This window comes from Nicotiana tomentosiformis, chromosome 1, assembly GCF_000390325.3.
Source record: "Nicotiana tomentosiformis chromosome 1, ASM39032v3, whole genome shotgun sequence".
Taxonomy (NCBI): Eukaryota; Viridiplantae; Streptophyta; class Magnoliopsida; order Solanales; family Solanaceae; genus Nicotiana; species Nicotiana tomentosiformis.
In genome coordinates, this window is record NC_090812.1 from 153618014 (window position 1) to 153673907 (window position 55894).

General features: G+C 38.3%; 2 protein-coding genes across 3 annotated transcripts; one reads left to right on the forward strand and one right to left on the reverse strand.

Moving 5' to 3' along the window:
• The first annotated feature begins 12230 nt into the window (after positions 1-12230).
• On the forward strand, positions 12231-19580 carry LOC104089226 (CBL-interacting serine/threonine-protein kinase 3-like). Of its 2 annotated transcripts, none has more exons than XM_070192566.1 (15): positions 12231-12249; positions 13789-13980; positions 14471-14533; positions 14825-14896; positions 15083-15190; positions 15454-15534; positions 16391-16444; positions 16890-17015; positions 17099-17188; positions 17480-17602; positions 17718-17825; positions 17943-18056; positions 18180-18236; positions 18321-18395; positions 19209-19580. In XM_070192566.1, the coding sequence occupies exons 2-15, from the start codon at positions 13810-13812 to the stop codon at positions 19281-19283; spliced, it is 1317 nt and encodes a 438-aa protein (XP_070048667.1). In that variant the 5' UTR covers positions 12231-12249; positions 13789-13809; the 3' UTR covers positions 19284-19580. The 2 variants fall into 2 exon arrangements, with proteins under 2 accessions (XP_070048667.1, XP_009592366.1); XM_009594071.4 differs by lacking the exon at positions 12231-12249 and adding an exon at positions 12250-12473.
• A 427-nt stretch (positions 19581-20007) lies between these two features.
• LOC104089227 (probable serine/threonine-protein kinase PBL3) lies at positions 20008-22719 on the reverse strand. The gene is made up of 5 exons (XM_009594073.4): positions 22189-22719; positions 21544-21679; positions 21163-21299; positions 20962-21085; positions 20008-20492 (listed from the first exon to the last, which is right to left on the reverse strand). The coding sequence occupies exons 1-5, from the start codon at positions 22591-22593 to the stop codon at positions 20137-20139; spliced, it is 1158 nt and encodes a 385-aa protein (XP_009592368.2). The 5' UTR covers positions 22594-22719; the 3' UTR covers positions 20008-20136.
• Between the last annotated feature and the right edge of the window lie 33175 nt (positions 22720-55894).

Below are 55894 nucleotides of genomic sequence, written 5' to 3' on the forward strand. Positions count from 1 at the left end.
CTTTTCCTTTTTCCTTTATTTTTTTACATAGGAAGATCATGATTGGAACTTCATATTTATCTTTTTAGTAAATTATTAAATCCATTTCTAAATTGACCAAAAACTTAAATGAAAGAGTTTTTTACTGTCCTTTTTGGCAATTTAACCATTTATAACTTCGAATGACTTCTAGGGTAATTTTTTTCTTTTGAATTTTGGTTACTTATAGAATTCTTCGAGGAAAAAAAAGAGTTCACCTCAATATTATATTTGTTTACGAATAATTAAACCCTCAGTTTTCTCAGCATGTAAACTTCTACATTATAATATTAATATACATTTTGTTATAAATATATTTTATTATGGATGTCCATTTAGTCTTCCCTGGTAAATAAGCTTCTTGAAGACGCTTATCCATATGGGACTTTGCCGTAAATATATTTATCTATTTAGTACTCTATTGGAAATAAGCCTCCTGAAGAAGCTTATCCTTTCGGTACTCCGTTATGGATAAATATTACCCCCGGTAGAAGATTATCCATATCTGGTACAATAGCAGCTTACACAGCAACTTGCAATAGCAACTTACAAGCAGCTTACACAGCAGATTGCAGTAGCAGCTTATACATCAGCTTCCTTTCTTCTATAAATAGAGGAGATTTTAGTTCATTATGTACATGAATTTGAAGTTGAATAATATATCAATCTCTTTCTATACTTGTCTTCGATTTATTTACTTTACACTTTTTATTTTATAACACGTTATCAGCACGAGACTCTGCTATTTTGAGCACTTACTTCGAATTTAATTTCTATTTCAGTGTTCATCTCCGATGTAAGGCGACACTCTTATGTCCGTGGTTAGATCTTGTTCATTCCGAGCATCATAAGGTAGATTATATCCTTGAGTGTTCATCTCCAATGTAAGGTGACACTCTTATGTCCGTGGTTAGATCTTGTTCATTCCGAGCATCATAAGGCAGATTATATCCTTGAGATGACGAGTTTTTCTTCTTGGCAGTAGTGATGTAGATATCATTTACATCTGGAGTGGCCAAATTTGCGTAAATTAATTTGAGCCGTTTGCTTATATTTTATATCTTTATCATCGATTGCTTCGTTATATGTTACGTATACAGTACCTATTTTGGTATTTATTTTCATCCTAATGATCTTAATAAAGGATTATAAAGTGGATAACATTGTTAGATCCACTTAAACTCCGGCAGAGTTTGCAAGAAATATACAACCACCAGAAGTGGTTATATTTTGTATATCTCATTGTAACTAAATTTTGTTAAGCACCAGAAGTGGTATATGCCTATGACCACCAGAAATGATAATTAAGGCTTTCTATGGTTACAATTAAAGATAAGCTAGAGAAATATTCTTTATATTAAATGCACACTCAATTTTCTCCTGAAGTAGTAAATATTTTAAAAGAGGTTGAAGCATTACAATTTAATGTGATTAATGCGCGTTCAGATAATTATGTTCGATTTCCTGAAAGATGAGAATTTTTGATAAATATTAATCCATTCCCTGAAGTGAATGTGATAATATTAATAAAACTGTAAATATGAACGTGCTCTTGATGTAAATATATTATAATTCACCTCCAGAAGAGTTAATATGATTGAGAGAATATATACTCAATATTTCGTATTTTAAATTTGCTGCTCAAGAAGTAACACAATTGAAATTTCCTCCTGAAGTAGGAAAATATTATGAAGAGGTGTTTTCTTATACTTAAACAATTGTTTTATATTGTTTATTTGATTATAATTTTCTCTCATGATACCAGAAGTGTCTGAGCAATATTTGATAGTACAAAATATATCAACAACTCCTGAAGAGCTAGCTGTTTGTCTAGAAGACACATGACACCAGTAGTATCCGATAAATATTAGATTGTGGATAATAAACGAAGGCTCTCGAAGAGCTTATATACAAATATGTCATTCATATTATATGATTATGGAGAAAACATGTGTTGTAGTAAACATGAAGTTTACTAATACAAATGGCTATCATATTGAGACTACAAATAATTGGAAGATTGAAAATCTTCATGTTCCCACAATCATAGGGGTAAAATAATATGTATATGAGAATTAACCCACCTTATTATTCAATTTCTACTACATCATGTATCACAGTAAACCAGAAGTTTACTAATGCAAAAGCAGTCACAGAAAATCAGAAGTTTTACTGAGGCAAAAGTAGCTACAGTAAATCAGAAATTCGCTGATACAAAAGTAGCCACAGTAAATCAGAAGTTTACTAATACAAAAGTTTATGCCATAGTAAACCAGAAGCTTACTAAGAGATAGCACATGCCATGATAAACTTGAAGTTTTCATTTTCCATTTTTCAATGAGCTATTTGAGAATTCAGATAAGCATATACTGAAGAACTAGAAGATTCTTCATGAATTCTCTTGTGTTGCTTGTTCTCATAATAAATTGATTATACCAGCTAAAGTTGGGACTAAGACCCTTGAATTCTGGAATATATAAAAGGTTAATATGGGCCCATTCACCTATCATGTGAACCACTTATATATGCATATATGAGATGGTTACATGTGTGTTTATTGTCAACCTGTAGTTTGACATTTGTAATTGCTTTTCTCAGTTAAGAGCATAACTTTCAGATTATGAAATCAAGATAGTTCATCTTGATAATGCTAGTTTATATCCAAGCTAGTTTAGCACTGAATACCTCTTATTAATGGCTAAACTATTGCTTATGAGAACAAAGCCTCATGTGTTGGTCTAAGATTTTCTAAATTGCATACAACAACACTTGTATGCATCAGACCAACAAAATATGTTAAGTCCTCCCCTCACAATTAATTTAGGATCAGAAACCAAATAATTTTACTATCTAATAACTTTTGATGTGTAGTATATGATTAATATATCTACCACAATACACAAAGATTGGTTTCCTAAAGAAGATTGGGGATATGTGTTAGTTTTTCTAACATTTGCGGGATGGAATAAACAGTTGAAAAATATGTTATATGAATCGAATTATCATTAATATGATCCTCACGTAGAAGATAATTCAAGTTAAATACCAGAAGCATTTGCTGATCCAAAATTAAATATCATATTTCAGCTGCAAATGCTCCTATTAAAATTAAAGTTCCTGAAGGATAAAGTTTACTGCACGCATGAAGCGTAGTAAACCGATCGATTCCAAAGGTAATAATCCTTGAAAAATTATAGGAGCAAATGATAAAAATGATCATAATGAGGAGGAAATGAGCTCTATAAGAGTCCACGACATAACATTTCATGAAACTCCAGAAGACGTTCAGGTACCTGAAAATAAAGAAAGTGATGAAATCTCAACAAGTTATGTCGCTTAGGAACCGATACAAAATGATCATCGATGATATATTTGATACAATATAGTTCACAATATTGTAAAAGGTTGTAAGGATCAAACCTGTAGTCCAAACACCTGAAGATGTCATGCCATCTAAATGCAAGTCATAACCTATATGACTCATTTGATTAAGTCTATATGAATATCTCTGAAAGATTTAAAATGCCTGAATCATATAGTTCAAAGTATCGTGAAATGTACTCAATCAGATTACAAATAATCTTTGTACGGTTTAAAGCAATCTGGGCGCATGTGATATAATCGCCTCAGTGCATATTTGCTGAAAGAAGGTTACATAAATGATGTTATTTGTCTATGTATTTTTATAAAGAAAATGACATCAGAATTTGCTATACTTGGTATTTATGTTGATGACATAAATCTTGTTGGAACTCCAAAGAGCTACAAAAGGCAACTTAATATCTTAAGAAAGAATTTGAGATGAAAGATCTTAGAAAAATAAAATTTTGCCTTGGTTTGCAAATTGAATATTTAGCAGACGAGATCTTTATCCATCAATTTACCTATGTAGAAAGGGTCTTTAAATGCTTTTACATGGACAAAGCGCACCCATTAAGTACACCAATGGGTCGATCACTTGAAGTGAATAAGGATCTGTTCCAACCTCCAGAAGAGGATGAAGAACTCCTTGGTTCTGAAATATTCCATCTCAGTGCAATTGGTACACTTATGTATCTTGCTAATGCTAACAAAGGTGGTGCAGATCGTATTGGTTATGCAGATGCATGTTATTTATCCGATCCCCATAAAGCTCGGTCTCAAATCGGGTATGTGTTTATTTGTGGAGGCACTGTCATATCATGGCGCTTCACAAAGCAATCTATTGCTTCTACTTCTTCAAATCATGCTGAGATAATAGCTATTCATGAAGCAAGTAGGGAATGCGTATGGTTGAGATCAGTGATTCATTTTATTCGAGTGTGGGTTGGAATGTGATAAAAAAAATCCACAATATAATACGAAAATAATACTGCATGCATAGCCCAATTAAAGGGAGGATTCATAAAAAGGAGATCGAACGAAATACATTTTACCAAAGTTATGCTTCACACATGATCTCAAGAAGAATGGTAATATCGTTGTATAGCAAATCCGTTCAAGTGATAATCCTGTAGTTTATTTACTAAATCTTTACCAACTTCAACTTTTGAGAAGATAGTATATAATATTGGAATGGGGAGACTCAAAATTTAAAATAAAGTTTTTATCAGGGGGAGTAAAATATGCGTTGTACTCTTTTTCTCTTACTAAGATTTTTCCCACAGGGTTTTCCTTATTAGGTTTTTAATGAGACAGCTAACAATGCGTATTACTAGATATGTGTACTCTTTTTCCTTCACTAGAATTTTTTTTCATAGGGTTTTTCCTAGTAAGGTTTTAAATGGGGCACATTATCTTTTAATGAACATCCAAAGAGGAGTGTTATAAATATATTTTATTATGAATGTCCATTTAGTACTCCCTTATAAATAAGCTTATCCATATGAGACTTCGCCATAAATATGTTTATCTATTTAGTACTCTATTAGAAATAAGCCTCATGAAGAAGCTTATCATTTTGGTACTCCATTATGAATAAATATTACCCCCGGTAGAAGATTATCTATATCTGGTACAATAGCAGCTTACAAGCAGCTTACACAGTAGCTTGCAGTAGTAGCTTACACAGCAGATTGAAGTAGCAGCTTACACAGCAGCTTCCTTTCTTCTATAAATAGAGGAGATTTCAGTTCATTATGTACATGAGTTTGAAATTGAATAATATATCAATCTCTCTCTATATTTGTCTTCGATTTATTTACTTTATAGTTTTTATTTTATAACACATTTCTATTTGTCACAAAACTTCCCAGAAAATTTCTCTAAAAACCTTTTATCTTGAAACGAGAAAACAAGGATCATTAAAGATGAATATCAGTTTGCAAATAAAATCAAAACTGGGGCTGAAATGCAAGATATTGGAAATAACAGGAAAATAGGAGAAAATTCTCTATCAAAGAAAAATAAAATTATAAGGTTTTCAAGAATGTGGTAGCTCAAATCTTGATAAAATGACAAAACTGTGAATGAATGCGTTAAGCAAAAAGGTGGGCAAAGATCACTTCTAACAAGCTTATGCTTTCGAGTTTAGATTTTCTATTTCGGACTTTCACCATGTTAGGAAAAAATTGTGGTTCGATTCCATTCCATACAGTGCTTCCATACAGTGCTTTTTCTATCAATCAATCAACGCCTCAGATTTATTGTATTAGGTATGAGTTCAGATGAATTCAATCATTTTTTTTCAAATTTTATATTTATACTAAGAAGTTCCCTAAATGTATATATAAGATAAGTATTTCGGATCTATTATCCAAGATAACATGGAGATTGACGAAGATGTTGCACATCGCATCAGAGCGGAATGGATGAAATGGATGCTCGTTTATGATATTTTATGTGATAAGAATATGCCGCCAAGATTTAAGGGTAAGTTTTATAGAATAGTGGTTCGACCGACTATGTTGTATGGGGCTAAGTGTTACAACCCGCATTTTGGGGTTGTAATTTCGGCCAAAAACTGGTGAGAAAAGAGCCTTCTGATAGTCTGACGTAGAGCAGTCTACTCGGGCAACTTGGGCTTTTTAATTTTAAGCATATATAAGGGGGGTATAGGTGATGAAAGCTCCGACCTGCCTCCCCCATACGCGCTGCCACTGACCCGTATAGAACGAGCTGCCTTGGGGGTGAACCCCAAGGGCCTGCCTAGATGACTCAAGGGAGTGTCAAAGGTATCCATACGAGTTTGGGAACTGCCTTAGGGCCTGCGTTGGGCATCAAAAGGGCAGTGGAGGCTGCTATTGTGGAACGGCCAGCCCCGCGGGCTGTCGAGTATTGGAAAGAGACCTCCACGTCGATTGGATACTTGACACACCTATCATAGGGGCATCATGTGTCGACATGTGAGCATGGCTTTGGTTCGGCCATGCAAGCAAGGGTCCGTTGGCCTAAAGGTACAGGTGTGGGCGACACTGCACTACTTCGGAATGGAAGCATGCTGCAAGAGGGCTATGTATGGGCATGGCACGAAAGAGGTGCATGACAATGGCCAAGGGCTAAAGGTTGCCTTATCGGGCGAGGCACGAGCTAGTCGCGGATGCACTAGGCGAGTGTCAAGCTTGAGGATTGGGCTGTGCACGCGGGAGCGATGCTTAGTCTTGGGCTAAGGACAAGGCATGTCCGAAGCCAAGTCCCCAGGGCGCGCATGGATTGTGATCCTAAGATGGAGCGCCACGACATGTCTAGGGCCAAGGTCCTAGACATCTTACGGGCGGCACAAGTTGGGGCGAGCCTAAGGGCGAGTCTCTCCGACAGGCACAGGATCGTGCTTGGGAAATCCTGGGACAGGAAGAAGGCTGGCCTGCAGCGAGGGGAACTGCAGGCGCCGCACGGGCGAGCAGGTGCCGCTACCCAATATGAGGATTTGGGCCCGTGACACTTGGTATCAGAGCTGATTTAGGCCATACTATGCCATAGCACAACATCAAGGCAAAGGGTGGATATGGCGAGTGCATTTTGGATGTCAGTGCCGAGATCACGTCAAAGCAGAGATTGATGTTCATATGCCACCAAAGATTGAGAACCCGATACTAATAGTCGACAAAGGAAATGGGTGATTCCATTGTCTTTCGAAGTCTAAGGTGCTACTGAATGAGGTGATATGCCGATGAGTTAGATGGCCAAGAGAATGCCATGTTTGCCAGGTCGTGCAACCATATTGTGAAAGAGTGGGAGCCATGGACTATAAACTTGGGCATGATCATAGCGGAGATCTTGCCAAGGATGCGTGCAACGCATCATGTTGAGTGTCTTTCCTTCGGGAAAAGACTTTGGGTTACCTGAGGGCATTGCCAACGTGAGGAGACAGATTCGAGGGTATAGCGAAGCTTCGAAATGGGGCGAGTTTCCAAGTTAGAAGGTGTCATCATTCTGGAAAGGGGTATGTCGAATGATCGGGGACCGAGAGTGTCCAAGTGCGAGAGACACCGAACCGGGAAGCCGTGCTAGCAGGACCAAGAGAGTACCTGTCTATAGGGCGAGTATTGAAGTACTACCGGGAGCATTGGCTACTTGATAAGGAAGTGACAACTGAAAAACAAAGAGCTTTGTTCGGAAAGGCGGCGATGCTATGACTTTGGGAAAGTAGTACTCACCAAAGGTCGTCCTAAGTGCTGGCCGAATGCCAAGTGGGACGACAGTGCTAAGATGTATCCTCCACATTGAGTGTGGGAGGATCCCGCCTATGCAAGAGGCATATGGGTGAAGTCGTGCATCTAGAAGCGAACACATCTTCAAGGTAGTGGGCAAAGAGAGCTACGGGAGCAGAAAACTACGTGAGCTATGCCAGAGGCGTTTGAAGGCCATGTGAGCGAGTGAGCTACTAGAGCCACGCCAAAGAGGGCGTCTTAATGCTACGAGAGCGAAAGGCTACGGGAGCCATGCCAAGGGCATCTTAGGGCTACGTGAGCGAAAGGCTACGAGAGCGACGTCAAAAGAGCACATGATGTGCTAACCTGTGAAGGAAAGCTTCAGACGGACATGAAGGCCATGAGGGTCATGGTGTGATTTGACTAGTGTGGGTCAATCACAAAGTTAGACACCAGAGGGTGCAAGTGCGGAGGCACTTTCCAAGTGAACACCGAATGGAGGTGAAGTGCAGAGGCACGCTTGGAAGATACTTGGAGGAGAAGTGCATGGGGCACGACTCCTTTTGAGAAAGGACTTCGAGGAAGTCCAACCCACAGGACAAAGGAAGCTTGAATGGGCATACCTGAGGGGGCAGACTCCGGGATGTCTTAAGCCATGATGTGTCATCGGGGACGATGACATTATGAGTGTGGGAGGATGTTACAACCCGCATTTTGGGGTTATAATTTCGGCCAAGAACTGGTGAGAAAAGAGCCTTCTGATGGTCTGACGTAGAGCAGTCTACTCGGGCAACTTGGGCTTTTTAATTTTAAGCATATATAAGGGGGGTATAGGTGATGAAAGCTCCGACCTGCCTCTCCCATACGCGCTGCCACCGACCCGTATAGAACGAGCTGCCTTAGGGGCGAACCCCAAGGGCCTGCTTAGATGACTCAAGGGAGTGTCAAAGGTATCCATACGAGTTTGGGAACTCGTATGGGCTGCGCAACGCCTTAGGGCCTGCGTTGGGCATCAAAAGGGCAGTGGAGGCTGCTATTGTGGAACGGCCAGCCCCGCGGGCTGCCGAGTGTTGGAAAGAGACCTCCACGCCGATTGGATACTTGACGCACCTGTCATAGGGGCATCATGTGTCGACTTGTGAGCATGGCTTTGGTTCGGCCATGCAAGCAAGGGTCCGTTGGCCTAAAGGTGCAGGTGTGGGCGACACTGCACTACTTCGGAATGAAAGCATGCTGCAAGAGGGCTATGTATGGGCATGGCACGAAAGAGGCGCATGACAATGGCCAAGGGTTAAAGGTTGCCTTACTCGGGCGAGGCACGAGCTAGTCGCGGATGCACTAGGCGAGTGTCAAGCTTGGGGATTGGGCTGTGCACGCGGGAGCGATGCTCAGTCTTGGGCTAAGGACAAGGCATGTCCGAAGCCAAGTCCCCAGGGCACGCATGGATTGTGATCGTAAGATGGAGCGCCACGACATGTCTAGGGCCAAGGGCCTAGACATCTTACGGGCGGCACAAGTTGGGGCGAGCCTAAGGGCGAGTCCCTCCGACAGGCACAGGATCATGCTTGGGAAATCCTGGGACAGGAAGAAGGCTGGCCTGCAGCGAGGGAAACTGCAGACGCCGTACGGGCGAGCAGGTGCCGCTATCCAATATAAGGATTTGTGCCTGTGACATAAGTGTTGGCTAGTCAAGAACTCCCATGTGCAGAATATGCAAGTAACAGAAACGAGTATATTGATATGGATGTATGGGTGTGCCACGAGAGATAAGATTAGGAATGAAGCACAGCTAACCAGGACAAAGTGGGAGTAGCCTCCGTGGAGGACAAGACGCACAAGTAGAGGCTGAGATGGTTCAGACATATTAAGAGGAGAAGCATTAAAGCCCCCATTAGGAGGTGTGAGAGGTTGGCCATGGCGAGTTTGAGAAGAGGTCGAGATAGCCCTAAGAAGTATTGGGGAGAGGTGATTAGGCAGAACATGGCGCTGCTTCAGCTCACTGAGGACATGACCCTTGATAGGAGGGGTGGAGGTCGAGAATTATGGTAGTAGGTTAGTAGGTAGTTGGGAGTTTCTTAGTTGCTCACCGATAGTCTTAGTAACACGCATGCCCTTTCATATTCTCAGATCTTTATTGCGTTATGTGGTTTTGTTTGCCTCAGTCCTCAGGTATTGTATCCTCTGTTGTTATTATTTGGTACTGCTTATCCTGTATCTCCCTCTTTTTCTTCTCTCCTCCTTTCTTGCTTATCTCCTCCTCCTCCTTCTTCTCATCATTTTCGAGCTGCGTGTATATTGGAAGCTGTCTCTGTACCTTTGTTAGGTAAGGGTAAAGCTTGTGTACAGACTACCCTCCCCAAACCTACTTGTTAGAAATATACTGAATATGTTGTTGTTGTTATTGTTGTACTCAGTTCATCTGTCCGATTAATGTTTTATATTAATTGAAATCTTTGTAAGAATCCATAAATTTTAAATCTAAAATTCGCCTTTGAAAAGATATATTAGATACTTTTACCAAACAGTTGACAATGATTAGGCAATAAAAGTCATTTAAAAATATACTACAATATTTATTGATTTTATTAAATAAATCAAATACTATCCGAAATACGTTTACGTTGGGGATGGGAGGAAATTTCCGCCGCAAGTACACAAACACGGTACGCACATAATAAGGACAGAGGAGGATAAGAGCAGTTGTTGTCACACCACATTCATTGGATTTTTTTGTATATTTAAAAACGTGTTGTGGTTCTACCACAAATCAATTATTTGAATATTAGACTGTATTGACATGAATATAATTTTTTCACCTTTAACCAACTCTAAATTTGAAAAAAAAATCAGATTGAAAGCTTTTCCTTTTTGATGGATCGTTTTTATCGGTGACAAAATTAGAAAATTCAATAAACGTATTTAAATTTTGAATATCCTTTGCGAGTGAGCATAACAAATAATATTTTATTATATATATAATATAACTTTTCGGTAAAGGATGTTCAGTTGATTACCATTGGCCATATATAGCTTCGCCCCTAGTTTTTACATGTATAAATCTAAATTAATCTAATTACTTCCAAACATATCCTTTTCTTTTTCTTGGAGGTCTACAATCATTTTGTGACATAAAAGTTATATTCCAAAAGTTAATATCCCGTTCCACAATAAGTAAACCAATTTGTCTTGGGCATACCCATTAATGAAATACAAAATTTTAGACAAAAATAGTTAATGTGACTAAACTATCCTTAATTAAATATTGCAGCATAATTAATGTGAGAAGTAAACGACTTTTTATGGATACGTACATAAGAGTAATTTTTGGAAAAATAAATTAAATTTTTTCTTGATTATATAAATGAATATTTATTTTGGACCAAAATAAAAAAATAAATTTGTCACTTATTATGGATCGAATGGAGTAAGTAGTATACCACTTTGACGAATAGCTCTTAATGCTGTATTTCTTCTAATTTTAATACAAATATAGAACATAAGATGGAAACAAAAAATAATCAATGCCTCACCTTCTAAATTACCTCAGAATGACACAATCCACATGCATGCACCGCCTAATTCCTTTCATCCCGAGACCATTTGGTCCCACCATCCAATAATAGCACGTGGACTAGATTCTCCTATTTTATTTATTTACTTATTTTAGATAATTTATCCGAACACTATATGAGTAATTCTCTGAAATTAAAGTTTAGCTAGATGAGAAGAAATTATATAAGCAATACTTTTATCGATTAAAATTTGAACATTAATTTTAGAAGGATGTAGAGTACAATTATTGGATTAATTGAACACAATATTTTTAACACTACAAAAATTTATTTATTTTTAAACTCATAATTTAAATATATAATATGTTTAATGGTGTGAACATTAAAATTGAATTCATCAAATTTAAATTTTGTATATAGTAATAATTGTTAGAATAGATAAAGGCACTACTTTTTCTTCTACAATCTAATCACTTACAATATATTTAGAGGCAAATCTCTGTAATAACAATTACTTTATTGGTAACATAGTAAAAATATTACTGTTATTACATGTTAAAATTTACTAATAGTAAAAAATATTTACAGTATTCGTGTATATAACTTTAATTATAATTAACAAATTGATAGGTGAATTATTTCATTGTTCGTTTATACGAATACATTAATTTTTATAAATTTCATTGAATGTTTTACGTTTTATCTTTGTTTCAACTCACATAGCGGGTACCGCATACTAAGTGGAAAATAAAATAACAAAACTTACGTAGCATATAACTAGAGTTCTCGGGTTCGAGCATTGGGTATGGAAAAAATCTTGTTAAGATGCGCTTTCTCCTTAAATGAGCTTTACGCGGCGCGAATCCGGATATACTAGACATGATATGGGAAACCAAAAAAACCTTACATAGCACATAAAAGTTTTTTTTTAAAAAAAACTATGTGCCTTTGCTAATATTTGAGTTTAGAAACGTATTAAAATATCAATACACTAATAGTAATTAAATTTAGCACTTTATTTACTTGCCTAAAAAACACTAGAAATCTGGAATTGGAATGTAATGACATCATGTTAATGGAGTGTCCACACATTCATATCTGGTAAAATAATAATTGAGTCTTTTCTTATCGTGTATGCACAACCATACAACGTAAGCATTAATTTGTTTACTATAAAATAATGATAATATTCTTTTTTTTTTCAAAAGAAACATTTATATACTTGTGGTTGTGGTACAAAATTCTACTCTTTTGAAGTTTCTTGAAAACAGTTTGGTTTATTTAGTGGAGGGAGAAGAAACCATTTAACAAAGCTGAATTTCAAGATTTGATTGCTCTGTTTTTATACAGTGAAATTTGCTCTGTTCAGCTCAAAGTACATGTTTTTCTTTTCTTTTCTACTTACTCTTTTTGCCTTATGAATTTTGTTGGATTGCTAAAATTATGTGTTTATTACTCATATTAATGAAGTAGCCATGTGGGAATTTGCTAATTTTGCTATTAGAATGTTCTATTGAATAGTGATTGGAGATTTTCAGTTAAGTTAGTTTGAGATCTTTTTTCTGCTTTTTTGAAGTTTTCAAGAAAGTTTCTCTTTATCTGCATTTCATGTACTCAACTTCTGAATTTTTTTTTTTTTGGTGGGGTTTTGCTATTAGTTTTAATCTTGTGTTGCTTTTGAGTGCAAATTCTGAAATTGGGTAACTTGAATTTTGTTCATTGAATTTGAAGTTTGTTTTCTTGAATTCTCTTCTATTGTTGAAGGGGATTAAGAAAGTTCTTTTCTTTATGCATCAGAATTTAAGGGAATCAGTTCTTGAAGTTATAGGATTTTGCTTGTTTAATCAACTGTTTAGTGAAAAGCTGTGTTTTATCTTTTTGATTTTTGGATGAAGATTCTCTAAAAAGTTGAGGTTATTCTGTTGTGAATTTAGCTTCAGTTCTAGCTAGATTATACTATGATCTGTTGCTGATTATAAGTAATTAAAAAAAATTTAGAGGTGGTTGGATCTCTCTCTCTCTCTCTCTCACACACACACACACACACATGTTTTTTGATCATTGATTGCCCCAATAATTCTTTGTTATTTTATTCAGTCTGACTGGTTTTTTTAAAACAATTTCCAATAAATGTATTTTATATATGACTTAGTTTAATTAACTGGTGTTGTCATCTTGATTCTCATATTTACTCCTCTAACAAATTAAGGAAATAAGTAAATAAATAAATACTAAAAGAGTTGGATATGATGAATTCTTGATTGTCATTAACTGCTTTATTCTCCCCCTCTTTTATTTTCTTGGGATGAATATTTTGGGATCAAAATTGTTCGCAAATCACATTAGTCCTCAACTTGCAAATATGGGATTTCTTTTTATGTGGAATTAACTAAGTATATATTGGAAGGATCTTTATTTCACTTTGTAAGTTCGTGTGACAACTCTGTGAATGAATATATGTAGTAGTGTCATTTGTGTATATAATAGCATTGTAACTGCACTATAATAAAGTGTTATACCTCTTTTAGTATACTTCTCTTTGTAGTCTGATTTATCGTCGTCAAGGTTTACTTTGTTAGCTTTCACATGATGCCTTGTTATTTCGATCTCAACAACTTGTGTATATAATAGCATTCTATTAGCGTTGTGTATGAATTTAATTGTAACTGCAACTTTCTACCTTTTTACAGAATCGTGTTGGTGTGTTGATAATGAATCGGGCAAAAATCAAGCGTAGAGTTGGTAAATATGAAGTAGGAAGGACAATTGGTGAGGGAACGTTCGCTAAAGTCAAGTTTGCAAGGAATTCAGAGACAGGTGAAAATGTGGCAATCAAGATTCTTGATAAAGATAAGGTCCTTAAGCACAAAATGGCTGAACAGGTAAACTTTTTCAAGTTCTCCTTTCATTTTGCACTCTTGAACTACTGTCTTTTCCGTTGTCTTTCGTTTATGATCGATATAAGTCAATCTAACTTGGATTGCAGAAATCTATTTGAATAATGTCTATTCATTATGTTTTATGGTTTTTGACCCGTTGTGTATCTACTCTTGTACTCTCTCCGCTCCGGTTTATCTGAACCTTTTCGATTTTCGAGATTCAAACTACGTAAACATTGACCAACATTTTGAAATGCAGTTTTCATCATATTGATAGGAGAACAATTGCAACTTATAGTACTATTCCGTATAAATTTTCTAACTTTAAAATATTGAGTTAAATCTTATCCAATTTAGCTTCAAATATTAGTCAAACTGACTCTCGAAAAACGAAAAGTTTCACATAAACTGGAGCAGAGGGAGTATGGTTTATTTTGTTTCTTGTGTGAGTTTCTGATAAGATATTGTCAATGTCTTATGTATAATTTGACAGATAAAGCGGGAAATTGCTATAACGAAGTTAATCAGACATCCCCATGTTGTACAGTTATATGAGGTTGGTCCTATCTCTACGTCCGTATGTGTTGTTTGGGTGAATGTGCTTAGTTTATACTTCTTTATGAAGGCAATGTACACATCTGAATCGTGTATATCTGTCGTGCTGGTTCTGCTGAATTAAGAACCAAGCCATTTCTCTGAACTTGATTGTGCATAATTTGTGTCAAGTTGATATCTTTTTCTATCTCAAACGCCGTAATCTAAGGCCCGAGCACTCTTTGAAAGAAAAAAACGTAACTTCACAAAATGTAAGATGTGCGCATAACTTCCCTATTTCATTTGCTCGCAGGTGATGGGAAGCAAGACAAAGATATTCATTGTTTTGGAGTTTGTTACAGGTGGAGAGTTATTTGACAAAATTGTAAGGCCGATTCTTCCTTTTCATGTCACTCAAAAAAAAGTATCGATCTTTTTCTTGCTGATTCCAGATTTGGTTTTTATCTGCTTTTGAGCAGCTATTCAAACCTATTTTGGTGCTTACAGTCTTTTGATACTTTTGACTTTGATTGATCATTTAAAGTTTATCTCCTGATTTATTGGTGTAAAGGTAAATCACGGACGGATGCGCGAGGAAGAGGCAAGGAAGTATTTTCAGCAGCTTATTAATGCTGTTGATTATTGCCATAGTAGGGGAGTCTATCACAGAGATTTAAAGGTCCGTATTGTTTCCGTTAAAGCACTTAAGAAGTTATTTTCTAGTCTTTTTGCTCCAGAGCTACTGTCTTTGTTTCCCTTCTGTCGGTCCTACCTTTTCTTGTGGATTTAACTTATATACGCTGACAGTGTAAATGATCTTTCTAGGTTATCAATTTAAGGTTATTATAGATAGTTATCTCATATATGTTGTCGTAGGTCACTTTAACCTGAAGTTTTGCACTGTCAGTAAACGGGAATTAAAACTTTTTTTCCACTGTGCAGCCTGAGAATTTACTAATGGATTCTTCTGGTAATCTCAAGGTTTCTGATTTTGGATTGAGTGCTCTATCCCAGCAAGTCAGGGTAACTATTTTCTCTACTTCCCATAACTCTTCAACTTATGAAATGAAGTATTTAACTCCTCTACTTTGTGGTTATCATTTTGTAATGGAGTGAAAACACAGTTACTTGAGCCCTTACTGAATTTGTTTAGGGAACCCATAAATCCTTACAGTCCTCATTGATCTTGAAATTTATCATGGTGTCAGATAGGAAAATACTTACCCGCCCCTGGTATTTAAAGTAATGCAATAAACACATTACATGCATCTTTCATATGTACCTTTATCACTAACCATGGTTAATTAATATGTAATCACCGGGTGCTGATAAGATTTTTTGTTTTCAGACCCGCAAGCCATGCTTTGCAAGGTAAGGGTAAGGTTGCGTACATACTACCCTCCCCAGACCCCACTTGTGGGACTACACTGGGTTGTCATTCGGGAACATGTTGCGCATTCTAAGTTTGTACTTATGAACTCTGCACCTTAGTACCTATTGTTGTTTGGGGTGTTATATATGTCAGCCTTTAGGACCAATTACTTAATCATTTGGATCAGTTTGTGTTCCAGTATAAACATAAGATTACAATTACTTTCTTGTATCTACAACTCCGAGGCCTATGATTTTGGTGATATCTGGTTTGTAGTTGAGGGAAGATATCACTATATGAAATTTCCTTGTCATTGTTAATGGAAGAAGTCTTGAGCTGTTGTAGTCATTTCTTCTCTTCATTTCAAGTCTGCTGATCATTTTAGCTTTTAAATTAAGCTTCAAGTTGCAGTTCTTATGGAATAAATTTAATCTGTCACATTTTTACGAGAGTCACGAGACACATATTCAGTCAGATATTGTTCTTATTTTTAGTTGTAATTTCCAGGATGATGGCTTACTGCACACCACCTGTGGCACTCCCAACTATGTTGCTCCTGAGGTATAATAAATTGGTTTGAGTAACTTTCTGTTTGTGTTCATGTATAGTTATAGACCTATTTAATTTTGCTGGAACAGAACTAGCAACAGATAAAGTGTTCAGTTAGCTTGAAAACGGACTTGTAATTAGAAATCAAATGCTTCATCTCTCTTCAAAACTTTTAAAACAAGCAACAAGGCTTCTGTTAAAATAGGAGTTATAGTACTTCTAGCTATTCGATTCAATCGAGTGACCTCACTTCCTTTGCTTACTTTGATATGGCCAAAAAAGAAAAAGAATTCACATTTTCAGTGGCGTCTACATAACATATGTGAACCTTACATGGTCAATTTGGTAGTCTTTTCAAAAGAAATAACCAACCACATCGAAAATTTACGTGAGATCTTCAAAAGATTAAGAAAATATCAATTGAAACTTAGCCTGAAAAATTGGACTCCCTTATTAGGTACTCAATGACCGAGGATATGATGGGGCAATGGCAGACCTCTGGTCGTGCGGAGTCATACTCTTTGTACTGCTTGCGGGTTACTTGCCTTTTGACGACTCCAATCTCATGAACCTGTATAACAAAGTGAGCATTTTTCTTAACCATTTCATACCATTCAATCATTCTGTGTTTTGCTAGTTTCACTATATCTATCTTGGTCTACACAGATATCTGCTGCTGAATTTACTTGCCCACCTTGGATTTCTTTTAGCGCCATGAAGTTAATTACTCGCATCTTGGATCCAAATCCTACGACGGTATGCATACTGGACATTTCAACTGAACCTTCTTGGTTTATAGCTTGTGATTACATTGGGTTTTTTTCACTCTTGGCCCGTCGGCCGAAATAACTACGGGTGCTAACGAAAATATACAAAACATATACACTACTTATGTATATTTTTGTATACAGTATGTATATCATATGTATTTTTATGCTTAATATACAAAACATATACACTTGCTAGCTATTATTTTGGAGGGTGGCCCAATAATGTACTTATTTTCCCCTTTTTTCCTCTTATTCATGAGATATATATTCTATGCAGCGTATTACCACCCCTGAAATTTTGGAGGATGAGTGGTTTAAGAAAGATTATAGACCACCTGTTTTCGATGAGATAGAAGATGCAAATTTGGATGATGTCGAAGCTGTCTTCAAAGACTCTGAAGTAAGCATACCGAACATATGGAATGCAATAAATTTTGTATCGAATTTAGAGGAAAAGAAGTGGCTGTAGTATGAAATTTATCTCACATGTTACTCATTCCTTGGCGTTACAACAGGAATATCATGTAACAGAGAAAAAAGAAGAGAAGCCAACTTCCATGAATGCATTCGAGTTAATTTCTATGTCACAGGGACTTAACCTTGGCAATCTCTTCGACGAACAGGTCACAAACGTTATTTTGTTTTAAATGCTTTTCTACTTTGTAGGAAACATCATCGATGATGTTTGTACTGTTCCATTCTTCCTATATTGACAAATGCGTTGATACCGTTGCTCTCAGGGATTCAAGCGAGAAACAAGGTTCACATCTAAATGCCCGGCCAACGAGATAATCAGTAAGATCGAAGAAGCTGCTAAACCTCTCGGCTTTGATGTTAGCAAAAAGAACTACAAGGTGGCGATGAAATTTAGTGATTCATTCAATTCACATGTAGATTGCTCTAATATGTTTAATGATCTGTATGCAAAAGTGATTATAATGGAAAATGAAGCACTAAACTGTTCTTATGTTTCTCAGATGAGGCTTCAAAATCTGAAAGCCGGACGAAAAGGGAACCTTAATGTTTCCACTGAGGTATTTAAATGTGCTTCCTAGTTGACCTTTTTTTAAGGTGGATATTTCTTATTTATTCTGAACATTGTTTGATCTTCAAATTAGGTATTTCAAGTTGCTCCGTCTCTTCATATGGTTGAGGTGCGCAAAGCAAAAGGCGACACTTTGGAATTCCACAAGGTACAATATTCAGCTAAACTGCAATATATTATTAAAATGATAATGCTGAACTCAGAAAGAAGTGCGGACAATTAGTAGGTATTCGTAGTGTTTGACTCGTAAAATGACAAACTAATTGCTCCAGAAGGAACACAAACTTGAGGTTTAAACTGGTAAAAATAACATTCAATTTAAAGACTAAGAGTTGTATGCATGTTGAAAGATTAGAGGAAAGAATCCGCTCCTTCGAAATGATTGAGACATGGTTATTCTTTTTTTAAAAAGCAATTGCATATTGGCCTTTGTGAGTTCAGAAAGTGTAGCCGACTAGCCGGTCCAAACCGGATAAAGGAGGAGAACTGTGGTAGGTTGACGGTCAACATAAAAATTGTTTAAAGATGAATCCTATGGATCTGAATTGAGGGGAATAGATACAGGATATTTGTAAAAAAGTGCAGCCCGGTGCATAAAGCATCCCGCACTCACGCAGGGTCCGCAAAAGGGCCGCACCCCAAGGGGTGTGATGTAGGCAGTCTACCCTGATGCAATCATCAATGGCTGATTCCACGGCTAGAACCAGTGACCTATAGGTCACACCGAGACAACTTTTGCCGATGCTTCAAGGCTCCCTTTCATACAGGGTATTTGTATAGCGACAAATTTAAGATTAAGGTGTAGTTTTGATTGGTCTATTATTTAGTTTCTACATATCCTCCTCTTGTCTTCTTAAACATTTTTCGCTAGTGATCAGTCCACTGCTATTACTACTGTCATAAGATAGGTTTATTTCTTCATTTGTTTAACCAATTTCTTGTCCATCTTTTCTTTATGCAGTTCTACAAGAATCTTTCAACCTCCTTAGATGAAGTTGTATGGAAAACTGAAGAGAACATGGAAAAGAAAAAGTGAAGAGCAATAGAATTTACATTTTTTTAAAATCTCTGTTGCTACCAATTGTAAGAACTGTTGTGGTTCTTTCTTTCTTTACTATTGTTTTTCCTTCCTTTGTTTTTCTTTTGAGGCCATCTTTTCTGGGACTTTGTTCTCTTATAAGAGAATTACCATAGAAGGATTTCTCAAATTGTTTCATTAGTTGTAGGTGTTAGACAGACATCAGAGTTTGCTCCTATTAAGGTGAAGTTTGTATAATCTGTATCACTTTTGACAAATGTGATTGCAATTGTATACAGTATATTGGATTCTTTAGATTTTTGTTTCTCTTTAAAAATCTTTATTTCATTTCTATTCGACCTAGAAACAATTCGTCCCAATCCTGTGCCAGCCAAAACATATAGGGCAGCTCGATGCACTTAGCTCTTGGTATGCATGGGATCCGAGAAGGGCTCTGTTAGGTCTATTGTACGTAGTTTTACCTTGCATTTTATGTTAGAGCCTGATAATAAACAAAAAAAAAGATAAGGATAAAAATATGTATAGTAAATCTTTTATTCTGAGGACAAGATGGTTAGTTTCTAAAGAGAAACTAGTAAACAAGGTAGCACTTTTTTTCCTTTTTTCTCATTTTCTGAACAGATTAGGTTTATAATTATTCTCAATGGTCTCATCTTTTCTTCTGTTGTTTCTATTTGGAAAGTAACTTCCATTCAATATATTTTTGGTTATTATTTTTAAGGCAGCTATCCTGAATAAAAATCCTTTATATGTATATATTAGTCATCCATGCACCCCTGTAAATGACTATTCACATGATGGACATTTCTCCTGCTACTGATAACTATGAGAATAGGGTGAACTTATCTTGTCATCTGCATTGTCTAATCTGTTCTGAACTCTTATTAGTGACATTTTTTGGTGCTTGCACAAGCTCTAGTGTTGCTAGAACTTCATTCATGGTTGGCCTAAGTTTCGGATCGACGTCGAGGCACCTCAGAGCAAGGGCAGCTGCAGTTTGGGCACCTTTCTTTGAGTACTGTCCTCCTAATCTTGTGTCCATAATTCTCAGTACTCTTCTGTTATCACTTAGGAATGGTGTTGCCCATTCCACCAATGTTTCATCAACCCCTCCTGCATTTTCATCACCCGTTGCTCGTTTCCCGGAGAGCAACTCTAATAGAACAACCCCAAAACTGTATACATCATTCTTTGGTGTCAAGTGACCTGTTTGGAATAAGTTGAGTTGGAAATATTAGTGAAAAGTCTGCAAAATATCAAATACTTTAAGCTCTATGCACTGACGATGTACGCGATTAGATCATTGATATGGTAAATACTACTAAATTTTATGGTAAGTATTACTGGTAAAAGATGATAGCTAACCTGCAATCACATGTAAATCTATACTGGTCATGTAAAAATCTTTATACTATCTGTGCATGTAACATGAATCCAATATAAAAAAAAGAAAAACGAAAAGAAAGTTGCCACACTTTTCTATACGCCGACAGTGTAAACGAATTTTACGCTATCAAGTCACCTAAAAATAACTACAGGTTACATGAAAAATAATGTGGACAACCTTCTACAACAGGTTAAGTTAAGGAAAAAGAATAAATAAATGACTCAATTTGGATTATCAGAATTACAAGATAACTATTGAAAAACATAAGTTGAGCTTAATGAAAGAAACCTGATGCAACATATTCTGGTGCAGCATAGCCCATAGTACCTATAACTCTGGTTGAGACATGAGTTCTGTCTCCACTAGGACCATCTCTTGCCAGTCCAAAATCTGAAAGCTTGGCATTGAAATCCTGCACAAGTTCAATCTATAAGATTTGGAGAAACAGCTTTCTAGTGCTAATCATTGTTTCAGATTTGGAGAGTTTACTGAATCTAGTAGTATGTTTGAAGCCTTGAGATCGCGGTAAATAACATTTGCTTCAAGACCGTGTAAGAAGGACAAGCCTCGCGCAACGTCTACAGCGATACACATTCGTGTAGCCCAAGGTATAAGCTGAACTCCCTCTGCATAAAGACTTTTAGTATTCAGGGTGCCAAGTGCTTTAAATTAACCATTTTCAAGGTATATACATATACATATACAAGATTTCTGCTGAAGCTTACGAGGTCCGGTGACCCTCACTATAACACATAGGTCCGCCTCTGCTTCTATCGATTACTAAGCATACAAAAATGAAGGTCCATGTGAAATGATAGGAAATATGGAGAAATATTTTCTGGAAACAATTCTGTGAAGAGATTGACTCACTTTTAAATAAATGATTTTCCAAACTTCCTTTTGTCATGACCTCATAAACAAGAATCATGTTATCAAACTCTGAGCAATATCCAATTAACCTCACTAGATTTTCATGGTGAAGCTGTCCTAAGTAGTTAACCTCTGCCTGCAGGTAAGATATGTGGAAAACAAAGTTAAATCACAAAAGGCATGTGCTACAAAAGATTTTATAGAAAAATTCTCGTAATGGCTCAGGCCTGACTGTCAAGGTATTGTCCACTGTGGCCAAACCTTCGGGACCTCACAATTTTGTTCACTTAGCTTTAACGCATAAGGCGCCTGGAGCCCTGGACTAATGAACTCGCCTTATCTTGGCAAACCTCAGAGAGGACGCTGGGTTCCTAAGTGGTGAGTGTAACTGTCCACAGACCGCTGGCGGTTGACTTTGAAAGGAGGTTTGTTGTGAAGCTTGCCTTAGACAAATCCCATATCGAAATAGGAGGAAAACTTTAGGGGCCATATAAGGCGGGCTCAGGAATTCAACTATCGAAACGCATTTAGGGGTTAATGCCCACATGAACAAAATCATGAGGCTCCAAAGTTTGGGTCAAAGCGGGCAATACCTTGGCAGTTGGACCTGAGCCGTTCTAATTCTGTAGTTTCTTGATGACATACAAGCCATTCTCTGTGCCCTTGGAAACTTTCAGGCTTAAGTTTCTTGACAGCTACCACCATTCCACTTCCTGGCTTACAGGGAGCAAACGTATTCTCATCGATCCATCCTTTGAAGACGTATCCGAAACCTCCCTCGCCAAGAAGACTATCAGCTCGGAAGTTCCTAGTGGCATTCTTGAGGTCATTGAAGGTAAAAGACTTGAGGTTGCTGTGAACACATGAATTACTTTTGCTAGAATTGTCACAGAATGCCTGTTTATGAGAATGGACAGGTTCCATTTTCTTATTGCCAGGGCCAGTTTTAGGATCTGAAAATAAGTATTGCAAAGATGTAATCAGCTTGGAAATAGAATTTGACATATAGAATAAGGGGAGCCTCGGCGTAACTGGTAAAGTTGCTGCCATGTGAGAAGGAGGTCACGGGTTCGAGCTGTGGAAATAGCCTCTTCCAGAAATGCAGGGTAAGGTTCCATACGATAGACCCTTGTGGCTTGGCCCTTCCCCGGACCCCGAGCATATCGGGAGCTTGGTATACCAGGCTGCTCATTAGAATTGAACAACTATATTGCATTCAACAGAAGGAAGAAATGAGCCATGACAATAACATACATGCTTTAATCATATTATGAACCTTATACATGATTATGTTTTTATTTACTACAACACAATCATATTTTAATCGGCTATATGAATCCTCAGTGGTCATGTTACTCCATTTAAGCTCGTCTCGGTTCATATAAATAAAAAGAAAAATAGTTTCTCCAGCACTATAATTTTTTACATTTTCTAGTGGCATATAAATCTTTGATAAGAGTAAAACTCGTAGCAAACAATGTGTTTCTATTCGCCAGATCAAAGTGGTAGTTTTAAGAAGCTTTTCAACACTTCAGATTTATTTTTAGTTAACCTGAAATTTCATAAATAAATAGAGAAGAAAAAAAAGGATGTTTAAGAAATCACAATGCAGTTCAAATTCTTTATAAATTTTATTCAAAAAGAGCGCAGAGATAAATTGGAAGAAGATAGAGGATTCTACCAAAGAACTGGCTTGAAGAAGCATGAGCAAGCTTTGCAGATTTACAAAATAAAATCCCCATTTAATAAAGAGAAGTCACTTTTTACTTGTCCCTATATCTTCCCATTGAAAAAGTGGAAAAAAAAGAACCAAGAAATTTGTAGAGTAAGGTGTAATTTGTAAACTTGGAATAATAGTAGTTGAAATCATTAGTTTTCTTTTTTATAGAGCTGATAGTCCCTAGTAGTGTAGTATTTAGATATGGCATAAAGAGTTTTGATTCTCAGCTGCCAGAATATTGTTGAGATGTTCAAAACATTATTTAAAGTTGACTTTGAACATCTTTAAGTTTGACTAGACATTTTAAGGTGGCTTTTATTTTTTTTTATTTTTTTGGGGTATAGTCATTTGTTATCCAGAATTCGTTGATCCGACTAATCCACATTCGCATTGTGTGGACGTCATTAAAAAAATAAATATTCCATGTCAGAGATTTCTTCATTCTCAAAACTCAAATCTGAAATCTCTGATTAAGAATGAAGGCAAACTCGTCCAACACATTGCAACACCAACCGACACATCAACCAACCACTGCAAGGCTCCATAGCCAATCACTCCCAATAACTCTATTGCAAGCCACCATGCACCGTACAACCATCACTATAGAACCACCAATTCCAGTCACCTCTACCAACCATCAACTACAATTAGGGGTGGCAAAATAATTAAAAAAAAACAGTTAACCACTCATATTATCCATTAAAAAATAGGTTGGATAATGAACCTTTTAAAATTGGGTCAAATATGGATAAGAACCATATTATCCATTTAGAAAATGGATAACCAACGAGTAACCAATGGATAACTACTGAGTTTAACTTTTACATTTGTAAAGCCTTAAATTGGGGGTTCCTCAAGTTTGGGAAACTAAAAATTCTCCCAAAAGTGTTCATATTCAAGAAGTCATGGATAATATGATTACCCATATTATCCGTCGGTTAACCCGTTTTTTTATCCGTATTAATTATGGGTCGGGTCGGATAATTTACCCATTTTTTAATTACCCATTTTTTACCCGAATCATATCCAACCCGACCCGCACGTTTGCCACTCCGAACTACAATCATCACTAGCCACCACCTCACAACCGTCATAGGCGACGTCCACCACTACAATGCTACCGCCACTAGCTTTTAGAGCATGCTTCAGCAAACAAATAATTTTTATGGTACCGTATATATTTTGAAATTTTCTCTATATTTTTACATAATACTTAATTATTATCGTATGTTTAAATTATTATTTATAAATTTTAAATAAAGATAAATTATACATATTTAAATGTTGAGAAGATAAAGAGTCTTATTTATTTACGTTGGATGTGCAAATAAAGTTTCATATTGGTAGCTAAAAAGATTGAAAGACTATACATAAGGTTGTGAGATCTCTTAATGATAAAGGCTTTTAGGGGGAAACCGTACGTACTTGGTCCAAAATGAACAGCATCACACCATGTTAAGAGCATTTTTATGCAGATTGAAGTCAACAACCGATATTAGAGTTTAGGTTCTGCAGGACGAGTATGACGATGACAAAGTGATGGCGTGTGGTTCAGTTACTTCCCCTTACGAGTTTAGATGCACACATAAGCATGAAGAAGCTAGTTACAAGTTCTGATTGTCATAAATATTCTGACGATATGGGTGACACATAATGAATCCGAAAATTGACCCGTGAATCGTGATAATGGGCCACGTAAAACTTACTTCAAAGGATTGATCCGGAGATCGTAGTGATTAGCAATGTCGAACTTAGTTCAAAGGGAGATTGTTGGGCGTGCGAACAAAGTCTCACACTAGTAGTTAAAAAGATCGACTATATATAAGGTGTGAGACCTCTTAATGGTGTGAAACCTTTTGGAAAAAAATTATATGAACTTCGCCCAAACAAAAAATATTACACTATACTAAGAGTATCTTTGAATTGGTTGAACCCAATAACAACTAATATGATGGCAGAGCGAGGGTATAGAGCTTAGAGACACACATAGACAAGAAGAATCTAGTTGCGGCTTTGGTTTCCATAAATACTCTAATGATGTTTGAATCTTGAAAATTGACCAGTTGATCATGGTAATGGGCACATGAAACTTAGTTTGAGCTGAAGATAGTTGGTGTGCAAATAAAGTCTCATATCCGAAGAAAAAAAGATTAGGATGTTACATATAAGGTGTAGAGATACTCTTAATAGTTGAGGACTTTTGAGAAGAATCTTGCGGGCTTGGATTAACGCAGATAATATCATACTTCGTGAAACGTATCTATAGGCTAGTTGAACCCAACAATTTAGCATTCGGTTTTTAGGGATAATATCTTAATATTCTAGTGTGTATTCATATTTAACATCTTAATCTTAATAAAATTCGACAAAAATATTTACTTTGTCATGCTTATCGAAGTTATTTAAAAAAAATATTTTTCATGAGAAAGTCAACTTTTGATGATTGTTATCAAGAAGAGAAAATTTTCTCATTTATAGAGGAAAGATTATTTTCCTTAAAACATATCTTAGCTTACGAGGTTGTGTTAACGCGGGGTTAGAGGTTGGGAGACAAATCCTGGGGTCTAAAGGTTTCAAGTTGAACAGGACCAAAACAGAATACTTGAAGTGCAAGTTCAGTGATGTGGTTCATGAAGCGGATGCGAACGTGAAACTTGATACACAAGTCACCAAGAGAGGAAATATCAAGTACCTTGGGTCAGTAATCCAAGAAAATGGAGAGATTGACAAGGATGTCACACATCATACTAGAGCGCGATGGATGAACACTAGTAGAAATCCGGTAAAAACCGACCAAAAATACCGACCAACGTTAGTCGGTAATGGCCAAAAACTGACCAAAACGCGACCATTTACGCGTGGACGGTATTTTTGTGGTCGGAAAGAAATATCGACCAAAGTTGGTCGGAAATTACCGACCAACTTTGGTCGGTCAATTAAATTCAAAAAAAATATATTGTAAAAAAAACCGACCAAAGTTGGTTGGTTTTTTCCGACCAAAGTTGGTCGGTATTTTAATTATGTAATAAAAAAATTCACCATCTAGGAATTGAACCGGGGTCTGTATTGTGGCAGGATACTATTCTACCACTAGACCATTGGTACATTTTGTTTTAAGATTGTCTTTTATTTGATTTATACTCTTTAATTGTATTTTCGCACGAAAATAACCGACCAAAGTTGGTCGGTTTTATTAAAAAGTAAAATTACCGACCAAAGTTGGTCGGTTTTTTTAAATGACCCGCCGAATTAACCGACCAATTTTGGTCATTTTTTTAATATTAATTTTTATTTATTTTAATTGAAAAACCGACCAAAGTTGGTCGGTTTCTTGAAACATAAATTTTGCGGGACTCAAAAATAGTTTCCCGCATTTTTGCGCCAAAGAAAACCGACCAAAGTTGGTCGGTTTCGTTAAAAAAAAAATTAAAAAAAAAATATTTTGAAAAACCGACCAACTTTGGTCGGTTTTTTGGTCGGTTTTTTGACCGACCAAAGTTGGTCGGTCGACCTTGGTCGATTTTTGCCGAATTTTTAGTAGTGGAAATAGAGTCTCGCACCATGAATTCTGTGTAATAAGAACGTGCCACAAAAACTTAAAGGTAAGTTTTATAGAACGGTAGTTAGACCGATTATGTTATATGGGACAAAGTGTTGGTCAGTTAAGAATCTCCATGTCCAGAAGATGAAGGCGACATAAATAAGGATATTGAGATGGATGTACAAGCATACCAAGATAGATAAGATTATGAATGAAGATATTCCGGATAAGGTGGGCGTGGCTCCCGTAGAGGACAAGATGCGAGAACCGATGCTTAGATAGTTCAAGCATGTGAAGAGGAGAGACACTAATGCCCCAATAAGGAGATGTGAGAGGTTGGCATTGGTGGGTCTGAGGAGAGTTAGAGGTAGGCCAAAGATATTCGGGAGAGGTGATTAGGCAGGACTTGACGTTGCTTCATCTTATTGAGGACATGATCCTTGATAGGAGAGTGTAAAGGTCGAGAATTAGGGTATAAGGTTAGTGGATAATCGTGTGTTTTTCTTGTCCATACTAGTAGTATTAGTGTTAGTTGTACTTTCTTATTTTTAGATTTATATTACTACCTGCGGTTTCTTTCGTTTCAGTTTTCTTGTTATCTTGCGGACATTACTGTCTGTTGCTACTGCTTCTTTCTTTTCAACTTTCCTTGAGCCGAGAGTCTATCGAAAACATCATCTCTACCTTCTTACAATAAAAATAAGGTCTGCGTACACACTACCCTTCTCTGACCCCACTTGTTGGATTATACTGAATTTATTATTGTTGTATATCTTAGCTTTTAATTTCATTACTCCAACTAACATTTAGATATATTATCACTTTTTAATACTCAAAATAAAAAAAGATAAAAATGAAAATATTTGTTCAAAAACTGTTCTTTTATGAAAATCCATCATATCGAATGCATTTGTATTTTTCCATTTTTTTTGTTGGAATATATCGTATTCTAGAGTTAAAAGTCTAAATCTAACAAGGTCGCATATGTAACACTACCACGTTCCTATTTATCTCAAGTCTTCTTTTGTGTGCGTTATTTGTGATGGGGTATCACGATTTCATTAAACAAAACAAGTCAAATTAAGAGTAGAATTATTGTACAGTAAATTAGAGGAAAAAACAAACAATAAATTGGAGTCTTAATAAAAATAAGAAATGCCGTTGCTAGTTGCCTTAATAGTAGACAACAGATATGAGTTTGGATGGGCTTAAAAGCTTGTCAAACCAGCTTTTAAGCAATTTTTAATTTGTGAAAATGTTTGGCAACAAAAAAATGGGCTTAAAAAAAGTTAAAATTTGCTTTAAAAAAATCAAAACCAATAAGTTGGAAAATGGCTTAAAAGTTATATTGCTTTGATCAAGAATATTACATTCTTATCCCTTATAATTTTTTTTAATTCTGAAATTGCCCCTAAGTAAAAACCCTACAACATACTATCTTTTTTTCCCCTCCATTCTCCAATATTTGTCAATTTTTTGAAGTTCTTAACGTGAAGCAAACAATAGTTTTTTAAATAATGTTTGATACATTCCAATATTTTGTAAATATTGTTCTTTTGGCTTCTTTTTTTGGTTCCATAACATTTAATTTTTTTGGTCGTTGAATCCTTCCTTTTTTTTAATTGGTGTAACTATATTCTAAAATCAAATCATTCAATGAATTTACGTGTTATCTCTGAATTTGAAGTTATGAACGGAAAATATAATATTATAGTCATCATCTTCTTTATAATGTTAACAACTTTAAGGATATTTCAGTCATTTTAACAAGAAAAAGTGCTTACCAGCATTTATTTACCAAACGCTTCATCAGCTTGTTTTCAGTTTCAGTACTTTTATCCAAACACATAACTGCTTATTTATAAAATAAGTTCCAGCATTTATAAAGTGCTTTTAAGCACTTAACTGAAAAGCCACCTTTTTAAGCCAATCCAACGGGCCCTAATTAAGAACTCATCTTATTCTTGGTAGGCGCCAAAAATAATATATTTTTGACTAAAAATAGAAATCTTTTGACTTATTTGATTACAAAATATGTATAAAAAAATAGAATTTTGTTATATTAGTCATGTGCAATCTACTTCCCACTTTAGACTACTCTAGAAGCTTTTATTTCCTATTTTTATAAAATATTAATATAATAGTTCAAAATATCTTTCATGATTTGAAAATATGAGATTTGTTTAGTGTTACATTGCATCCCCTCAGGAACTAACTTCTTTCAATTGGTGTATTACATTTTTAAGTTGTATACACTCGTAATATAAAGAATGAATTTTTATATTAACAGTGTAATTTCCTATTAAATTTTTCAACGTATTAGAAATGACTTGGATATGCCTTCCATCCACCTATTGGATCACTATTGTCCTTAACTTTATTTTTAAGCTTAATATTTTGCATGAAATTCTTGATTTTGTTTATTGCTTTTATAGTGGAAGATGATCTTGAGCTTTATCCACCATGCGCAATGTATAAAAGTTATATATACACTATTATATGTATATACATTGCATGTTGTATAATAATATGCTTATAAAAATGTTTATATATTGTTATACACTGTATAACAATTATATATACACTATTATACAGTTTATAAAATTATATATACAATGTATCCTGTGTTTTTAGTGTATCTCTAATGTATCATTAGTGTATATCGAGCATGTTTGTATATCCAAAGTGTATATACTGTTTTACGATGTATAAAAAGTGTATATATTGTTCTACGATATATAAAAAATGGATATACACATTATAATGTGTATACTGCATGTATAATGTATACATCATCATCTTCTTCTTCTTCTTCTTCTTCTTCTGTCATGAATATTTTTGCGTATGCAATATCATGCTTGTTTTTAAATTAGATCAATGAAAATTTCAGGCTCTTCGTAAAAGATAAAAAAAGGATTATAATTTGTCGTGTAATAAGAAGGAGCTTGGTGGTTGCGAAGAAGATGGTTAGGTGATGAATTTTTGGGACTGAAAAGGTGAGTTTCAACGGGAGATTTCACTAGGTTTAAAGGAATGTTAGACGATTGTCAGTGGTTGGGCTAGTGGCTATTGTAATTTGCATTGAGGAGTCGCAACTTCTCACTAGATTTCAGTTGTTAGCCGTTATAATTAATTTTGGGCTATGAGTTGTATGTTTTATTTTGTGGTTACCGATTGTTAATAGCTTCATCGGGTAGTTAAATGTGATTTTTGCCCAAAATTTAAATCCTTTCGTTACACTTCAATTTCAAACTAATTAACTAGGCTCAATATTCAACTCTATTTTGCCCTGTTTGTTACTGTCTTTTTTAGCTTATCGAAAATCTTTAGGGACCCAATATGTGATATCCATCCCTTCTTTTTTATTGGTTATGATAAAATTTTCATAATACAAAAAAAGTTGCCTATAAAATGATAGCAACGTTTATTGCTTTATTTGAATTTCGTGAAATACTCCATTCTATCGATCCTTCGTTACAAAACAAAAAAGTAGGCAAACAAAAATGGTTGCAATTTTCTTTTTATGTGCCAATTTACTCTAAAGGGGATTAACTTTTGTTAGGCTAAAAATCCGTATTTTTGCATGTAATTTTCCTTGCATTACACCTCAATCTTGTTAACTTTGGTGTAAATATTTATGACTCGAGCTTAATAATGGTATTTATATGTGTAGGAGTCAATTTGAAGTGATTTGGCAAGCTTGCATGCAAAGTGAAGTAAAAACGGAAGAATTTGGAGGGAGTATGAGTTTGGTGCCCAGGTTGGTGCCAGGCACTAGCCAAAACGCCAAAGGCAGAATAGCACAGAAGTGGAAATATTTCGGTGTCCTGGTTGGCGCCAGGCGCCAAGCGAGACGGGTAAGGGCGGATTTCATCCTAATTCGTCTAGGACTTGGTAGTTTCGACCCTATACGCTCTCAATATGTATAAAAGGGGTTCTAACCCTATTTCTTAAGGGGTTAGACATTATTGGAGAGGAAAAAGGTTACGGGAACACTTAGAAGCAACAAATCGCACGAGTTTTTCTCTTCCATTCTTCCTTAATATGTATTTTAATGTTTTCAATTATTATCATGATTGTTAGTATGGTTATGAGTAGCTAAACCTTCTCATCTAGGGTTTGATGGAACCCATTGGAGGATGATTTATTCACTACGTTTAATATAAATTTGTTGTTAATCATTCTCTATTTGTTCAACTATATTTTTGTTGTTGTTAGTTGAAGAGCTCTCAATTAACTGTGCCTATTTAGTGTGTATTACTAGAGAGAGAGAGAGAGAGTACTCATTGAGGTAGTTGTTGAACAATACCACTCCTAACGTATTTGAGAGATCAATACGGAGGGTTTAAAGGCTGGATTAGAGATAACGAAACTTTGGTGCGATTGTAGTGAGCGGTAAATTAGTGTCAGCTAGCGTAGTTCGAGAGAATATGTTTAGTAAATTGCGGCAGTTGCTTGAGAGAGAGCTACGATACCCAAAGTGCTAATGATCGGTGGAGAACACTTAGGCGAATTTATAGAAAATATAGCAGGGGAGATTCCGACAATATGGGAAATCAAACCCTAGACTTTTTCAAATCTTGTCTACAATATTTGCTCTATTAGTATAAATTACTGCATTATAATTACTCTTATCTTAGTTAGTAAACACTCAAATTGATATTTAGTATTTTTGAAGGTTGATTACTTGAATTCTTGCAAAACTAGTGGTTGTGATTAATAGGTTAATTCCCCGTGGAATTCGACTCCGGACTTGTAAACCGGATTATATTTGCAACGACCGCTAGACCTCTTAGGAGGAGTAGTTGGGCGTGATCAAATTTTGGCGTCATTGTCGAAAAATTAACGGTGTTATTAATTACGGCTAGAAGAATTGCCAGGATTCTAAGTTTAGTCATTTTTCTTCATTTTAAATTTATTATATTGAAATTCTTACGTTTGTAGTCTTGTGTGTTACAAGTGCATGCCTAGAAACTCCTCAAGAACTGGTGAATTGTTTGAAGCATTTTCGGATCTTGAGAAAGCTTTCAATGCATTAAATCGTGCAAACAAGAAGGACAAACGACAACAAAACCTAACAGTACAGATCAAACTAGAAATGGGGGATGCCATAGACGACTACAACAAATGAAATAATGTGAATGACTCGAACAACCAGGGTGTGGCACCTCTTGTGCCAGAAGCAGCCTTGTATGATTGAGCACAACCCACCGCTGAAAATCTTGCAACCGCAATTGCAGTAACAACAACAGATAGTGAGACAAGATGATGGGTTGTCGGAAATTAAAGGAATGATGCAACAAATGATTGGGTCCAATGAAAAAAATGCAAGAGAAGGTGGAAGCACATGACTCAACGATAAAAGGCATTGAGATTCAATTAGCGCAGATATCTATGGCTCTGAATAATCGTACTCAATGGACTTTACCTGCAGACACACATGTCAATTCGAAAGAGCAGGGGCCGAAGCAGCTTATGGCAGAGAGCCTAAGAAATGGTAGAGATCTTGATCTAGAGCAAGAAACTACTTGCGAAAACCGACCAACTGAGATACTTGTGCCAGTACCAATTGAGGTAGACAATTCAACAGGGTTAACAGAGGTAACAGTACAACATGCATAATAGGAAACAAGCAAAGAAAAAGAGGTTCCAAAGAAAACCGAGAAAGTGCAAGAGTAGGCATCAGAAACAGTGTCGGGACAGGATTTAACTCAAGTCACAGGAAGGAAGCGACCTCCAGCACGCTTCCCGCAAAGGTTGGCTAATATTAGAAGGATGAGCAGTAAAAATAATACATGAAAATGTTGAAGCAAATTCAGGTAAACATTCCTCTAATTGATGCTTTGGGAGAGATGCCCGGTTATGCAAAAATGATGAAAGACTTGATGTCTCTCAAGTTTGACTTTCAAAACTTGGAAACTATAACATTGACTAAGACCTGTAGTGCTATTGTGACAAGACCTATAGCGGAGAAGCTATCCGACCCTGGAAGCTTCACAATTTCATGCACCATAGGTAGTTATGAATTTTCCAAAACACTGTGTGATTTTGGGGCAAGCATAAATCTGATGCCATATGCTATCTATTAAAAGTTTGGCATTGGAAGATCAAGGCCGACATCCATGTTGCTACAGCTAGCTGGCCGAACGGTGAAAAGTCCATCAGGTATACTTGACGATGTACTTGTGAAAGTTGGAAAGTTTGTGTTTCTGGTAGATTTTGTCATTCTAGACTTGCAGGTTGATGAAGAGATTCCCATAATTTTGGAAAGGCCATTCTTATCCACAGAAAGAGCTCTGATTGATTGTGAGACTGGGGACCTGAAAATGAGGCTAAATAACGAAGAAATAACATTTAATGTGCAAAAGTCTATGCGGCGACCTAATGAGTTTGCAAATTGCTCTTTGATAGAAGCTGTTGATATAATCATGGAGGAGGTTGATGAGGCACTTAATGCAAAAGACCCTCTAGCAGTCTGCCTCATGAACTTAGAAGAGGTAAATAGTGAGGACTTGGCGGAGTGGGTGTTGGCTTTTGAAGGCCAAGGGTACTGGAAAAGAGAGCTCGAATTCGAGTCTTTATACTTAGAAGAAAGAAAGACCCCTCCAGCTAAGCCATCGATTGAAGAGCCACCACAATTGGAACTGAAACCGCTACCATCTCACCTCAGGTATGCTTTATTGGGATCTAAATCGACTTTACCTATTATTATCTCATCTGGTTTGTTAGATGTGCAGGTAGACCAACTTTGCATATATTAATAGAGTGCAAGACTGCAATTAGTTGGACCATTACAGATATTAAGGGTATCAACCCGACCTTCTGTATGCATAAGATTCTACTGGAAGATGGGCACATACCTTCCATAGAACATCAAAGAAGGTTGAACCCCAATATGAAAGAAGTCGTGAAGAAGGAAGTGATCAAGTGGTTAGATGCGAGAATCATTTTCCCCATATCCAACAGCAACTAGGTTACCCCTGTTCAGTGTGTGCCAAAGAAAGGTGGAATGACTGTGGTGCAAAACGAGAACAATGAGTTGATCTCAACAAGAACAGTCAGGGGATGGCGAATTTGTATGGACTACAGAAGATTGAACAAGGCCACCCGAAAAGACCATTTTCCCTTGTCGTTCATTGATCAGATGCTAGATAGATTGGCAGGGAGGTCCCATTTTTTCTTCTTGGATGGATACTCAGGGTATAATCAGATATCTATTTCCCCGGAGGATAGAGAGAAAGCACCATTCACATGTCCATATGGCATCTACGCTTTTCGGAGAATGCCACTTGGCCTATGCAATGCACCTGCCACATTCCAAAGGTGCATGATGGCCATCTTCATAAGTATGGTAGAGGATATAATGGATGTTTTTATGAATGATTTCTCAGTGGTGGCAAACTTATTCGATGACTGCCTTATGAATCTGAAAAGAGTGATGAAGAGATGTATAGAGACTAATCTGGTGCTAAACTAGGAAAAATATCATTTCATGGTGCAGAAAGGTATAGTCTTGGGACACCTAGTGTCAAGTAAGGGAATTGAGGTGGATCATGCTAAGGTTCATATAATAGAGAAGTTTCCACCACCCACTTTCGTCAAGACAATAAGACGTTTCCTTTGCCACGCCGGTTTCTACAGGTGGTTTATAAAGGATTTTTCCAAGATTGTTAACCCCTTTGTGTAAATTGATTGAAAAATATCACGTCTTTATGTTTTCTGATGACTACGGGGTAGCTTTTGAGGAATTGAAGAAGAGGCTGGTATCTGCAAATATCATAGTTGCACCTGACTACCAGCAACCATTTGAGCTGATGTGCGATGAAAGCGATTATGCTGTGGGAGCAATGTTGGGGCAACAAAAGGAGAAAGTCATGCACCCAATCTACAATACAAGTAGAACCCTGAGTGGTGCCTAACTAAACTACACAGTGACTGAGAAGGAAATGCTAGCAGTGGTGTTCGCATTTGACAAATTCAGGTCATACCTGATAGGCTCGAAGGTAATTATGTATACTGACCATGTTGCTCTCAGGTACCTAATTGAGAAGAAGGATTAAAAGTCGTACCTGATTTGATGTGTGCTGCTACTACAAGAATTTAACCTGGAAATTCGTGACCGGAAGGGAACGGAGAACCAATTGGCGGATCACTTATCCAGGCTGGAAGGAGCGGAGTAGAAGGTTGAGGTAGAAGATATTGTGGAAACCTTCCTGGATGAACAATTGTTGGCCACAAGCCATGAGGTAGCGCCATGGTATGCATATATTGCAAACTACCTGGCGAGCGGTATCGTTCCTCATGACTTATCCTATGTGCAGAAAAAAAAGTTATTTTGTGATTGTCGCATATATTTCTGGGATGAACCATTTTTGATTAGGATTTGTATTGATAACATGATCTGGAGATGTATTCCCGAGATAGACCAGGCTTCTGTTTTGCAAGGATGTCATGCTTTTCCTTATGGAGGCCATTTTGGCGGTGTCAGGACAACTGCTAAAGTGTTGGAGTTGGGCTTTTATTGGTCGACGTTGTTTAAAGATGCACACTTTTGGGTAAAGAGTTGTGTTGAGTGTCAACGGACGAGAAATATTTCCCGTCGACATGAGATGCCCCTAAACCTAATTCAAGAGGTAGAAGTATTTGATGTATGGGGAATCAATTTTATGAGACCATTTGTAAGTTCATCTCTAAACAAGTACATACTGGTATCTGTGGACTATCTATCAAAATGGGTAGAAGTCGTTGCACTTCCAACAAATTATGAAAAGGGAGTTAATTGTTTTCTAATAAAAAATATCTCCACCCGATTTGGTACTCCAAGAGCGATCATCAATGATAGAAGCACATATTTCTGCAACCGAGTCTTTGTAAAGTTGTTGGAGAAATATGGTGTGCGCCATAAGATGGCCACTCCGTATCACCTATAAACAAGTGGGCAAGTGGAGGTGTCAAACAGAGAAATCAAGAGTGTTCTGACCAAAATTGTAAATGCTACTCGGACTGATTGGGCGAAAACATTGGATGATAGACTATGGGCCTACCGCACTGCATTCAAAACTCCAATTGGTATGTCACCATACAAATTTGTGTTTGTAAAAGCGTGTCACTTACTAGTGGAGTTAGAGCATAGGGTATTTTGGGCGTTAAGGCAATTAAATCTCGACTTGGAGACCACTGGTACGAGTAGAGTCACAGAGCTGCATGAACTTGATGAGTTCTATTACCATGCTTTTGAAATCATTAGGCTGTACAAAGAAAGGATGAAGATGATGCACGATAAACATATTCAAGAAAGAATTTTTAAACCCGCAGATGTCGTATTGTTGTACAACTCAAGATTGAAATTATTTACGGGTAAGATGAAATCTAGATGGTGGGGACCATTTAGAGTTGTGCAAGTGTTCTCAAGTGGAGCTATAGAAATTGAATCTAAGGATGGAACGAACAAGTTTAGAGTCAATGGGCAAAGGTTGAAATATTACTTTGGCATGGATGAGGAAAAAGTGGTATCGTTGATTTATTTGAAGGAGCCTCAAGTGTTGAATAAACCTTGAGTTCAATTGACTGTGTCGTGCCGCGACGTTAAATCAAGCATTTGTTGGGAGGCAACTCAATTTTTTTATTTTCGTCTAGTTGTCATTTAATATAAAAACAATTCAGAAGTAGTTCAGCGCCCAGTTAGGCGCCAGGCGCGGACGAAAACAGCAAAGGTAGAAAACTCACTCAAGCAGTTGTTCTCTTTAGCGCCAGGCGCAGATGAAAATACCCAGGTAAGCCCTACCCGTTTACCCCCAACCCGACACATCTCACCAACACCCCCTCCCCCTCCCCTTCCCCCCTCCCCCTTCTTCTTTCTCTCAAGCACTAGGTGAGTTTCTTTTCTTCTCTATTTTCGTTGTTTTCTTGTTGTCTTCTCTTTTCCTTTTGTTTTAATTACTTTTTGATTTTGTATTATTGTTGTTTTATCATCTCTCACTCTTCCTCCTCCCCCCCCCCCCAACTTCTCATAGCGTAGAGTGTTGGAAAGTATGTATTGAATAATATGTTGTTTTGGAATTGTTAATTGACTACGGGGTGAAAAACTCAAAGTCCCACCACCTTGTGTAATTTGGGAGGGTATGACACTTGTCCAATGGTTTGAAAGGCTTGAATGAAAGTGTTGCGCACCAAGTGTTCAATGAAATTATTGAAAGAACATTGTTGATGGCCGGCGAAGTCTGAGGAGCCGAGCATTGTTTGTGAGTGTGAGGTCTAAGAGAGTGATGTTGTGCACGAAGGTCGTATGTGTGATCCTATATGTGTTCACTTGTCATGTATTGTATTGTTTCTTTTCTCTTTTAGGTGTTTCATTGAATTTTAGTGTATCATTACTGCGTGGGTAACGACTCAGGGCAAAGAATGCTATGATCAATCTACTTTAAAGGCTCGAGTGTAGTGAGATGCATTGTATTGTATGTGTTGCCAATATGTGCTACATGCAGATGTTGTTGGTTGCTAAAGGGAAGCCTTGAGTACCCGAAGCATTGATTGAATCTTATGTATGGGGTCGTCCCAACGCTACCTTTTGTCTATAGAGGGTTTTCACTAACGCAACATTCGTTGTTCACAGGTGTCGGTACTAATGGCCCGTGAAGGTTCGCAAAAGGCAAAGGCTACAACAAAGCCTTCTACGGCTGCCCCATCCACAAAGAAGCTCAAGCAAAGTGAGGTGGCTTCACGAAAATCAGGAAAAGGAAAGAAAGTGGCGGAGCCTTCAGCAAGGCAGCCTCGTGTACCTCGTCCATCCCTCCAGGTATGTAGAGAGGATGCAAAAAGTTGGTACCGCTCCTTTGTACCATATGAGCGGTATATTTCAGAGATGGACATTAACACCACAAGTTTGGAGCAGCATTTTCCCGCCGTTCTGGACCGAATAAAGGAGTTGAAGTTGGACCATTTGTTAGAATGCTCCGGGCCAGCTAATTTGAGCATGGTGAAAGAACTATATGCTAATTAGCATTGTAAAAAAAATGAAGCCGATATGTGAGGTGTGGGGATCAACTTGCAAGCTCAGCGCTTTGTGAGTTTTTGGGGGCTCCGAACCATGATCCGCGAATTTTTCAAAAGTTCGTAATCTGGACTACTCACGAACTTTTGAAAAATTCACTTCGCCATCGTCTTTGTTCTTAATCGTATTATGCTGGGTGAGAATTCTTCAGGTTGCATGAGAGCGAGGGTTTGTTTGATCTATTTTCTGATGAGGGGGAAACCTGTCAATATTGGTCAGTTGATACTTGATGATATGACTCGCACTAGATTTCTGAATGACTCCTGAAGATTCTTCTACGGGAACCTATTGACACAGTTGTTGCTGTAGCGGGAGGTGCCAGTTTATGAGGGAGCTGATGAGATTGTGCCGGCTCCGACTGAGTTGCTATATTTCTCGGTGATACCGCCGGAGAATGGTCCAAAATTGAGCTATGCGTCCAGGAAAGAACGAGATGACAACCTACAGCGTCACATGTATTGTATGATAAGCCTGCTTTTGCAAACGGTGGGGGTGACAGAGGCAGAAAATCAAAAGTTGAACCAGGATTGTCCATTATTGGGGTCGACCAAGAAGCTTTTGGGATTGTCACCGGATAGCCCGCTCCACTCTTCTGAGGATAGGAACATTATTCCACCATCTCCTGATAGGGGCGAGGCTGGTGAGGAGGTTGATGGGCCTTTAGCAGTTGTGAGCGCTGTAGAGGACAGCACAACACAACAGGTGGTTCGTGGTCTCGTAGATCAGGGCAGGCACGTAGATTGATAGATGAGGACTCAGACGGAGAGGGCTCCGACTAGGATCCGAATGAGTCCGCTTAACCAGGGAGTTCCTTCTATCCATCCTCATGTTTTATATTTTTGTTGTATGTGCATTGGGGACACTGCACTTTTTAAGTGTGAGGTGGGGGATTCTCTTTGATGAGTAGTAGTAGTATGTTAGTACCTAGTAGTAATGTAACTTCTTATTTTTAGATTCTAGCTTCTTGATTTTAATTGCGTAGTTAATAGAAGTAGTAATGTAGTATAGTAGAATTAGTTTGGTAGTTTAATTCAGAAAGAAAAAAAAATTGACTTTTTCCGACGATGGATCTCTTGGACAACTTTCTTGAGGGATTAAGGTCCAACGAAAAATTTCAAAAATATTTTTATTTTATTTGTAGTTAGTCATAGTAGATAATAATCCCTTTTGATTTTTTTTTTGCCATCGGTTCTTTTCCAAGAGATGTAACTTGAACCGGGTAATTTTTTTTTATTTTTTTGTTTTATACATCTTTTATTTTTAGTAAACTGAGGGATTGTCCATTGACCTGTTTGATGCTAGCATAGTTAGGCTTCAAAATGCAAATTACGTTCCTAACATGTTTTAATGATATTGATGTCTTAAAAGATTAAATAGCATGTCTGTGACGCTTTCTCTCAATTACTTGACTCATTGTTCATGTAGTGCATTATTGCTTAATACTTCTTGACTTTGTGTTACTTGCCTAAACTTGAGAGTTGGAATGGAATAGTCCTGGGGTCATGTGCAATGTGTGATGTGTGATTTTGATTATATTCTGTGTTATCCTGTATTTGTCTAGAACTTACCCTGTGTGTTAGTCGAAGCGAAATAAGTAAGCTTTGTGAGTCTAAGAGATGATGTAGGCATTTATTTGATTGTCCATTGAGCTATTATGCCACCATATATAAAAATTATCCGTAGATAGCCCATTTGAGCCTATAAGCCTTTTCTTTTGCACCCACATAACAAGCTGATTCCCATTTGGTTTTTAATTAAATCCTTTTGAACCTTTACCCCCGAAAGTACTTAAGTCGCTAGAAGAGTAAGGTGAGAGTTGGGGTAGCTTTTGAGTGGAACCATAGAAAGGCCAAAGGTGCATGTATGTTTTGAAAGATCGTTAGCTGGGCAACCTAAATTTATGGAGAGAATTGAAGTAAAAAAAAAAAAAAAATATATATATATATATATATATATATATATATATATATAGAAAATACACCTCCTATTCATCGTGATCCGGAATAGTAAATGCATTGTTGTGCTTAAAGAATAAGGGCCAAGTTGTATATAGTTTTGTGGCATTGCTTAAATTGGGCATGAAAAGTGTGTATTGAAAAGTTAAGTGTGGTGTACTAAAGTACTTAGGAGGGTGAGTCACTATACCCAAAATATATCCTACCCGTCCCTTAGCCTGTATTACAACCCGTAAAGACCTAATTGATCTTAGATTTTGTGAGCTTAGATTAGTGGAGATATATATTACGGGCAAGCCTATGGTACAACGGAATGCACATAAATTTCTTTGTGAGGGTGAGTGGTTCTTTGTTCATATATGTGATGTCCTTAAATCATATTTGAATATGTGGACAAAATATCCTCTTATTCTTTGGTGAGGCACATGATTCCATGATGAATATGTGACGTTATTAAACATTTCTTGTTGGGTGAATGCACGAGTTGAGAATGCTTATTGGCGACGAGTCGGTCTTTAAGGTTGGGTGGTTATGGGCAGGTTGTTTAAGTGTTTTTAATTGGTCACTAATATTCCTTCATGTAAAAGTTGGGAAAGGTATGAATACGTATGCAAGGGCTTAATTATTGGTATTAACCATGGTCATATGTGTAGTGTGTTGAATTGCCAAATATTCCTCCATTGTATGATGTCTTGCCTGCATTGTTTGGTTAGCAAGGTTTAAGGTTGCTCGAGGACGAGCAAGAGCTTAAGTGTGGGGTGGTGATGTTAGGCTAAAAATCCATATTTTCGCATATAATTTGCCTTACATTATACCTCAATCTTGTTAACTTTGGTGTAAATATTTGTGACTCGAGCTAACTAATGGTATTTATATGTGTAGGAGTCAATTTGAAGTGATTTGGCAAGCTTACATGCAAAGTGAAGCGAAAACAGAAGAATTTGGAGGGAGTATGAGTTTGGTGCCAGGCACCAGCCAAAACACCAAAGCCAGAATAACACAGAAGTGGAAATATTTCGGTGTTCTGGTTGGCGCCAGGCGCCAAACGAGACGGCTAAGGGCGGATTTTGTCCTAATTCGTCTAGGACTTGGTAGTTTCGACCCTACACGCCCCCAACATGTATAAAAGGCTATACATGTTGGAGAGGAAAAAGGTTACGGGAACCTTTAGAAGCAACGACTCGCAAGAGTTTTTCTCTTCCATTCTTCCTTAATTTATATTTTAATACTTTCAATTATTATCATGATTGTTAGTATGGTTATGAGTAGCTAAACCTTCTCATCTAGGGTTTGATGGAACCTATTTCAGGATGATTTGTTCACTACGTTTAATATAAATTTGTCGTTGATCATTCTCTACTTGTTCAACTATATTTCTGTTGTTGTTAATTGAAGAGCTATCAATTAACTGTGCCTATTTAGTGTGTATTACTAGAGAGAGAGAGAGAGAGAGAGAGAGAGAGAGAGAGAGAGAGAGAGAGAGAGTATTCATTGAGGTAGTCATTGAACAATACCACTCCTAACGTATTTGAAAGATCAATACGGAGGGTTTAAAGGCGGGATTAGAGATAACAAAACCTTGGTGCGATCGTAGCGAGCGGTGAATTAGTGTCAGCTAGCGTAGTTCGAGAGAATATATCTAGTAAATTGTGATAGTTGCTCTAGAGAGAGAGCTACGACACCCAAAGTGCTCATGATCGGTGGAGAATAATTAGGTGAATTTATAGAAAACATAGCGGGGGAGATTCCGACAATAGGGGAAATCATAACCCTAGACTTTTCTAAATCATGTCTACAATATTGCTCTGTTAGTATAAATTACTGCATTATAATTACTCTTATCTTAGTTAGTAAACCCTCAAATTTATATTTAGTATTTTTGAAGGTTGATTACTTGAATTCTTGCGAAACTAGTAGTTGTGATTAATAGGTTTGTTCCCTGTGGGATTCGGCTCCGAACTTGTAAACCGAATTATATTTTCAACGACCGCTAGACCTCTTAGGAGGCGTAGTTGGGCGTGATCAGCTTTGCTCCTCTTCACACTAGAATTTAGTGTTGTTCAAAATCGAACTGTAACTATTAACCGAACCGCAAAAACGGTTTATTGGCTTATTGGTATGGGGTTATCGGGATAATGGTTGGTGAACAAATTGAGATTTTATAGTTAACGCCTTAACGTTTTGGGGGCGGATTATTCAATTTCCTTATCTGATAAACTGTTAACCCGTTAAGAATTTTTATATTTAGACTTTCAACCCAATGTATATAAATTAATATTTGAAACCTTAAATCTCTAATTTATCAAATCCCAATTCGTCTCTTTTTTTCTCTCTATCACCTAAATCCTTAATTAAAATTTCTCCCAATGTCGTATGTATGATTGGATTTGTTTGATTTTCCTATGGAAATGGTATTTAAGTGATTAGATAAGTTAGAAGCAGAACAACATTCTTAAGCTAAATTGAAGAAGAATCCGAGTGCAGATCGCCTTACACTTTGTTAGCTGAAGTGGGAAATCAAGGTCAAGCTGAACCACTAGGAATTTTTTACTTGAACCGTAAATGCATGACAAACAGAGTTGGCACAAAATTTTCTATCTCTAATTCTCAACTTGTTTTAGTATCTATTTGATTTAGCCAATAAATCGCCCGATAATCGCTAATCCGATACCAATTCGCCCCGATATCTTATTTTTTTTAGTATCTATTTAATTTAGCCGATAAATCGTCCGATGACTGCACGATAATCGCTAATTTGATACCAATCCGCCCGATATCTTATTGGACAGCTAGCGAATTACTATATTTATAAACGATAACCGATAAGCCAAACCGTTAATGTAAATATCCGCCCGATAAACACCCCTACTAGAATTAACATATGTAATATTCATTCCTTTTTTATTTAAAGACATCGACACGTCAATCTCTCCTTTTGTATCTTTGTTAAGTTTTACTAATGCACCATTGCTAGATAGCTCATGCTACTGAGATTTTGTGCCATGATTTCGATAATGAAAGGGTAGATTAGATTTCAGCTCAGAGGAATAAGCAATGGTTTTTAGCTTTCAGCTCAGAGGAATAAATTTATCACCACTATTTAATTGCTTTAATTTGTTTGTAATTGTCCGGTCATATAAATCTTCCCAATATCAATTGGCTTTTTTTCATATTATTAGCCTCCTTTAAGATGTTTTCTTGTTCCAATTTGTTGAAGGATGAGACCATCTAATCTAAAAGTTTAAGTTGTTAGAGAGAATACACTTTTATTTACTTAATTATGTCTCAAATATGATCCCTCGCTTGCGAGCTCGATTTTTTTTGATAAGCCAAGCACGTGAAAATTCTTTTTGATATTGGGTGACGGTGGGATCGATCCCGAGAGCTCTGCCTGCTCTGCAACCATGTTGAAGTGTGTGACAATTTCATCTAAAAGTTTAAGTTAATAGAAAAGTGTAACGACCCGACCGGTCGTTTCGAGAGTTATAACCCTGTTTTTCCTATTTCTACCTCTTTTTGTGTTATTCAGCTATATTATGTTATATCGGGTTAGTTGGTTCGAGTCCGGAAGGAACTCGGAGTGAAATGAGACACTTAGTCTCATAATTAAAAATTTTAAGTTAGAAAAGTGGACCGGATATGGACTTATGTGTAAACGACCTCGGATTTGAATTTTGATGATACCAATAGCTCTGTATGGTGATTTTGGGCTTAGGAGCATGTCCGAAATATTATTTGGAAGTCCATAGAGGAATTAGGCTTGAAATGCCGAAAGTTTTATTTTTGAGAAATTTGATCGGGAGGTTGACTTTTTGATATCGGGGTCGGAATCCGATTCTGAAAATTGAAATACCTCTGTTATGTTATTTAGGATTTGTATGCAAAATTTGAGGTCAATCGGACGTAATTTGATAGGTTCCGGAGTTATTTGTAGAAATTAGAAATTTTAAAGTTCATTAGGCTTGAATTGGGGTGTAATTCATGGTTTTAGTATTGTTTGAGGTGATTTGAGGATTCGACTAAGTCCGTATGATGTTTTAGGACTTGTTGGTATATTTGGTTGAGGTCCCGAGGGCCTCGGGTGAGTTTCGGATGATTAACGGATCAAAAATTGAACTACAACAGCTGCTGCAATTTCCTTCTGTTGGAAATTTCTTCTGCCAGATTCGAGCCTAGAAATCTCTCAGAATCGAGCCCAGAAATCAAACCCAGGGTCGAGGGCCAAGATCGAAGCCATGATCGAGCCCAGAGTCGAGGGCCACGATCGAAGCCATGATCGAGCCCAGGGTCGAGGGTCACGGTCGAAGGCCGGGTCGAAGACATGATCGAAGGCCTAGGATCGAGAACCAGGATCGAAGGCCTAGGATCAAGGACCTCGATCGAAGGCCAAGATCGAGGCAGAACCGAGGTTGTCTGGGCAGAATTATAAAAACGGGGACTTCGTCCCATTTGCCATTTTTGACAAATTGGAGCTTGAGAAGAGGCGATTTTTGATATATTTTCAACGAAAACTTGAGGTAAGTCCCTTGTGATCATTTCTACTCCATAATATTGAATTATCATCGAATAATCTGACTAGATTACATGATTTTGAGGTGTAAATCGTAGGTTGAAACTTAGAAATTTAGAAATAAGATTTGTAGATTTGAGGGTCGAGTTGAGGTCGGATTTTGGTAAAATTGGTATGGTTAGAATCGTGAGTGAATGAGCTTTCTAGTTTTGTAAAATTTGTCGGATTTCGAAACGTGGGCCCGGGGGCCGGGTTTGAGCCAATTTCGGGTTTTGGTCTAATTTTGTAGTTTTTCTTGTGGAATTCATCCCATTAGCGCGTATTGATGGTATTGTACTGATTGTGAATAGATTCGGAGTATTTGGAGGCCGAGTCCAGAGGCAAGATCATTGCGGGTTAGAGATTTGACCGGTTTGAGGTAAGTAACGATTGTAAATCTAGGTGACGGGCGTGTAGGCGTGCACTGTTGGGGATTTGTGACTTGGTCCGTCCCGTAGCAACTGTAAAGTTGCATACTTTGTTAAAACCATTGATACTTATATGTTTTAGAAAGATTTTCTGTAAATTGGGTTGAATGGCATGTTTGGGCCTTGCGCCAATGCTGTTTGGACCCTTAGGGGCTGTTTCTTACCATCCTCTCACTGTTTTCGATTGAAAATCTATATTCAGTCATGTTTATACTTGTTTACCGCATAACTCAGTCTTATAACTCTATTTTGATACATATAAATATTTTGGGCCGAATGCCCTGTTTTACTAAAATGCCCGAGTGGCCTGATTTGTGAGGATGAGTGTGGATCGGGGCTGTCCGCCTGCAGCATACTTTATAACTGAGTGAGATCGAGGGCCTGATTTGTGAGGATGAGTGTGGATCGGGGCTGCCCGCCTGCAACATACTTTATTATTATCGCACGTGAGTTGTCCGTGCAGATTATAGTGCTTGGGCTGAAGGAGCCCATCCAGAGTCTGTACACACCCCCAGTGAGCGCAGGTACCTACTGAGTGCAAGTGCCGAGTGCTGAGTGACTGGGAGGCAAGAGTGATTGTGAGGTATGCCCGACTGGCAAGAGTGATTGTGAGGTATGCCCGAGTGGCACGAGTGACTGTAAGGTTTTCCCGAGGGGCTGTATATGAGTGATGTTCTGCCCGAGGGGCTGTTTATGATTTCATAATTTTTTTCTCACCTTTGCATTGAGCCTTTGTTTGAAAAACTATTGGAAAAATGTCTTTCAATGATTTTTACTGGAACTGGGTTTAAACTAGATAATTTGATTCAAATCCTGATTTTTTTTAAAGGCATGTGGTATTTTACTGAGATTTCCTGATATGAACGGTATATGCTTTATTGCTCGTCACTACTACTCAGTCTTTATTTATTGTTGTTACTTACTGAGTTGGCGTACTCACGTTACTCCCTGCACCTTGTGTGCAGATTCATGTGTAGCTGGACATGGTAGCGGTTATTGAGTATTCTGGTTGCAGATTTTCTTGGAAATAGCAAGGTAGCTGTTTGGCGATCGCAGCCCCTGCTCTTCTCCCTCTTATCTTCCTCTAGTTGTATTTAGCTATTTTTCTGGCTGAGTTAGCCTTGATATTATTAGACACATTGTAGCATATGCTCATGACTAGTGACACCCCAATGTCGGACTTTTCTTTTCCGCACTTCTGTTTTCTTTGATTTGAACTCTTTAAATGGAGGTTTTATGTTTAATAACCTTGAAATTATCTTTGAAATGAAAATATCGGTTTGTTTTGGAAATGAGTCAGCTTGATAGTTCGACGATAGGTGCCATCACGACAGAGGTTAGTTTGGGTCGTGATAGATTGGTATCAGAGCCTAGGTTACATAGGTCTCACTAGTCATGAGCGGGTTTAGTAGAATCTTGCGGATCGGTATGGAGTCGTCTGTACTTATCTTCAGGAGGCTGCAGAACCTTTAGGAAACTCCACATTCTTGAATTTTTGTCGTGCGAATTTGTTGATTCTAGTAACTAAACATCTGTTATTTCATTCTCTCACAGATGGTGAGGACTCGTGCTACCGATCAGGAAGGCCAGCTACCAGTGCCACTAGCCAGGGCCGTGAGAGGCCGAGGCCGCGGTAGGGGCCGTGGTAGGGGCAGAGGTGCAGCCCGTACAACAGTCGGGGCAGTACCTGCAGATCCACCGAAAGTTATAGTTGTTGATGCACCAGCTCAGGCACCACCTGTGCCTATTGTGATTCCAGGCCTTCAAGAGGCCCTAACTCAGATTCTGACAGCGTGTACTGGCCTTGCTCAGGCGGTCTCTATTTCGACGGCCGCAGCCACTTCTCAGGCTAGGGGAGGCACTCAGACTCCTGTCGCTCGCACACCCGAGCAGGTTATTCAGGGACTTTAGACATCAGAGGCACCACCAGCCTAGTCGGTTGCTGTTGCTCAGGATTATGTGGTTCCTGCTATGCCTGAGGATGATCAGCGTAGGTTGGAGAGGTTTGGGAGACTCCAGCCACCACCTTTCAGTGGCACAGAGAGAGAGGATGCTCAGGACTTTTTGGACAGGTGTCAGAGGATACTCCGTACTGCTGGTATTTTGGAGACTTGTGAGGTCTCATTCACTACCTTTCAGTTTTCTGGGGCTGCACTCAGATGGTGGGAGACTTACGAGAGGCGTAGGCCTGTTGGCGCAGCACCCCTTACTTGGCAGTAGTTCTCCGTGGTCTTTTTGGAGAAGTTCGTGCCTCGATCCCGCAGAGAGGAGCTGCGTAGACAGTTTGAGCGGCTTTGCTGGGGTGATATATCTGTGATGCAGTATGAGATGCGGTTCTCCGATTTGGCCCGTCATGCTATCTGGTTGGTTCCCATGGACAGAGAGAGGATCATGAGGTTTATTGATGGCCTCACTTATCTGCTACAGTTGCTCATGACCAGGGAGCAGGTTTCGGGTGCTACCTTTGATGAGGTTGTCGATATTGCTCGACAGATTGAGATGGTTCGCGGTCAGTAGAGGATTTAGTAGGAGGCCAAGAGGCCTCGTGGTCAGGGTGGATTCAGCGATGCTCCTTTTGGGGGTCAGTTCCAGCACGGTAGAGGTCGTCATTTCAGACAGGCTCAGTCAGCTCGGCCATTTCATCGGAGTGCATCATCTGGCCTTGGTTCTCACAGTTCTCATCAGGGCCACTCATCACTTAGTACCCTTCCAGTTCAGAGTTCGTCCCGTGCTCCACCTGTTCAGGGCTCTTCCATGCCAGGTTATTCTACCAGTCATCCCAGTGCTAGGGGTTCCCTTCAATTTCCGCCGCCAGCACCAGGGAATTGTTTTGAGTGTGGGGAGCTTGGGAATATGAGGAGGCAGTGTCCTTGTCGTCATGGAGGTCTATCTCAGCAGAGGAGTCAGCCTCCGACTACAGCACCAGCTACCTCACCAGCCACCCAGTCAGCTCGGGATGGAGGTCAGTCAGCTAAGGGTTGCCCTAGAGGGGGAGGCAGATTAGGGGGTGGTCATGCCCGTTTCTATGCTCTCCCTGCCAGACCAGATGCTATTGCTTCAGATGCTGTGATTACAGGTATTGTCTCAGTTTTCCATAGAGATGCCTTAGTATTATTTGACCCTGGTTCCACGTATTCATATGTTTCCTCGTATTTTGCCCATTTTCTGGATATGCCCCGTGAGTCCTTAGTTTCATCTGTATATGTATCTACTCCTGTGGGCGATACTATTATTATGGACTGCGTATATCGGTCATGTGTTGTGACTATTGGGGGTCTGGAGACCCGAGTAGATCTATTGTTGCTCAGTATGGTTGACTTTGATATGTTATTGGGTATGGATTGGTTATCTCCATGTCATGTTGTTATAGATTGTCACGCTAAGACGGTGACGTTGGCTATGCCGAGAATTCCGAGGGTTGAGTGGAGCGGTTCTGTAGATTATGTACCAAGTAGGGTGATTTCATATTTGAAGGCTCAGCACATGGTTGAGAAGGGTTGCCTATCTTATTTGGCTTTTTGTGAGGGATGTTAGTGCAGAGACTCCTGTCATTTATTCTATTCCGGTGGTACGTGATTTTTCGGATGTGTTTCCTGCAGACCTACCGGGCATGCCGCATGACAGGGATATTGACTTTGGTATTGATTTGGTGCCGGAAACTCAGCCTATTTCTATTCCACTGTATCGTATGGCACCGGCGGAGTTGAAGGAATTGAAAGAACAGCTTCAGGAACTCCTAGATAAGGGGTTTATTCGGCCTAGTGTGTCACCTTGGGGTGCACCGGTTCTATTTGTGAAGAAGAAGGATGGTTCCATGAGAATGTGTATTGATTACAGGCAGCTGAACAAGGTCACAGTCAAGAACAAGTATCCTTTGCCTCATATTGATAATTTATTCGACCAGCTTCAGGGAGCGAGGGTGTTCTCCAAGATCGATTTGAGGTCCAATTATCACCAGCTGAAGATTCGGGATTCAGATATTCTTAAAACAGCTTTCAGGACCCGATATGGCCATTATGAGTTCTTGGTGATGTCTTTTGGGCTGACCGATGCCCCGGAAGCGTTCATGCATTTGATGAACAGTGTATTCCAGCCCTATTTGGACTCATTCATTGTTGTATTCATTGATGACATCTTGGTGTACTCTCGTAGTCAGGAGGAGCACGCTCAGCATTTGAAGATTTTATTACAGAGATTGAAGGAGGAGAAGCTTTATGAAAAGTTCTCCAAATGTGAGTTTTGGCTCAGTTCAGTAGCATTCTTGGGGCACGTGGTGTCCAGTGAGGGTATTCAGGTGGATCCGAAGAAGATAGAGGCGGTGCAGAGTTGGCCCAGACCGTCCTCAGCCACGGAGATTAGGAGCTTTCTTGGTTTGGCGGGTTACTACCGTCGCTTTATGGAGGGATTTTTATCTATTGCATCGCCCTTGACCAAATTGACCCAAAAGGGTGCTCCATTCAGGTGGTCGGATGAATGTAAGGAGATCTTTCAGAAGCTTAAAACTGCTTTGACCACAACTCCAGTGTTAGTTCTGCCATCAGCTTCAGGTTCTTACACCGTGTATTGTGATGCCTCGAGGATAGGCATTGGTTGTGTTTTGATGCAGGAGGGTAGGGTGATTGCCTATGCCTCGCGCCAGTTTAAGACCCATGAGAAGAACTATCATATCCATGATCTTGAGTTAGCATCCATTGTTCACGCCTTGAAGATTTGGCGTCATTATTTGTATGGGGTTCATTATGAGATCTATACTGATCACCGGAGTCTACAGTATCTGTTAAAGCAGAAGGATCTTAATTTACGTCAGCGGAGATGGTTGGAGCTTCTTAAGGACTATGATATCACTATTTTGTACCATCCAGGGAAGGCCAATATGGTGGCCGATGCTTTGAGTCGTCGGGCAGAGAGTTTGGGGAGTTTAGCATATCTTCCAGTAGCAGAGAGACCTTTGGCATTGGATGTTCAGGCCTTAGCGGGCCAGCTTGTCAGATTGGATATTTCGGAGCCTAGTCGGTTATTGGCTTGTGTGGTCTTCAGGTCTTCTCTTTATGACCATATCAGGGAGCGTCAGTATGATGACCCTCACTTGCTCGTTCTTCAGGATAGGGTTCAGATAGGTGGTGCTAAGGATGTGACTATTGGTGATGACAGCGTGCTGAGAATGCAGGGCCGGATATGTGTGCCTAATGTAGATGGGCTTCGAGAGCTGATTCTTGAGGAGGCCCACAGCTCGCGGTATTCCATCCATCCGGGTGCCGCGAAGATGTACCAGGATTTGAGGCAGCACTATTGGTGGAGGCGGATGAAGAAGGATATAGTTGGGTTTGTGGCTCGGTGTCTAAACTGTCAGCAGGTTAAGTATGAGCATCAGAGACCGGGTGGCTTGCTTCAGAGGTTAGAGATCCCAGAGTGGAAGTGGGAGCGGATCACTATGGACTTTGTAGTTGGGCTCCCACAGACTTCGAGGAAGTTCGATGCTATTTGGGTTATCGTGGATCGGCTGACCAAGTCCGCGCACTTCATTCCAATTGGTACTACTTATTCTTCAGAGCGGTTGGCTGAAATTTACATCCGAGAGATCGTTCGCCTGCATGGTGTCCCAGTTTCCATCATTTTAGATAGGGGAACTCAGTTCACATTACAGTATTGGAGGGTCGTGCAGCGAGAGTTGGGTACTCAGGTTGAGTTAAGCACATCTTTTCACCCTCAGACGGACGGGCAATCCGAGCGCACTATTCAGATATTGGAGGACATGTTGCGTGCTTGTGTCATTGACTTTGGGGGTTCATGGGACCGGTTTCTACCACTCGCGGAGTTTGCATATAACAACAGTTATCAGTCGAGTATTCAGATGGCTCTGTACGAGGCTTTGTATGGGAGGAGGTGTAGATCTCCGGTTGGATGGTTTGAGTCGGGTGAGGCTAGGCTCTTAGGTACAGACTTGGTCCAGAATGCATTAGATAAGGTGAAATTGATTCAGGAGCGGCTTCGCACGACGCAGTCTAGGCAGAAGAGCTACGCGGATAGGAAGGTCCGTGATGTGTCTTTTATGGTTGGGGAGAAGGTTTTGCTGAAGGTATCACCCGTGAAGGGTGTTATGAGGTTTGGGAAGAGGGGCAAGTTGAGCCCCCGGTTCATTGGGCCTTTTGAGGTGCTTTAGAGGATAGGAGAGGTGGCTTATAAGCTTGCCTTGCCACCCAGCTTGTCGAGTGTGCATCCAGTGTTTCATGTTTCCATGCTTCGAAAGTATATTGGAGATCCGTCCCATGTTTTGGATTTCAGCACGGTTCAGTTGGAGGGTGATATGACTTATGATGTGGAGCCGGTGGCTATTTTGGATCGGCAGGTTCGAAGGTTGAGGTCAAAGAATATAGCTTCAGTGAAGGTGCAATGGAGAGGTCAGCCTGTGGAGGAGGCCACCTGGGAGACCGAGCGGGAGATGCGGAGTAGATATCCACGCCTATTTGAGACTCCAGGTATGTTTCTAGACCCGTTCGAGGACGAACGGATGTTTAAGAGGGGGAGGATGTAACGACCCGGCCGGTCGTTTCGAGAGTTATAACCCCGTTTTCCCCATTCCTACCTTTTTTTGTGTTATTCATCTATATTATGTTATATTGGGTTAGTTGGTTCGAGTCCGGAAGGAACTCGGAGTGAAATGAGACACTTAGTCTCATAATTAAAAATTTTAAGTTACAAAAGTGGACCGGATATGAACCTATGTGTAAACGACCTAAGATTTGAATTTTGATGATTCCAATAGCTCTGTATGGTGATTTTGGGCTTAGGAGCGTGTCCGGAATGTTATTTGGAAGTCCATAGAGGAATCAGGCTTGAAATGCCGAAAGTTTTATTTTTGAGAAGTTTGACCGGGGGATTGACTTTTTGATATGGGGTCGGAATCCGATTCTGAAAATTGGAATACCTTTGTTATGTCATTTAGTACTTGTGTGCAAAATTTGAGGTCAATCGGACGTGATTTGATAGGTTCCGGAGTTGTTTGTAGAAATTAGAAATTTCAAAGTTCATTAGGCTTGAATTGGGGTGCAATTCATGGTTTTACTGTTGTTTGAGGTGATTTGAGGATTCGACTAAGTCCGTATGATGTTTTAGGACTTGTTGGTATACTTGGTTGAGGTCCCGAGAGCCTCGGGTGAGTTTCGAATGGTTAACGGATCAAAAATTGAACTACAACAGCTGCTGCAATTTCCTTCTGTTAGAAATTTCTTCTGCCAGATTCGAGCCCAGAAATCTCTCAGAATCGAGCCCAGAAATCGAGCCCAGGGTCGAGGGCCATGATCGAGCCCAGAGTCGAGGGCCACGATCGAAGCCATGATCGAGCCCAGGGTCGAGGGTCATGGTCGAAGGCCGGGTCAAAGACATGATCGAAGGCCTAGGATCGAGAACCAGGATCGAAGTCCTAGGATCGAGGACCTCGATCGAAGGCCAAGATCGAGGCAGAACCGAGGTTGTCTGGGCAGAATTATAAAAACGGGGACTTCGTCCCATTTGCCATTTTTGACAAATTGGAGCTTGAGGAGAGGTGATTTTTGATATATTTTCAAGGATAACTTGAGGTAAGTCCCTTGTGGTCATTTCTACTCCATAATATTGAATTATCATCGAATAATCTGACTAGATTACATGATTTTGAGGTGTAAATCGTAGGTTGAAATTTAGAAATTTAGAAATAAGATTTGTAGATTTGAGGGTCGAGTTGAGGTCGGATTTTGGTAAAATTAGTATGGTTAGAATCGTGAGTTAATGAGCTTTCTAGTTTTGTAAAATTTATCGGATTTCGAGACGTGGGCCCGGGGGCCGGGTTTGAGCCAATTTTGGGTTTTGGTATAATTTTGTAGTTTTTCTCTTGGAATTCATCCTATTAGCGCATATTGATGGTATTGTACTGATTGTGAATAGATTCGGAGCATTTGGAGGCCGAGTCCAGAGGAAAGATCATTGCGGGTTAGAGATTTGACCGGTTTGAGGTAAGTAACGATTATAAATCTAGTCCTGAGGGTATAAAACCCCGGATTTTGTATCATTCTACTAATTTGAAGTGACGCACATGCTAGGTGACGGGCGTGTGGGCGTGCACTGTTGGAGATTTGTGACTTGGTCCGTCCCGTAGCAACTGTAAAGTTGCATACTTTGTTGAAACCATTGATACTTATATGTGTTAGAAAGATATTCTGTAAATTGGGCTGAATGCCATGTTTGGGCCTTGCGCCAATGCTGTTTGGACCCTTAGGGGTTGTTTCTTACCATCCTCTCACTGTTTTCGATAGAAAATCTATACTCAGTCATGTTTATACTTGTTTACCGCATAGCTCAGTTTTATGACTCTATTTTGATGCATATAAATATTTTGGGCCGAATGCCCTATTTTACTGAAATGCTCGAGTGGCCTGATTTGTGAGGATGAGTGTGGATCGGGTCTGCCCGCCTGCAGCATACTTTATGACTGAGTGAGGCCGAGGGCCTGATTTGTGAGGATAAGTGTGGATCGGGGCTGCCCTCCTGCAACATACTTTATTATTATCGCACGTGAGTTGTCCGTGCAGATTATAGCGCTTGGGTTGAAGGAGCCCTTCCGGAAGTCTGTACACACCCCCAGTGAGCGCAGGTACCTACTGAGTGCAAGTGCCGAGTGCTGAGTGACTGGGAGGCAAGAGTGATTGTGAGGTATGCCCGAGTGGCAAGAGTGATTGTGAGGTATGCCCGAGTGGCAAGAGTGATTGTGAGGTATGCCCGAGTGGCACGAGTGACTGTAAGGTTTGCCTGAGGGGCTGTTTATGATTTCATCATTTTTTCTCACCTTTGCATTGAGCCTTTGTTTGAAAAACTGTTGGAAAAATATCTTTAAATGATTTTTACTGGAATTGGGTTTAAACTAGATAATTTGATTTAAATCCTTATTTTTTTTAAAAGCATGTGGTATTTTACTGAGATTTCCTGATATGAACGTTATATGCTTTATTGCCCGTCACTACTGCTCAGTCTTTATTTATTATTGTTACTTACTGAGTTGGTGTACTCACGTTACTCCCTGCACCTTGTGTGCAGATTCAGGTGTAGCTGGACACGGTAGCGGTTATTGAGTGTTCTGGTTGCAGATTTTCTTGGAGATAGCAAGGTAGCTGTTTGGCGATCGCAGGCCCTGCTCTTCTCCCTTTTATCTTCCTCTAGTTATATTTAGCTATTTTTCGGGCTGAGTTAGCCTTGATATTGTTAGACAGATTGTAGTATATGCTCATGACTAGTGACACCCCGATGTCGGGCTTTTCTTTTTCGCACTTCTGTTTTCTTTGATTTGAACTCTTTAAATGGAGGTTTTATGTTTAATAACCTTGAAATTATCTTTGAAATGAAAATATCAGTTTGTTTTGGAAATGAGTCAGCTTGCCTAGTTCCACGATAGGCGCCATCACGACAGAGGTTAGTTTAGGTCGTGACAAAAAGACACAATTTTATTTACTTAATTATGTTTCTAACACAAGACTTCCTCTTTCATTACTTCATTCTTTCCATATCCCTATCCTTTGTTCTCAGTTACTCATCAAATGGCACTCAGTTCATATCTTTAAGTTCGATCATTGACAAGGTTCAAAGAAAGGGTGGGCCAATGATAAAAAATTGATGGAAAATCACAATGCTGGCAGACGGTGGGCCTCCGCTTTTCTTTTCATTAATGAAATCCGCCAGTTATTATGAACTCAAATAAAAAAAAATTGGATTTAGAAGGCTTGTTCAAAAGAAAAAAAACGTGGGTGACATTATGACTGGGGTGTCAGTTAGAAAGGTTATTACAATGTTCGTTCAATCAAGCAGCATTCTTTTTTTCTTAACTTAAGGAGAGGGAAGAGGACTTTCTAAGAAAGACTTGGGACCTATGAACAGAACAACACAACAAAATGACGAAATGAAGAAGAATGAATTTGTGTTGCAATGTATGTAATTCAAATTGAGGTGAAATATCATTTTGACTTTTGAATTGTGCAGATTATGTGCACTGAATGTGCAGATTTTGTGTATAGACTTTGTAGCATTATAGGAGTCGAATAGTGTACTTTGTATCTAATAAAAGGGCATCTTTCTCTTTGAATACAATAGAAATAATATTTACTGCTCTTGTTTTTAGATTTTTTTTTACCGTCGGAAGAAAAGCATAAAAGTAAAAGAAGATCAATAAATGTTTCTTTCCTTAAAAATCAGTAATCGACAATTCTCATAACTCAATACTTTTACAAGAAGGCTGACTATTCAGCCAGCCACCACTTGCATTATATCATGCAAATTTTAACATTACAAATGTCCACAGTCTCCACCAGCTGCCACCATTTTGAGCTCCAAAAACCCTTCTATATATATTCAGATTAGCCTTACCCACCATGTGCCTTAAGCCCCCAATTATGAGGGCCTCCATTTTTCAGAAATAATATATATTTTATAGATATTTTAAAAAATAATATGTAGTAGTACTTTTGTGTTTTTCATATAAATGAAAAGAAAACCTTTTAGAGTAAATAAAGTAAAAATTTGACTTACTTAAAAATAATTTTCAATTTGAGTTGATTTAATAATTCTATTTTTTACTCATTTTCCAATGTTTCAATCTTAATTTTCATATTTCAGAACCTACGTATCTTCATCCTTTCTCTTTATTCTTTCTCACCTTCTTGAATTCTTTCTCCAATATTTTTTTCTTTCTCCAAAATTTTATTTTTCACTTTCTTTCTCCAAAAAATTATTAGTTCAAGTGTTCAATAATATTTTTAAAATTTCAATAGTTCTATACTTTTATTACTTTATAAAAAAATAGTATAGTTTTCAAGATTTACAACAAGAATTTTGAAGTAAACAAGCAACAACTAGATATTTTGGACTCAAAGTCTTCATTCTTCAATTATTTCCTGAATCAGAAATCAGGTAATATCTTTCTAGTATTGTTTTTATTTGGTATATGGTATTTCATTAATTTTACTCCATACATATCATTTAAGTTTTTTTAAAAAATTTAAATACTTAGGCCTCACATTTGACTTTGGCCTTAGGCCTCAAATGCCCTAGAGCCGCCCCGCACATGTCCCATAATTAGTTTTAGTTTG

Coding starts and splice junctions, on each gene's coding strand:
- LOC104089226 (XM_070192566.1), top strand. CDS start 13,810: ATGAATCGGGCAAAAATCAAGCGTAGAGTTGGTAAATATGAAGTAGGA. Junction 17,603..17,717: donor CTGTCTTCAAAGACTCTGAA/GTAAGCATACCG, acceptor GCGTTACAACAG/GAATATCATGTAACAGAGAA. Junction 18,396..19,208: donor ACACTTTGGAATTCCACAAG/GTACAATATTCA, acceptor TTCTTTATGCAG/TTCTACAAGAATCTTTCAAC.
- LOC104089227 (XM_009594073.4), bottom strand. CDS start 22,593: ATGGCAGCAACTTTACCAGTTACGCCGAGGCTCCCCTTATTCTATATG. Junction 21,680..22,188: donor AAGGGCACAGAGAATGGCTT/GTATGTCATCAA, acceptor TCTTACCTGCAG/GCAGAGGTTAACTACTTAGG. Junction 20,493..20,961: donor ACCAGAATATGTTGCATCAG/GTTTCTTTCATT, acceptor TATTCCAAACAG/GTCACTTGACACCAAAGAAT.